This window comes from Miniopterus natalensis, chromosome 11 (assembly GCF_054644295.1).
Source record: "Miniopterus natalensis isolate mMinNat1 chromosome 11, mMinNat1.hap1, whole genome shotgun sequence".
NCBI lineage: Eukaryota > Metazoa > Chordata > Mammalia > Chiroptera > Miniopteridae > Miniopterus > Miniopterus natalensis.
In genome coordinates, this window is record NC_142091.1 from 60,784,588 (window position 1) to 60,856,676 (window position 72,089).

Below are 72,089 nucleotides of genomic sequence, written 5' to 3' on the forward strand. Positions count from 1 at the left end.
TGCGTAGACCAGTGAGCTCAGAGAGGCAGAGCAGTGTGTTCTGGAAGGGAAAGTGGGACGCAGTGCGCCACGTCTATCATTCTTTTAGGAAGGCACTAAAAAGAAACTCAAGCTTTCTCCCCTGCTGTCATTTAATGATTATTGGTACAAAAAGAAAACCCTAATTCTTCTACATAGGAGATCTTCTAATTTGTAAAAAATTCAGATATCATTTGCTTCCTAAGCTACAAAGGTAATAATGGAATAAGGCTTGTGAGGTTCTGTCTGTGGTTTACAGCTAAATTTTTACAAATAGTTCCAAGGTTTGAATCATGTACTTGGTGGAAGAGGGTGAGAAATTTCCTGGGTTTATTTGTCGGAGTGATGGAATTCAGGCTCCCAGGAAGACACCTCCGCAGTCTTTCTCTCGTTGGTGTGATGTCCACAACATGGCAGGTCTGTTGTCAGGACGTGTGACAGCTCAGACATCAGGTGCTTTTCCAAAGAAGCCCTAGTTTCCCCTTAACTTTTCAGTAATAATAATTGCTCTTTTATCACGGCTAATAAGTCTGAGGTGGATTCAGGCAGCCGAGCTTAACCCCTGAGTCAATCTGGGGCTTTCAACAGGGAGCCAGACTGAAGTTTTGATGGATGGGTTTGAGTGGCCATGAAATAGTGCTTTTGTAGCATCTGCACTGATGTATGCCAAAGGGAACCTTCATGCTGGGGCACCAGGATGACTGGTATGTCTCCTATTCACATTTAGGGAAGAAATTATGGGAGCTGTACTTAAAGGAATCTCAATTGCCAAAATGAAAGTTTGAAATACTAAGAGACATCTCCCTCCTCCTCTTTAGAAATACAAGGATCCATTTTCAAAGCTACAAAGAACTATGCTGCACTCCCCCCTCCAATATATTTATTATAATAAATCCAGTTCATTTACTAGCTCTGTGTCTTTGGGTAAGCTGCTTAAACTCTCTGTGCCTCTTCATCTATAAAATGAGGATAATATTAGTACCACTGTCCAGAGTTATTATAAGGACTAAATGGGATCATTCATGTCAAGCTTAGCTCAATTCCTAGCACATTGTGAATGCTTAATAAATATGAACTATCATCACTGTCATGGTTTAAGTTGCTGTTTTGTAATTATGCAGTCTGTGAGATTCCAAATTGGTGGCTGTCAACCTTTCCTTAGCTGGAGCATCATGGGCTTTTCTTGGGAAGAATCTTGAATCTCCAAATGGTCAAATCCATTGTCCCAGTCCATCTCAACCCCTCCTTGGCTCCAATCCCCACTCTTACCTCCCTCCACCCTTTCTGCATTCCAGTGTAGTTGGTCTTATTTATTTTTCAATCAACTGAGGGTGTTGTTAAATCTTTTATTTTTCTGGCTGCCCAATTTGGTTCTGAGGCACTCCACTCCCTGCCCTGTTCATGACAAGAATGCTTGGGAATGCTCAGCCAGCCACATCCCTCTCCTGTCGGAACACCCTGTTCCTAATGCTCCTTGAGAAGCAGGCATTTCTGAGGCATTTCCCCACTGCCCTGACCCCCCATTAAGCCAGTGGTCTGGTGGTGATGAAGGCCAACGGCTCAGAGACAGCTGGGGGAAGGCAGTCATCTAGGGGAGCATCGGGCATTGCCCACGCCCTGTGCTTTCTTCTCAAAGCTTAAAACGAGATATTAAGAGGCTTCTGTTTTGTGTGTGTTGGAGGCTGGGTGATGATGCTATTGCTTAATTAGTGTTGTCATGATCTCCATTTGAGTGATTTGTTTAGCTCTTTGTGGCCCTTTTGGGCTTGAGCTCATCATGTGCTATTGACAAAGTGATGAGAAATGAGAGTGTGGTGATGCTTGGATTACTGCAGAAATCACACCTTGAGCTTAGGTCCTTTTCACCTCAAGTCACTTGGTGGGACATGAGTGACTCTGCACAGCTCGCCTTTGAGGTAGGTATGGGTGGCCTCATTTCCCCCGTGGAAAAGCTATGGTCTGGGGACAAGGGTTTTTAAATTATTCTGTTTGCCCAAGGCTGGATGTAGGAGGTCTGTGGGAGAGGCCAGACTGAGATTCAGGCACTCTGAGTCTCTGTTTTAGGAGGTAGCCCATAGACCACACCTACTCCCTGAACCATATTGACTATCGGAAGTCAACAGTTTGGAAGAGTGTGGTTTGGTTTTGATCATGTCCCAGCAACCCCTTCTCTGCCCTTGTTAATCTGATTCGTGATCTTAACCTGGCCTGGCTGGAGGCCGGCCATGTCATTCTGCAGATCTTGGACACCCCTCAGGGCTGCCACAGAGCTAGCCAATGGAAAAATACAGTGTCTTCTGGCCTCTAGGCCCTACCAGCTCTGGCTGGCCTACTCGATTCCCTCTTATTTCTGAGGGAGTGGGAGGGTAGCATCCAAACTGAAAATGCAGGGTTTGTGTGTGTGTGTGTATTGGTTTTGGTATTTTTTTGGTTTTTATAGGAAAAACAAATTGGCATGAGTGCTCAGTCAAACCAGCTCAGGCTGTTTGGGCAGATGCCTTTCTTTGCTTTTTTCTGTTTATTTTCCAACAAATCAATGCTTAACTGGTTGTTATCGGAGCAGAGCAACAGGTGCAAAAAAATACCTCTGCTGCCAACTCAAATGAAAAGGTAGGGCTTAAACCCTCCAGGAGGCATTCAGAAGATAACAGAAGCCCCTGCCAGCAACTGAATTAACAGCTCTGCTTACGGTGGGTTTTATGTTAACAACCCTCCTACACATAAACACACCATTGTCTCAGGGACAGACGTTCAGCCATCCAGACAGCCAATGGCTTTATTCTGCCCGAGTGGAGATTGGTTTTGGCCAAGGCTGCTTTGTGAAACTCAGGGGCATTACCCTGCCTGCCAACTTGATGTCATCGTAAGGGTTTCCTGTGAAGGCAAGGACATGGGGTTGCCAGAAAGAAGAAGATCCATCCTGCTTTTAAACGTAGTTGAAGTTCTTTTCAAGGTTGGTCATTTCCAAATGCCAGAGCAGGTTGCCTGTCTCTGTCTGCTCTTGCTCCACTCCAGTGGGAACTGAGCTTGGATGACATTGTAGAGAGCTACTGTTATTTGGAAGTGGTGTCCTTGCTGAATAGTCTACCAGTCAGGGCAGTGTCTGTGATTTGTCCCCAGCGCCCAGCATAGTGCCCAGCATCTAGTGGACATGATATATCGAGATATATGTGTGTGTGTGTGTGTGTGTATATATATATATATATATATAGCAATTGATAAATATTTATAGTAGCATGAAAAGAATTTTTTGATGATAATTTTTCTCCACTGAAGGTTAAGAGCTAAGACACCAATTTTCCTGGGTATGAAGCCTAAAATCTAGGCTGGTTAAGTAACCTTTTGAAGGGCTAAGGTGGGGGTGGGATCAGGTAAGGGGTGACTCAGCCAGCCACGAGATTCTCTTCGTAGGAGTAACCATCATAAAATCCCTCTGCAAAGGCTGTGTTCTGAGGCGGGTTTGTTTGTTGAGGGTTCAGAGACTCATACCTATAAGTAGCTGAGCGTTGTTGAATTCCCCAGTTTGATGGTACCGAGCCTTAGGAACTGCTTTATTTCACGTTGGCAAATAACATCGTTATAGAATCTGCACAGACAGATTGGAGCTTGAGTTCTCCGGATTGAATGTGTTGTCTCTGACTTTTCAAAGATTTCCTGGCATTCAAGGATGTTTCCTTCAAGATTGATATCCCCTGGAGTTGGTTGTCTTACTGTGGGAAATGAGGGAAGGCAAGTAGGTGAACCTATGATCAGAAGTTCTTACCTGTGAGAGTGCTTAAGGATTGGTTAAGGGAGGTTCTTAGAAATGTAGATCCTGATCCAGAGATCTTGGGTGGGATCCCAGGAAACTTCAAGTTTAACCTCTCCTTGGATGATGAGGATACAGGTGGTATATAGCCAAACTAAAAACACCTGTGTGGCCTCTTCAGCTAGGGAAGAAAAAAAGCATCATAAGGGTAATCATGGATGCTGCAGTCCCTCTGCCTTCAAAGACCTACAAAGGCCTGTGGTTATAATAAGAAGTGAGGTCTGTTTTTTTTTTTTTTTTTTGTCTTCGTTTGTTATACTTGCTTTAGGACCATTTGGTTTTAGCATAGAGAAAGGGGGTTAGTGGGAAGACAGATGCTGAAGTTCAGGGTGGTAGAAAATTTGATGATTTCTTCATTGCATTGCCAAACAGAGGTCCAGAGTGACCTTCCTGAATGCATGGTTCCCACTTCAGCTACTGAAGGAGAGGGGCTGTGGGGCCCTTCCTGCTGTCCCTGTAGGGGAACAAGGCAACACCGAAGCCATGTAAAAGAGCAAGAATAGAATCTTTCAGGCCTTCTCTTGTAGGTTGGAATAACCATGTCTCCCAACCCCAACTCCACTAAAAAGTCTTCTTTAAATTTCAATCCAACCTGAGTGCAAGAGAGATTTCTTTTTAAGGATGTTTGGTAACTGGAGTTGACTTCTTTGCTTTTATATATATATCTTAATTGATTTCAGAGAGAGGAAGGGAGAGGGAGAGAGAAATAGAAATGTCAATGATAAGAGAGTCGTCATTGATCGGCTGCCTTCTGCATGCCCCTGACTGGGGATTGAGCCCGCAACCCGGGCATGTGCCCTGACTGGGAATCGAACCGTGATCTCCTGGAGCCTAGGTTGATGCTCAACGGCTGAGCCATGCCTGGCCGGGCAAGAGAGATTTCTTAAAGATCCATGGTGTCCATAGATCTGTAGGGGCCAATGGATGGTCTTCGGAAAGCGTGGGGCCCACAAAATACTTGCAAAACCAGGTGTGGATGTGGGCTTTTGGTAAAAAGAGAGAGCCCTGGCTTCTGTTGAGGTCTTGGAAGGCTCTGTGACCTAAGATTCAAAGCTTGCCCTGTTCTTAGTTTGTCATATCTGAATGGGATTGATAAAGGCCCTGCAGGTCGTGTACTGTAATCTTGTCTTTCAATCAACTTTGGTGCCTGTCTGCTGTCAGTATCTTTGTCTTGTCTGAGTCTGGCACCAAGAATGATAAAGATCAGCATAATATGTATATTTCCAAATGGCTTACAGTCAGTAAAGTGTATCTATAATGGATCAACACTTGGCCTCCCAATACTGCATCACTGCTCACGAAAACGCTTGAAAGCCCAGGAATAATACTTCAGATGTTGCCCCTGGGAGCATGAAATGTCTACTTCAAAACACATTACAGGGTTGTGAAATTACCTGTGATGTCATCCCGAGAGGGTCAAATACATTCCCCAACCTTGATTCACATTTTGATTCACTTGGAAAACATGAATTTCGCCCGTATTGCATTCAGTGAGACTTCACATGTACGTGTTTTCTTCTCTCCTGTTTGGGAGTGTATTTCTTTTGAAATGACAGTCATACTGAAACAGGAAGTCGGTAAGCTGTTGCAACATCCTTAAGGCAAATGCTTTAACTTCACCTGCTGGTAACTGATTAAGGACTGAGAATGGCCTGGATGTCACTGGCACCACCAAAATAATTATTGAAAATGCCTAATTGCTCTTGTGGTTTGAGGAGTAAAAATACCCACCACCAGCCACTTCCGTGGCAGCTTGGGGATGGTGCGGCTGAATGAATGAAGGAGTTGGAAAGACGGCGGACCATGGCTTTGACTTCCAGTCCCTTGGGGCTGGGGACAAAGAACACAGGCACAAGCCCTGCCTAAAATCTGCTCTGTGGCCCTTAGTGCTCCCAGTCTATCTTTCCCCTTGCAGGAGGAGCACACTGTGCTCTTTGGCCTGAGGTCTGATTCAGATAAAGCATGAATAATTATGGACCAGCTTATTTCCAAAATATAAAATACAATGACTTTATTGAGTCATAGAGAGTATTTATAGTTGTAAGTGCAGGGTGGGGCAAAAGTAGGTTTACAGTTGTGAGTATGTGAAACAGCTTAATCTTATATTATTATTTATTAATTATTGTATTATTTTCCATATGAACAACTGCAAACCTACTTTTGCCCCATCCTGTATGTATGTATGTATACATGTATGTGTATATGTATGTATGTGTGTACCTATGTATAGATGTATAAATCTGTTTTCATGGCTAAAAGAATATCATGAATTAAAGTGCCCCAGCTTTGGGACCACTAACATTCCTACCCAAGTGTACTATAGAAGAGGCAAAGTGAAGGCGACTTTCTATTCTTTCATCCTGAAAGGAGCTCTTGGCTATATTAGAAAGAGAGATGGCTTCAGGCTGCTCTGGCACAAAGGAAAGAGGATCTCAGTCAGGGTCCCTGCGTGATTAAATGGGCCACAAGATTTTACAGTCTCTGGGAAGCCTGGGAAAGGTGTGAGGCCCCAGATGGCACAGGGAGAATGCCTGGACCATGAATGGAAGGGGGGTGGGCGTGAGGCCATTGAGGGCAACATTCTTCCTTGGCAAATACCTTCTCAGCAGAAAGTGGTTAAGTTCCCAGGGTTTGTTGCTAGACAGTCCGAGTTTGAATTTTCTTCTAGCTCCAATTCTTACTAAGCTGTGTTACCTTGGACAAGTTACCTAACCTCTCTGAGCCTCAGATTGGCCATCTGTGAAATGACATAATATTAGCCTCATAGAGTTACTGTGAGTCTTGACTGAGATAATGCATTTAAAACTATTAGCACAGAGCTGGCACATTTTAAGTGTTCAATAAGCCCTAGCTACTATAGTATAGTTATTTATTATTATTATTATTATTATTATTATTATTATTTACAGCATTCAGGCATGGGTCATAATAATCCCACCATGGAGCAAAAGACATTCCTTCCAGCTGAGCAAGCCCAAGCTGGTCTGTATTTGTCTCTGCTGGGAGGTTCTCTCTGAGTATTTAAGAGGAGAGGCCCGTTGAGCAGTCCTTGGTCTTGATAGGAGTCCTGAGACTGGGCATAGCCTCCTGGGTTCCGGGGTACATGGCCCCAGCTCCCTGCCAGAGTCCCAGTGGTGCCTCCTTCCCCTTGCTTTTTTGTCTCTCTTACTCAAACCCTAGACTCCATTCTTTGCAGTAATTGAGCATTCCTCGTGCTAAGGGACCCTGTAGGATAAAGCAACTCTCTGGCCACTCTCTGGCAGGAGCTCTCATTTTAGACGTGAGGCTCTCCACTGCACCTGCAAACCAGCCACGGTGTGTGGGAGCGCAACGCAGAGCGATACCCAGGCCTGTGGAGGTGTGCCCTCCCACTGCTCCTGGCAACCTCGGTCACAGTGTGTCTTGTGGGAGATATGGGAGCAGGAGGGATGGCTTTCAGTCCCTCGAGCAGGTATGGTGCCCACAGGGGCACAGCACGGCTTCAGTGAGCAATGGCTCAGAGATGCTGTTCATAGCTCAGCTTAATGATGCACCCACACAGCAGCCCAGAACGGGAGGCAGGAAATCCAGCTCTAGGCTCGACTGTGCCAGCCAGCTGAAACTGGGGAGAACTGTGTAGACGGAGGAGGTTAGAGGCCTTGCTTGACATGAACTTGGCCCTCAATTTCCTCCTTGGAGGTTCGATAAAATAGTAACAGCAAAATAAATAACAAGTATTCTTATAAAAGCCAGCTAACATTTACAAGTACTTACTATGTGTCAAACACTTCTCTGTGCAGTTTACAGGTATCCTCTCGTTTTATCTTTCAACACCCTTTTCATAGCATCTCTATTTTATCAGTGAGGAAACTGAGGCCCAGAGAAGCTGAATTACTTGTCCACACTTGCCCCTTCAGTAAGTAACTTGGCAAAGCCAGGCAGGATTTCAAGTGTGGCGGCCTGACCATTAGACCATTGTACGTCCTGCCCCTGAAGAGTCCACCCTGGCTCCCGGAATGTCCTCGAATCCAGCCAGCACAGTTTAGAGAGAGACTTGTGGGCAGTCCTTATAACGACTGCTAACATGTCTGGGCACTTGCCATGTAAGAGAGAACATGCTGAGGATTTTACAGACACTCTGGTTGAATCTGCACAGCAGGTGGGGTGGTCGAGCTGGGGCTAGAAGGGCATCTGTCTTTGATGAAGCCCTAGAGGAGGCATGCGCACTGGGTGGTGGGTTGTCTCCAGGTGTGAGTGGCACAGAAGTTGTCCAAATCCTTGACAATTTAGGGCTGTGTGGGCATTTGTGTTTAATCTGAAACTGCCCATTAACAAAGTGGGGAGCAGGGAGTGACCTACCCCTCCCGCCACGACGCAGGCAGGGGCCACTCCGGCACAGCAAAAATGAGTCTCGGATTGGCCAAACCCTCGTGGCCCGTCATTTGCAGGGGAGCTGCTGCCTAAGGTCCAGTAGGCCCTGGCTGGAAGCCTGAGGCGAGGTTCCCATCTGCACTGTAGTCGACTGGGCTCCTCCTCTTCCGATAAGTTGCAGGTGTCAGTCTCCAAGGGTGTCAGTCTCACAAACTTTTGCATAGGGGGTGACGCCTCGGTCAGTGTGAAAGTCTGGATGATTAATGGGGGTCTGGAGTCAAATACTCTTCCCCCCATTTTTCCTACACGTGAAGCGGGGATAAGAGAATGCAGAGGGGGAAAAACCCTGGATAATCTACATTGCATTTCAGTCTTGGGGTTTGAAATACACCTTACAGTTCATGTGTGTGTGCATTTTTTGATAGCCCTAGCAACAATTTATGCTGAATTCCCAGGATACCACCTGGGAAGAGACAAAGCTGGCCCTGATACCCATGCATTTTCTTAAAGCTCCGCCTAGGATGCAATAGCTTGGTTTGTACCGTGCACTGTCCTGGGGCCTTACTGTCCTTTATCTCATTTAACTCTCTCGCAAGCCTAGTGGTAGGTACTAATGCCATGCCTGTTCCCACTGCCCAAGGTCACCACCCTAGCAAGATCAAAGTCAGAGCTGTCACTTCCATGGCCTCTGCCTTTAACCAGCGTTCTCAACCGGGGGTGATTTAGCTTCAGGGGACATTTGTGTGTGTGTGTGTGTGTGTGTGTGTGTGTCTGTGGAGATGCTGCTGGAATCTAATGGCTAGAGGCCAGGGATGTAGCTAAACATCCTGCAATGCACAGGATGACCCTGCAACAAAGAACCACACAGCCCCAAACATCTGTCATGCAGAGGTTCAGAATTGCTGCTTTTCACCTAGTGCAGGTGGCTGAGGCCCCCCCCCCCAAACTCCCCTTTGAGCTGGAGATGAGGAGGGGTGAGTCCTTTTTCAAGCTTGCTTTCGACTCAAAGAGCAGAAATCTTTCTTACTTAGGCTCTGAATTCACTTCTTCAGCCCTGGAAAAAGTAAAGTGTGTTAGAGAAATACTGATGTTTAAAGAAAGGAAAGGAAACTGATTTTTATTGAGGGCATGTGTGCTGGTGCCCGATTAGGCACCTTTAAACCCATTAGACTATTTATCCTTCAAAGCTGTCCTCAGGCCTAGAGGACATCTACGTTTCTCATGACTCCCCATCTTAAACCAGGGAAGAAATTGAGGCTCAGAAAAGTTAGCATACTCGAGGGCACATGGCTCAGAGAGGCAGCCTGAATTCTAAGCCAGGCTTCAAAGATTCCAAGTCTCTCCTTCATATCTTTGATGCTTTGCTCTTCTTTGTGTCCCTCCCCCCTTTTTGTAGGAAATAATAAAAGCTACGCTGAAGGTAAAGTAGGAAGCTTAAAGAAGGGTAGTAAATAATCCCCCTACTTTTAAATTAAAAAGATTACTTTTCATACCCCATAAAGTAATCACTAGGTACCATAGAAGTTCTATATTAGTATAGGGGAGTGTGGTGAGTTAGTTGTAATAATGCTCTTTATAAAAAAATTCTCAAGGCACATTTATTATCCATTATCTCATTTGATCTCCACAGCAGTCCTCTGAGGCTGTTGGGGGGCAGATGTCCTCATTTTACACCTGAAGGACTGGGCCCCAGAGGGGCATAGGGCTGGTGAAGGGCCTTCAGCTGTGTGAGCCTGGGCCTTCTGTGCCCACCCTGAGGGCACTGTCCCTGCGATGGCAGGCTGGGCTAGAAACACTGACCTTCTTTTCTCACAAGGCTGGGTGAGCTCGAGTGAACTGTGACTCACTAAGGGTTAAGCCACATAAACTCTTTTATGAGTAGTAACCATTTACTGAGCCCTGTAAAAAAGGGCCCCTCACTATGCTGGCTGCTTTCCCTAGGGAAGGGGGTGCCAGGAGGGAGAGTGCTCACATACGCCAGCCTCATGGGGGGCAAGCAGTGATGGGGCACTGCGATCTTGTAGTCCTTAAGGCTCCTCTGTGGATGCCTCCAGAAGGTCGTGGCAAGAAATGATGCATTCCCTGAGGAAAGGGGCTTGTGGGCACTGGGTCACCAGGGGAGAATTGGTCCATGTTGTCCTGTGACACTGACTGAATTCTTTTTTACTACCTGCTAAGTTCTCTCCACGTCCGACCTCCTTGGAGTCTTACAGTACTTTGAGTGTAGGATTGTTCCTATTTTACAGGTGGAGAAAGTGAAAATCAGAACATTTTTGGTTAAACAGACTTGGAAGTTGCTCAAGGTCATGCACAGTAATCAGGGGAACTAGGATCTGAGCCCACTTCTCCCCAACTCCAAAACCAGGGTGCTTAGCCCTTACATCACCCTGCTTTCTGGGGGTTTATTTTGGGAAGTGGTGAACAGATCTGAGCCAACCCAGCAGGTAACTCAGAATTGGCCAGGGCAGGTCTTGCTTCCACTGAAATGGTCACTTAGAAACAGCCCTGCAGGCAAATCCTTGTGAAAGGGTTTCAGAGAAGTCTTCCCTGCCCATCCCCCCAGCCTGCAGGGCCTATTCCTCCATGCAGACGGGCTGGGCTCTGAGCTTCAGCCCTTTCAGGGTTAAACAGTAACCTTTTTATTGCTTGTGGTTGAGCAAATTTTGGCGAAGAACAGGCCGAGCCTTGAGCAAACAGGAGGCCGGCCATGCCCCTTCCCTTCCCAAGCCACCCTCTGGGGACTGAGAGGTTTTCTTTTGCCTTGAAATCCCTCATCTGATTCCTTTGCTTTAGGCCGATCGCTCTAAAAAGCTGGATGGGGAAAGGCCTAGTTATTGTGAAAAAGGGAAAGTTTTAACTTGGGTTGGTTTTTCCTTCTCTGATGGTGAGAATCAAAGAGGTTTCTGGAAGGGAACTTGAAAAGCAATTCAGTCGCTCTTGCTGGTGTGGCTCAGGTGGGTGAGTGTCGTCCCAGTCAAGGCACACGACGGGGCTGTGGGTTCAGTCCCCAGTAGGGGTGAGTGCGGGAGGCAACCTCGATGTTTCTCTCTCACACCGTTTCTCTCTCTCTAAAAAATCAATAAAAACATATTTAAAAAAATCAACGTAGTCACCTTCCTTAGGTGATTGTGTGGAGAAACTGAGCCTCATGGTTGCTTCTGGTTCGAGTTACCCAAAGAGGCTGTGCCTCTCCTCACAGTGACACCTGCTCTGCCCTAGTTTGTGCCAAGTACTTAGGTGTAGAAACTCATTTAACCTCCAATCAGTGCCCAGGGTAGGTGTGATGATCTGTGTTTTGCGTCGGAGGAAATGGGGGCTCAGGGAGGTGAATGACTTGCTGGAGTTAGCGCTAATCTTAGCTGGTAAGTGGTGGAGCTTGGAGTCAACCCCTGCTCTTTCTGGCTTCGAAACTCTTACACATGGTCCACCACATAGAACCCAGCTCTCCTGTCTTACCTCGAGTGGTCCCGTCACTGTCACAGTGGCCATCATTCCCACCCTGTCTTTCCCTTTCCACCTTCTACTTAGGCTGGATTCAGGCCCAATATTTGCCAAATAACCATGGTGACGATGTTAATAGTCACCATTAAGGCCTCCATCTAGCCTAATTTAACTCTTCATCACTGCTCTGTCCCCAGGACCTAAGACAGAGCCCAGCCTATCATAAGACTGATAAATTTTTGTTGAATAAATGAATATATGAATGCACTTTTATTCCTTTCCCGGGCCCCTCCCTCCCCTCTCAGGCCCTGCACAGAACCAGAGGAGCAGTAGCTAAATCAGAGGAAGGGGTCTGAGGTCTGGGACCACTCTGGGTGGGCACCTTGATCCTGGGGGAAGTTGGGGATACTCCAGGATGCAAGATCCCCCCCCAACAGGCAGAAACATTTCCATGATCTGCTGCTAGAGAGCTGGCTTTCTCTCCCCACCTCAACATTTAGGAAGTACGGGTTACCTTTACAGATCGTCGGTATCGTTCAAGTGCCTCTGGAAACAGGCTGTTCTCCTTTTGAATATTGAACAGTCATTCACATGGGGCTGGATTCTGACAGGTGGAGGGCGCCTGGCTAGGGGGTGAGAACATTATAGGTACTGGAGAAGGGAAGAGAGTATTTCTAAACTATGAAATTTTTACATTGTTTAGAACATTCAAGCAAGCCCATGGAAGCAAGGCTCTTCTCCTGGGTCCTCTACTGAGAAAATGAGCCCTCAGACTGAGAAAGTCACCTATCGGTCACCTTTGAAGCTTGTGGCATTCTAAAAAGAGAGAGAAAGCTAGTCAGAACCCTTACCAGGAAGGAAGGGGAGGGGCAGTATTTCCTCAGGGAAGCCAATGGATTCCTGATATCATCACCGAGCCAGATACTAGAGGAGCTCTAGGTAAAATGTGACCAAGGCCCTCTGGCCCCAGCCCACTCCCTGGCAGATATCTGTGCTGAGGATGCCTGCTGGGTGCACGAGTGGGGGGCTGCCCCCATGGCCTGGGACTTGGAAATGCCTGATTTCGGGTTCTCACACAGGTGCTACTACCAGCTTGGATTTTCATTGTTTGCAATTCCACTTTAAACAAAATCTCTTTGGCATTTTCACTTTTGTAAAGAAAAAAAAAAAAAGCTTGGCTGCTGGCCAGACGCGCCCTGTGAACAGGTATTGCATTTTCCCTCCGCTTCATTCCTGATCAGAGATTATTCATTTATGAATGGGTGGCTGTAAAACCTTGCCTCATGCATATGAAAACTGGACCTGGAAATTTTTAATTGCCAGTGAGTTTTGCTTTTACTGAAAGGGCCGTGGCAATATGCCTTGGAGGCAATGGTTGGAATGACAAATTCTTTTTTGCTGTCTTCCTAAATTAACTCTCCGACCTGTACTCTCAAGTGACGTTTGTCCAAGAGGCACTGACTGAACGGGCTGTTTGATCCCCTTACAGATCATGATTCTGGAAGGAAGTGGTGTAATGAATCTCAACCCCAGCAACAACCTCCTCCACCAGCAGCCAGCCTGGACAGACAGCTACCCCATGTGCAATGGTAAGGGGGCCCTGCGGGGGTCATGCCCCATGGGGATTTTTGCTTTGCTTTCATTAGGCTTTGTTTATAACTTAATGTATGAAAAATACAGCAGGAGATGTGAGGAACCATGGGAATGGAGAAAACGCTTCATGCTAGAGCCCTCTTTAGGTCCCTGGGTGCTCCACACTGAAGCCCACTTGACATATTTCATTGTTTCCTCCTAAGACTCAAGGTTCTGGGTGGGCAGCCTGGAAGAGAAGGTTGTAGAAGAGATGTCCACAGGGAAGGCCACCTGTTGAAGCTTTTCACAGAGTTTGGCTTGGGCTATCAAGATAGGATAGGAGAGAAAGGTGTGTGTGCGTGTGCATGCATGTGCGCAGGCGTGCATGTGCACCTGTGCGTGTGTGTTGCGTGGAAGCATGGAATTAGAGGAGGCAAGGGTTATAGCAGCTCCATCTTTCTATTTCATGTTCCACTGACCTACCTTTGTCAGAAAGAAGAGATTTGTTAGGAGACCATGTGCCCCCCTTTAGTGCTTTAATCTAGAACCTACTGATTAGAAGAGGAGGGGTTGGTGGGGCTCAGGGAGGGTTTGGTGACCAAGCCTGTGGCTTACAGTAGAAGCGAGACTGAATGAAGCTGTTGCTGAATCAGGGCCCCACACCCCTTCGTGAAGGCATTCAGTTTAGGCAGACTGCTGTGCCGCAAACTGCGGTGGCTTTAAGAAGCTCTGGGCGTTCCCCTGTCCAGCACCTGCTGCTAATCTCCTCGCCAGAGACTCTGCTGCTCTGACTCCCCTAACAAATGGAAACGGCCTGTTGGAGAGCAGAGTCTGAGAAGGCGTGGAAGGGTAATGGAAGGGGTATGTTCTCTAGCAGGCAGCTGGTCTCCACCTGCAGCTCCGCCTCTTAACTCGGAACCCCAGCCAAACATGGTTAAAAGCTTGCACAGGTGACCTTCCCTTACTTCGTCACCTGTCCTAGCAAATTGCTGCCTTTTCTGGGCAGTGACATTTTCTGTTCCTGGCCTCAGATTGCCTGAGGGACCTCCAAGGAGGATTCCAAATAGGGCAGGGAGGTTCTTCAGACTGGGCCCTCGAGTAAGGCAGCATTCTTTCTGTTTGCTTTGGAGAAAACCGAGGCAATTTGTTCAGCAGGGAGTAGAACTTAGGTGCCACTTTTACTTCTTAATTTCCTGAGGCCCCAGTGAAGGCTCAGCTCCTGGTCATGATTGATGGGGTGGGGGATGAATGACAGAGAAGAGCTGAACTCATAGGAGTTTAGGTGTTCCTCTTGAAATTTCAGGAATCTGATGAGTCCACTGGCTGATGGGGAGACTTTCCCAGTCGACTTCATATAAATTTCTCTGGTTCTTTCAAGTACTAAGAGGAGGCACTACCAGGAACTATCCTTTAATCTGGACCATGTGAGGTTGAGTGAAGAAATATTCTAGGCCGGTTGTTGGGTTATTGAGAGTTATTGCCTCTGTCTGTACTACGAGAGCTGTACTATCATAGAAACACAGATCTTTTAGAAAAATGGAACAAAAATTCATGGAACCACAAAAAATATATCCCATCCTTAAACGGTCGTATTTGTGAGACCTCCAAGATTGAAAGGCAATGGAAACATCCCGTGTAACCACTGTGTGTTTATATTTTGGAACTATTTCTATGTAATTAAAATTTTAGACTAGATTTTCCCAGTCCTTGTCTCCACCGCTGGCTTCCCCTTCAGGGCCCAAGCTGAGGGTGTAGGGCTGCTTTTGTCCAGCCATGAGGTATAAGTACACACTGTGAGTGGCAGCTATTACCCAGGGCAGTCACCTTCATGCCTAAATCATCTCAACCTACTGGTCTTAGTGCTTCTGAAGTCTGGAAGCAGTGGGTAGGTTCTGAAGAAGGGAGAAAAGTGGGATTGGGTTGGAAACATTCCCCCTTCGGCCTCTCCTCTGGAGGTACTGAGGGCTAGGCCATGGGCGTTATGGGAATCCAATCCTTAGGGGTTCTTTAGCTTCTTGCAACACAAACTGTATCAACAAACCATCATCATCATCATCACCATCATCATGTGGAAACTTGTTAGGAATGCAGAAACTCAGGTCTCACCCCAGGTCTGTGGACTCAGAATCTGCATTTGAACAGCATTCCCTGGTGATTTATAGTTACATTAGAGTTTGAGAAGTACTGACCTCTCGTGACCTTGAAGCAAAAGTTAGGGACAGTTTTCTTGTGCTATGCATTCCTCTATTGGCCCATCCTTGAGTTTGTGAGAATATTTGTGTGCCGTGTTCAGCTGGATTTCCTCTGCTTCAGCTTGGTGGGCTGAAATAGTGTATTCCTCTTACCCCTGCCCTCACTTTTTCAGAAGAGAGCTATTCTGCCTAGATCTCTGTTTACAAGGGGACTGTGAGACCCCTCAGCCCTGTTACATGCTCCCAGAGGCTGGCTCTCCCTTCTCCATCCCCCAGGACTTTGGGCTGATGATGTTCTCTTAAGGGAGCACAAGATGGTAACCAGACATAAATGGTTAGCTCAAATGAAGCTTAGCAAATTTTATTGGCTCCAATGAACTTCTCTTCTGCACTGGTATTTGGATGGACTATCTGGTGAATGCACCTCACACTCTTCCAGGTTTCCACATTATTTCTTCTTCAGCAACAAATTCCACTAAAAAAATCTAAAGAGAGTGCCTTAGGTGGCAAGGCCTCTAAGGTAGTTTTCATAGGAGATACCAAGATGGGTAAGACAGAGTCCATGACCTTGGGCATACAATTGATAGAGGAGAATAAGGCAGTACTTAGATAGTCCTAAAGAAAAGCAGGACATAACTAAAGCCATTAGGAGAAACTCCCAACACATCTCCTGGAGACTCAGAGGTCAGCAGCCCTCACAGTCAGTTGGAAACCTGTGATGACTTCCCTCACGGGGTGGTCAGAGTTTGAAAGGTGCACAGGAATTCAACAGGGAGTGATTGGTAGAATAGAAACTGGCCTGAAAGAACAACATAGAAAAAAAAGGCAAAAGTTATAGGTCACCTGAAGAATAAATAGCTAGTGAAGAGCCTTGAGGGGTGGCTTGGCAGTTTTGTTCCTGATTTCAGTGGATAAAAAAATGGGAATCCACCTAAGGTAATGACCTTGTAGTAGCTATAAAAACAGTGGGGCAGGGGGAGATCAGCGTAGCTAGCAGGTAAGGGACCTGGACCACTTTGGGCAGAAGCAAAGGCATCACAGAGAAAAGAACCTTACTCTCAGGCCTCATTTTTGGCTGGAAATGGTCTGAATTTGGGATACATATGTGTATATGTGTGTGTGTGAGAGAGAAAAAGATGGGAGAGAGAAAGGGGGAAGAAGAGAGAAAGAAAACTGTATGGGCATGAACAATAGCTAATAATAAGTTGCTGAAACTAGCCATGCTTTAGCCTTAATGGGACTTTGGGGAGGGTGGGGAATGAGCTCATGATCTCAGACTATTTCAGGTCTCATGACCTCTTCCAGCTCCCAGGAGTAAGTATTTTATACTAAGGAGGGCATCAAGATGCACGGAGCCTAAGTGATCGGCCCCCACCTCAGCTGGAAAAAGCCACATTTCCCAGAGCTTCGTCTCCAGAGCTTGTCCCATGCTCCAGTCCCCGCTGGAGCACAGGGACGGTGGTTGTGTCCCTCATGACTTCCAGCAGCCAGCAAGGCATCCTCCTGCCTGGAATTCGGCCCAGGAACAGCCACGGGTCACTCACAGAACCACCTTCTGTCTTGCAGTTTCCAGTGGGTTTTTTGGAGGCCAGTGGCATGAAATCCATCCTCAGTATTGGACCAAGTACCAGGTGTGGGAATGGCTCCAGCACCTCCTGGACACCAACCAGCTGGATGCCAGCTGCATCCCCTTCCAGGAGTTTGACATCAACGGCGAGCACCTGTGCAACATGAGTTTGCAGGAGTTCATCCGGGCGGCGGGGACGGCGGGCCAGCTCCTTTACAGCAACTTGCAGCACCTCAAGTGGAACGGTGACTATCCTTCCCACCCCCTCGGAGCCAGCGGGAGGAGCTGGGACGCTGCAGCCGGCAGGGTTCCTAGCCAGGGACTCAAAGGACGGGCTCACCTCCTCCAAATTACTGTTTCCAAGACAGGGGAGCAGAAGGGCGGTGAGAGAACAGGCACGAAGCCTAGGCTTCGACGTGTGTCTAATCCCATACAAACCCAATATAATTTAATTCTTTCCTTACTGTTAATTTGCCAGATGTGCTAGCAGGATAGTCACAGGATACTTGCTACTCTCAGAAAACCTTTTCTTCTCTGCCTTGCAAACAGGGCCTGATAGTTTAATTCCCAGTTACTTGCTTGTGAAGCTCATCATGGCTACTTTTTTTTTTTTTTTTTTAACTTCTAGACCTAGATTCTTAAGATGGAACCTAAGATGGTAAGAAGATACACAAAATTAGATCTATGTTTGTGTTTGGGGAGGGGAAAAGGCTTACGATATTTCAACAGATTCTTAAAAGTTTCATTAACTAATAAAAAAAAGGCAGGGGGAGGGTTTTAGAGTTAATGGTCGGCACACATGTAGGGTGTTTCTGCAGTGATTTCTGGAGCCGGTGCTGCTAGAGGCAAATGTCTCTCTTTTGAGGTCTCACCCAGCACCCAGGAAGGCACCATTGAAACGCTGTGCCTCGGTGACAGCTGAGACACACTCAGACGTGGTGGGGCACATGACTCGTCTTGCAGAATGTCTTTGACCCTGGCATGAGGTTGCCCTGATAGTGGCTAGAAAAAGACCAGCTCCTCCGAGAACCACGCTGTTTTGGAAAGCGGCGACACACGCGAGGGGCGAGTGGCCTGTCTCAGCAGGACCCCTACGGAGGCGGCCAGCTGCGCTTGGACAGCACGAGCCCGGGGCTCCGAGCCGTATTCAGGCCCTGACGGCTGCCACCAGCGCTGAACAGGACCCAGCCTGGGCACAGTGCCGGCTGTGGTGCTGGCCACTTGGGGTGACCTCATTCAGCTCCTGGGAACTTCCTTCTTCCCCCCACCTCACAGCTGCAACTGCACATTTTTCTCTTACTAGAACCAAACCAAACAAGGCTCTATAAATAACCCCCAGGAATCTTCAGAAAGAGCAGACTTACATTTGAGGAATTAAAAATATTTACCTCCTCACCTCCAATGAAATCCAGTCCTCTAAAGCTTTGCCCTGATTGAAGCCTGTGGCAGGGAGCCCTGGGAGATGATGTGACCATCTTTGACCTTCCATCTTTGACCTCCCAGGACTTGTTTGGTCTCACTGGGTGCTGCTGGTGCCTCTGAAAGTGCCTAATGGCAAGATTTCTCCCCTTTGATTTGTTGTTTACCTTGTTGTGGACATTCCATTAGCTTATATTTATTAAGGCACGCTAAGTGAGTTGATTCATTTAATGACTTTCTGAGAAAATAAATATTGTACCCATTTTACAGATGGGACAACTGAAGGTCAGAGGGTTTAAAGGCATGACCCTGCTCCTGAGATATTTATAATCTGGCTAGAGAGGAAAATCGTATGAGATTTCTTCATATGTATATATGTGCTTTTATTTATGACACATCCAGAGAGGAGCTGCAAGGCGTAAAGATGAGAAGAATCACTGCACTTACCAGACATATCTCATAGATTGGATCTAATCAAAATGGATTTGATTAAATTTAAGATCAGAGGGAATAGTCAATTAGATTTAAATGGTTTTCCTTGTAATTTTGTTTTCATTTCATATCATATTTTAGTATGGAAAAGTACCTTAGATGCCATCTAGTAATGACTTTATCTAGTTTAATCGCCTAAATTTACAGATGAGGAAACCAAGACTCAGGAAGGCAAAGTTCTTGCAGTTATTAGTGGAAAACTAGCCTTCTGATTTCTGATGTTCTATTTCCACCATACTGGATGCCTTCCCTATACAAGGCCAAATATTTCCATCTAATGTGGGTGCCTGAGATACTGATTTTCTGGGCCAGGAAGTTCAGGCTTGAGTTGTAGATGAAGAGAGGGAAGCCCCCTCCCATAAGCAAACAGAGGTGATCATGCAGCGGGATTGGCAGACGCCTTTCCAAGAAGCCAGCTGCACCCTTGCTTAAGCTCTGGCTCCATGGGGGCCCGCTCTGACTTTCCCAATCTGTCCTTCACAGGCCAGTGCAGCAGTGACCTGTTCCAGTCCACACACAATGTCATTGTCAAGACCGAACAAACGGGTGAGTAGTAGCAGACAGAGAGCCAACTTGGTAGGCAGAGCCCTGGGGAGGACAATTGGGATTGAATGCGAGGGAGTGTGGGAGCAGGACGGGGCCAGTATTTTGGCAGGAAACCCAGGGACGCCTCTTCCCTGGCTGTCTCCAATGGGCCACCCTCTGTGAGCCTTATCCCTTGTGCTTGGGCCCAGTGACTGCCAACTCTTTCTGATTTCTAGACTGATGGTGAGACTAATTCTGCCCACACTTCCCTGCTTCCCACTGCTGGTCAGGGCATCATCCAGGAGCTGGGGAGAATGCAGTCTAAGTGGGCCTCCTCCTACCGCACAGAGTCCGGGACCCGACCGCATTAGGAGAAGGGGAGGGAAGGGGGAGGGCTGGTGTCTCCCCCCACCCCCCATGGAGTGTTTCACAGAAAAGAGGAAGCTGCAGGCTTGCTGTTGTACTTGTCGTGGTTTCTAGGGGCTCTAAGAGGTGCTGTCAAAGGCAGCTGTGGAACCCAGCTCCTCCCTTATGTGCACTTTTAGATGAAAGGCTATTCTGGGCTCTGAGTGGGGTCTGCAGTCCCACGGTATCTATATTCGTTTTTGTTCTCCTTCCTCTGTCCCAGCCTCTCACCTGGGCGCTTTTGGTCTCCCCCCTAGTCTTGCAGGGGGCAGTACTTGCCTAGAATTTGTCCCTGTGGCCTTGCACCAACCAGAGCTCCTTGCACATTGACCTTTGGCCTATAGCCCCTTGGTCTAAGGAGACCTGTGCAAGTCTCCCAAGTTCACTGGGCACCCCGAAACTGTGTAGTTGCCACTGCTCCAGGGCCGCTCCCCAGGTCCTCATCAGTGAGGCTGCAAGCCATGAGGGCCAACCGAGTTTGCCACAGGCCTGCCTGAGGGTTGAGTGCCAGTCGCTAAGGACAGAATTTCACCCAGGGGTGATTTGTGAGTCACTCAGAGCCCAAATTGGCCCCGTGCAGTTATTTGCTCTTTTATAAGGGGGCTAGTCTACCATTATTAAAGAAAAAACAATAGCTGCTAAGCATGTTATTTAGCTTTTCCTAGCCCTGCCCTTCCCCCACAGACCAGGGGTTGGGTCACCTGGATCGTCTGTGCTCTATGGGTCTGATTGCCCTAGAGGCAGACACAAAATTCAGCAGAGATGGTGCGCCCCACCCCACAGTGACCTGACAGGTAACCCCACCGTAGCCAGAAGGGTACAGAGAGGTCCCAAATAACTTGATAATTCCTCCTCAACTATCCAGACATTCTTGTGTCGCCAGTTCAGAAAAGCTAAGCCAAAGGGTGGAGAAGGTCCACCCAGGGAGGAGGGGAGAAGAGGCTCACAGAGGGGCCAACACCTCCAAGTCTTTTGGTTCAGTTTGTTTTCAGAGACAACAACAGGTGTACGAGGTGACCCAACAAGGAGAGAGGGTGTAACCCCGAGAGATTGGGTTTGGGGTGCCCAAACACGTAGCTATTAGTTAAAATACCAGCTAAATCCCTGTGTCGTAAACAAGAGGACTTAGCCAGTGACTCAGGTTTTATACCTTTTATGTTGTAAAAACAAAATGAAACTCGGCCAGTGGCTTACCACCCGGCCCGGCCCAGAAATTCAGAACCTGGGCAGGAGGGGAGCCCAGGGCAGCCTTGATCTGTGAAGAGAAGAAAGGTGGGAGTTCCTGTGGGGATGAGGTGAGAACTCCTTGCCAGGTCTTGCAGCTCTAGGCCAGCCAGGAAAGAAAATGCTTCTGTTGGAGACTAGCCCAGCTGTGGGGCTGTGTAGGAGTTGGGCTTCATTTGGGGTAGGTGGAGGGGAGTTTCCTTTGAATCTGAAATCTGGAGTCAATCAGAGTGAGACATGCTTGCTGAGAGAGAGAGGTGCTTTTGCAAGATGAGACAATGGAGCCCTACTCTTAAAAGTTGTTTGTTGGATTTGTGTTTTGAGAATTTTATGTTGCCCTGTAAGCTAATTGGAGAAATCCTAGAGGGAGGGATTTCTCACCCAACTTGAGGAGACATCTCTCTGGATTTGCAGCAAAAAAGACACTATGATCTTTATCTGACTAAACTTTTTCTGACAGAAACATCGTTAATTCTCCCAGGGACATATTACTGGAAAAAGATGCTCATTAATCATGAATCTATTTGTCGCTAACAATTTCTTTTTCTAGTGTAAAAATATTCTGGTCATTATATAGTAGAATGCAAGACCACACCAGGCTCCTGAACCTACCCTACCCCCTGCTGTTTGCAGACGAAAAAAATTCCCCAGGAAACCCAAGCATTGGTCTAGGACAGGATCTCACTGTTGCAACTTTCCCCAAAATGCAAGAGGTGCAGAACACATGGAGAGAGCTATAACAAAGTCCATTTCCCCAGGACACTGGAAGAAACATGGGGTAGCATTATTATAAAGTAACATGTGGCTGAAGCAGAATTGTATCCCTTCTCTTTGGGGACCACCCCCTACGCCTCATGCTTCTCTGATGAGCAGTGAGTTAGAAAAGGAAAACTCTTCCCCCAGGGATGACAATTGCTGACCATTCCCATTTTCTGTCCTTTGCAGACCCTTCCATCATGAACACCTGGAAAGAAGAAAACTATTTATATGACACCAACTATGGTAGCACAGTAGGTAACTAACTCCCCAGCACTTAATGCTCTTTCACATCCTCATTTTCTTATTCTAATAGCCAAATAGTTCTGTCGTCCGGAGGGGGCTTTCAATATCCTTTATCTTTTCATTGCTACAGATTTGTTGGACAGCAAAACTTTCTGCCGGGCCCAGATCTCCATGACAACCACCAGTCACCTCCCTGTAGGTAAGTTGTCCTGATATCAAAAGGCTAAGTGTGCCTCATGCTAGTTCTTACTGGGCATTATGAGAATTACAGACATCCTACATTTCCACTTTGCTGGAAGCCTTTCTGATTCCTAGGCTAGGAAAGGAAGGGAGTTACTATTTATACAAGATCTCCTTTTGAGCCAATATTTGTACATTGAAAATCACCAGCAAGGATGACTCTAGGAAAAGTGTTTGTCTCCTGTAAAACCAAGTGACTCTCTTGTGATAACAAAAACTCTCTTTTCAACAAAAACTTGCTCTTGGGAAATTATCTGAAAAAATTGCTCATACTTGAGTATACTTATGGGGTAAGAGGCTATATTTAATTTTTGACACACTGTATTTGGCTTTAGAGAAAGAATGTCTAACAGAAGTCCGAGAATCTGTGGAGATGGTCTTCGGGTAGGGGGTAGCGATTGGAAATTTTCAGGACCTTGAAAATCACACTGTTTTGTCAGTTTTTGAAGTGTGACCCTGATGGCTCATCTGGACTCTCCAATCAGTCAGACAACCTACACTTTTTGAATTATGTTCACATTAGTTGTGTTTGGTTAAGGTTGGATGCACCTGGGGGCTATCCATGACCCAATCAAGGTTACACTGAGTGAGGGGGTTGGTCTGCTGGGAATCTGGGAAAGGGGTTTCAGGTTTGATTTCTCCTTCCTTTTACAAATAGGTACATTGGCATGTACCGTGTAGGAATGAGTGCATTGGGGAGATGAACAGAGGGTTCATGTTGACCCTTGATCTGTGTGAGAACTTGTGGATCTGTCTGGGTCTATGAAATGGAGCTTAGACTTGTCACAAGCGGGTTGTTAATTTCCTGGAATTGAATTTGGGACAACTTCAGAACTGGGATTTAAGTGAGTGTTTGGGAAAGAAAGCACAGAATCAAACATCAACCCCCTTCTCCCTTTTTTTTTTTTTTTTTTGCTTTTTTTGAGAATGTTTTTGAGAACCAAAATGATGAAAGCTTTCGGTTTGAGGTTTTGTTCAGGTCAGGACCCTTGAATGAGACAGGGCTGGGAGCCAGTGTAAATGCTTCTGGAACAGGTTAAGAACTGAGGCCAATTCATTTCTCTATCCCCCCCCCCCCCAGGTGACCCATACTATGTGTCACTCTAAGTATCTGTTGAAATTAGGAAACAGATCCAACACTGGATAGGCTCTGAGTAGATTTGCCCTTCTGGGGGAACTGAGCCAATCGAGGTGAAATTTCTGTGGCAATCACCACCACTCAGTCAAGAGCAAGGGTTTCAGAGCTGAGGAAACCACTCACCTGCTCACCCTCTGACTTCCTCGCATGCTTCCTAAGGTGTCACCTCCCACGTCCATCTGGTTGGGTCTCTGGCTTATGGCAAAAGATTCCAACTAGAAGTAACCAACCACTTCCTGAGCCTCAGGGGTGGTTAGGTCTTGAGACACCGAGGAAACCTAAAAGCTCTAATCACATCTCTACAGCCCTCGCAGCCAGGCCTCTCTTCTCTCTTCCGTATCCTGACTTCTAGGATCTCAGAGTCTATGGGGCCTTAGAGGCCAGTTCTGCTTTCATATTGGCAGTAACAGAAAACCCAGTCTCCTGAGTTCACCTGCTCTACTTTTGAAAAGTCCTTAAAATGAGCTTTACAAATATGCTCTAGGTTATCTCCCCCGATCCTGGATCCCCCATCCCTCATTCCTATTCCACGATTATAACACTGAGGTCCTCTACTAGAATTATTACTTGAAGAGTCCATTGAGGGTCAGGGGTTGGCAAATTCTTTAGAATAACAGAGCCCTCCAGTAGGATACTTAACTACAGCCCTGGTGGGTCAATCCCTTTCAGTATAGTTTAGTGTCTATTGGACGGGACCAGACCCCTCACCCCCCCCCCAAAGAAGGACCTTTGTCCTTCGCCTGAGTCTTTACCTTTCAAGCTCCCATTAAGCTGAATGCAGTTAAATATCTTTCTATGTTTTAATGCAAGTTACAAGCCGAGCGAAGGCGAGGCCGGGTAAACTGATGCCCTCTGTGATAAAGGCAGGAGGGAGGCGGGTTGTTTTGATTTCCCTGCCATCTGCCCATTTCGTAAAATGGCTGCTGCCAGTGCTCCTGATCTGCCCGATAGTCCCCGAGCCAATCACGCCAACCCAGGCCCCTGTGTGTGCTCACTGTCTTGCTGAGCCTAAAGCGAGGGTGGCACCGTCTATTATAACACTGAAATTTGTATATCCCGTCAAGAAATGGCTCACGGCTGAATCATATGCAAATGCCTCTAATCTTTGCTTCTTGCTAAGCAGCTTAGCTGAAGTCACGATCTGGCTCTTGCACCATAAACCCGAGGCTTGGTGTTGGCCCTGCCCCGGCCGGACCCTGGCCGAGGGCCTGGCCGCCCTGGGGGAGAAAGCCAAGCTGGACCACTTCCCCAGAGCGAGCCCTTCTTTTATGGGCATGAGTCACCTAACCACATGGCTGCCTTCAAAGGTTCTGGTTTTTATTTGGGGGTGAGGGGGAGACACAGGGGGAGAGGCCAGCATATTAAAGGGAGGCTTCAGATCAAAAGAATTTAGTGCTAAAGCAGCTCAGGGATTCCACAGCTTGCCACACAGCATGGGACAAGGGGGCTGGAAGAAATTAGGGTTTCCTTTAGCCTTTGGCTGCATATACCTCCATAGGACCATGGAAATATTTGTATTTGGGGGTTTTCTTTTCTTTTCTTTGGTCTTTCTCAAACTGGGTGGAGGTCTAGCTTAGGTAAAACACCTGACATTTCAAAGAGAAAATTTCTCCGTGGTCTATCCGGCCTGGGGTTTTCAAATCTGGACTCTTTAGTGAGCCACAAACCCCTGAAATTGCTTACAGATTTTCACAAGTGTATAATTATGTGCATTTTTCTGGGAAGAGGGTCTAAGTTTTCTGTCTTATTCACAAAGTTACCCTAACCCCAAAGTAATTGATTCTACACCAGCTCGGAACCCACATGCAACGATTGGGGCCAATAAACTGGGAGACACTAGGTTGTTCTGAATTCAACCCTGGCTTTGACATAAAGGCCCTGCATCCCTCCTGGCTGCCATCTGGAGATGAGCTTTGCTTGTGGCCCGCTGGGTAAATGCCACTCTTTGTCTGAAGAACAACGTGGCCCTGTCAGAGTGATGTATCACTTGGGAAGCGGGGCGAGTGCCAGACCTGTCGCAACATTGTCACATCCTGATGGGATGTTGCAACCTCACCCTGAAACCTACAGGGAGGGAGAGTGAAGTCTCCTTGCATTTCCTGTGAATTTGTCCTGCTAGATTTCAGAGAAACCCAAGGCAGGTGCAGGTCTCTTGCTGACAAAGCCAGGGGAGGAATTCTTAACCAGAACAAGAGGTTTCTTTCCTAACCAGGTCTCATTAAATCCCTCTCCCCCATCTTGCCACGGCTCTCAGAGAAACTGCTGGGAGCGCGGTGACAAGCTGGTGATCAGACAGGCAAGTGTGTCCGTACGTACTGGGAAATACAGAATCGTCAGATTGGAATTACTTTTTCCCACTAACTAGAGCATTAGAGGACTGAACCCGATTCTTGGCAGGGAAGACTTTCATCAAAACTGTTGTGTGCCACCAGCCTAAGAAATGGCACAGAATAGTGGTTTTGAGTAAAGCCTCTGGGTTCAAACTGACCGTGTTCACATCTTGGCTCTACTCTCAGGCTGTGTGACTTTAAGACAAGTCATTTGACCTCTCTGTGTCTCAGTTTCTCCATAGCTATAAGCTTTGCGTCATAATGGTACCTACCTCATAGGGTTATTGTATGAATTAAATACAATGAGTCATGTAAAGTGCCTAGTTCCGTGCCTAGTACATAGTAAATGCTCAATAATAGTAGCTGTTCTTAAACATTGAAAACAGGAGCTAATGTTTATTCAAACTTTTTTGAGTAATGAACTACTCCTGACAATTGAATGAATGCCATGGACCCTCTCCCTTCGCATATATGTTCAGTCAGTCTGAAATGCCCCTGAAGGCACATCTGGGTTAGTGGAGCCTAGGTTAGGAAGCCCCGATGTACCTCACACAGAAGAGATGCATTTTACTGGCCCAGTTTCTTAATAAAACTGGTTTGCATTTAGGGACTACTCTGTACTAAAATTGGTAGATTTTTGATTGTGTGATTTTTTTTTGTTAAGTTCTGCCTTGGACACCTAAAGTGCCTACACACACACACACACACACACACACACAGAGCTAGATTATTTAGTTTTCTTTCCAAGAAGTTTTATTTCACAGATCCGCTTCTGTCATCTCCTCCTTGGTGATAGTCACAGGGTTACCATAATGAGTCATTTGTTAAACTAATCTGTGTTTCCATAGTCCATGTGGCCCTCTGTACTGAGCTGAGGCCAGTCAATGGCTTCTTTGTCAGGCTGATTAAAATGTAACTTTGCATGCCCAAAAAGGCACTCCTTTGGCTTAAAAGCCATCTTTCTTTGTTATAAATGTTTACATTTTTGTATTAAAAAACAAAAACCCTTTCAATGACCTAAATCCTTCAGTGGCTTTCCATCTCTCTCAGAATAAAAGCTAAAATCCTAAAAACCCCACAAAGCCTTAATGGCCCAAACCTCAGCCCCTACCCTCTGCCCCTTGCTCACTGGCTTCCTGCTGCTCTGTGGCCATATCAAACACACACTGACCTCAGGGCCTTTGCACTTACTCTTCATGTTCTTAGAAGATTCTTGCACAAGCTCTCTGCATGGCTGTTTCCCTCACGCCCTTTTGGTCTCTTCTGTAACCACCACCTTATATTAAATTATCAATTAGTCCCGTCTCCATACTTTTAACCCAAGTTCTTACCCTGAAATATTTTCTTCCATGGCACAATATCTTCCATGGCAATATTTTCTTCCACTGCCACATACTGGAAATGGGCCAGGCATGTAGTAGGTGCTCAATAAATATTAGTTAAGTGGGTGGGTGGATGAATAAATGATAATGGAAGGAAAGAGGTAAATTAACTCTCGTTTTTCTCCATAGCAGAGTCACCGGATGTGAAGAAGGAACAAGACCCCCCTGCCAAGTCCCACACCAAGAAGCACAGTGAGTTGTGCGGCTTTCAGACGGTGCTCAGCCAACCCTTCACCTTGGGTGTAATCGGAGGCCACTAGTTTTTAGACAAATACACCCTCTGCCTGCTGCCTCTATTGCTTCACCCCAGACTAGGGAGGGTGACAAACCCCCCGCAGTTGTTTCTCAAGTGGAGCCCCAATGAATGAGTATCGCTCCCATTTTGTTCTAAAACTGAGACACCCAGTGAATAAGAACCTCTTGTAGGCGTGGGGTTAGCGGTGTCCCTTTCTCCAGAAAACGGAATGGGAGGGGGAGGAAGGTAGAAAGGAAGCTGCGCTGAGATGCAGTAGTGTTTTCTTTTGCTGAACGCTGGCTTCCTGGCTTTGTGGAGTTGTTGCTCCAAGAAATGAGTATCTATTCTTAAGTGCTCCTTGGGAGTTGTATTTCCCCAGGTAATAAGAACTGATGAAAGTGTATTAAATATCAGAGACAAGGTGTGTGTGTGTGGGGGGAGAAATAAATCAAGACGGTATAATCTAGAAATTGCAGGGAACTGGACCTCTTCATTATGTGCCTACTCCAGGTCATCCTGCAGAACAGAATGAAGACAGCCCCTCAAGCGGGGGGGCTGGGGTGGGTTTGTGTGCCCCAAGTCCAGCAGGGGTAAAGCTGAATTTGGTTGCTAATCTTATTACCGTTACCCCTTCATTCCCAAATTGGCCCCCTCAACCCCAGCCAGACCCCGCCCTGGTCTATTCTAGGAGTTGAAATGCTAGACCCCAATTGATGTGCAGAAAACACTGATGTGCTGAAGCCCAGTGCTGGGTGCCATCGATTTAACTGAAGTACTTGCTAAATAAAAGTGGTTGAAAGGTGCCCTCTGGGAAAGGAACAGGTTGACATGAATCCAGGACAATTTGTCATCAATACTTAGAAGACACTCTAATAGGGCACCGAACGCCTGTTCTTTCCTCCTGGCCCTGCTGCTAGTTAACTAGGTAACCTCGGCCAAGCCACTTAAACTTTCTGTGTCCCGGTTTCCTGACTTGCAACTAAAGAAAACCGTGCATTCCATTCGCAAACGCCTTTCTGAAATGTACAGTACTTGGGGATTCTGCGACCTGGCGTTGCAGGTGGGCGGGGGAGAGCCGAGTGTCCCCCCCCCGCCCTTCCCCGGCGCCGCCCTCGCTGTGACCCGGGCCCGGGCTCAGGCTCACCTCCTCTCTCCGCCCTCAGACCCGCGGGGGACTCACTTATGGGAATTCATCCGCGACATCCTGCTGAACCCCGACAAGAACCCCGGGTTAATCAAGTGGGAAGACAGGTCGGAGGGCATCTTCAGGTTCTTGAAATCCGAGGCTGTGGCTCAGCTGTGGGGGAAAAAGAAGAACAACAGCAGCATGACCTACGAGAAGCTCAGCCGGGCCATGAGGTGCGGGGTGTCCGGTCTCGGGGCGCGGGGGTGCGGGGGGGGGGCGCCGCCAGCTCGCCCCCGGCAGGCCCACCCGGCGGCCCCCTGACGCCGTGCCCTGTGTTGCAGGTATTACTACAAAAGAGAAATCCTGGAGCGCGTGGACGGCCGGAGGCTGGTGTATAAATTCGGGAAGAACGCGCGCGGGTGGAGAGAAAACGAAAACTGACCCTCGGGACGCAGACCCAAGCGCACCCCGTGTCCCGAGCCGACAGCTCCTGCGCGCAAATACTTCAAAGACGGCTTTTCTCTGATATTTATGCACCGCGGGAAGGAGACCAAAAAAGAATAAAAATTAAAAAAAAAATAACGGACTTCTAACGGGAAGAAGGAACACTACAGTTGATAGAATTACTTTGTTGCTTTGAAGTGTATCCCGTGTGCGGAGCGAGCGCAGTTTCCTGGGCGCCGGGACGCTGTCCGTGGTGGTGATTTGTTTGCCTGTGTTGTGAAGTCCTTCACCCTGCAAGAGGACCCGGCTTTGTGGCCTTGGGCTTCTCTTGCCGAGAGAAAGGGGGGGAAAAATCAGAGGGCATTAAATATTTTTATATGCAAATGATTTAGCAGAAGGTGGCGTGTCCTTCGCGCAGTAGCAGCCCCGAGGCCTCCCCGGGAGAGGAGGGCGCGGCTGGTGGGCGAACTCCGGGGTCTCAGGCTGGCGGGGTGCAGCCGAGGAGGCTGGCAGTGGAGCCTGACCCGGGGCCGCTGAGGGGACAGTGAGGACTTCCACAGCCCAGGGGGTGCAGTCGCCGCGCACCCACAGGACTTGCAGGGTTGAACCCGGCAGGAGAGCGCGGGGCCTCAGCCTGCTCAGGGGTGGCTGCCCTGAGGCCAAGGCCACTCCCCTCCCCTTTGGACGACTGATGGGAAAACTTCACTCACCGCCTCTGCTCACTTCTGGTTACCTAAGGAAGGGTCGGTCTTGGTTATTTTTTTTATCCCGATTGTTTAAAAACGGAATGGGAAACGGAGGTGGCGGTGAGTTTGCTCTTGTGCTCCTACAGTCCGTGGTTTCTCAACTGGCGGTTTTGGCCGAATAATTCTTTGTTGTGCATTATTTGGCTGCCCTGTGTGTTGTAGGACCTTTAGCAATATCTGTGACCCCTGTCCGCTAGACGCCAGTGGCACTTCTCTCTCCGAAGTTGTGACAACCAAAAATGTCTTCAGACATTTCCCATTGCCCGGGCGGAGAACCACTGATTCAGTCAGTCAGGATGACGCTGGAGACTTATTCCCAGTACAATAAGGTACGTAAGGTCTTTTAGTCTCCAGCAAGAGGCAGAGGCAAGGCTCAAAATCAGTCTATGTTTAATTTTTAAAATATTAAGGAAAATGGGTTTAAATATCTAGAGGGACTTCTTTTCAGAACGCCAGATGAGAGCCAAAGCCAGATAAATTGAACAAGCTAATGTAGCAAGAACTAAAACCTGGAATCACAAGGCAGAGTAAAAATTACACTGTAGAAGGAAATGCTGAGAGAGGAGTGTGTGTGTGTGTGTGTGTGTGTGTGTGTGTGTGTGTGTCAGAGAGAGAGAGAGAGGATGGGGGGAGTTCCAGGGAAAATCTTCTTTGCAGATGTTAATTCTTTATAGTCTTTCCTCTTTTGGATCGCCTTTTCCCTGTCTCATTTGTACTCATCCGAAAGTGAGTAGTGTGTTTTCTAGGTTTGCCACCAGAGGAATGTTAAAAAAAAAAAAAAAAAAATATATATATATACACACATATATATGTACATATATATATGTACATATATATATACACATATATATGTACATATATATATAGAAAAGAAAGGAAAGATGTAAGAGAAAATTAGAGAACAGTGCAGGAGCTGTGGGCAGGAAGGAACTGGAGACTTGTTCAACGATGGGAGTGCCTGGGGTACCTGGAGACTTATCACTGGGTCCTGTGATCTGGGAAGACTGTGAGCAGGCAGGCATTTTGCAAATGGATTGGAGCATCCAGATCCCTTTTGCAACTTTTCTTTTTGGCTCCCATGTCCTTGGCCTTCTCCTCTCTCCTGCCTCTCTTGAGCAATAATACGAGGCTAAGGACACGTACCAAGAAGAGGGAGCGCTCTTCATCAGCTAATGGGTCACCTGCCACTGTGTCTTAGCCAGCAAGGTGAGCAATTCTTAGTCAAAGGTTGTAAAGTGTTTGTAATGTATTCAGAAGGCTGGAAGTAAGAAGAATTAGCCATTTGCCCTAATTAAAATGACAGCCATTATGAATAGTGACCTTGGCGTACCAGGGGAGTGAGATGAATGGCCTTCCGGAGGTACAGCCAAGTCCATTTTTGTTTCTGCCTGGCTTTGTCAACCTCCACAAAGGTGTTACTTAGTGTTGTTGAGTAACAGTTACCGAGGGAACTGAGAGAAAGAACAGTGAGCAGCCCAGATCTGAGACATTCCTGTAAATGACACACCTTGCTTTCCAAGCCGGGCTACGAACTCTGAGGCCTTCCCAGCATTTGACTATACTTCACACAGAACAAATTAAACATCTAGCTATTTGAACCGGCGTAACCACGTGAATGTTTGGGCGTCTGTGTGCATTTGAACTGTGTGAAGATATTAGGGGCACCTGCGAATTCTCTCTCTGCCATTCCTTCCTTGGCTTTGCCTGTTTGTCATCTAAGGTGGCTAGATTTTTCTCTGAGTTTGCCCTTCCCACGTTCCTCCAAACTGGCTCTTTCTGCACCCTCTCCGTTGAAAAGCGATCTTTGCTAGGTGGTGAGCGAGTCTGGGGAGTACTCACTGGAACAGTGCTGCAGATAATTAGCAGATTGTGTTATTTCTTGAGAGTGACGGTTTCTTGGCACCCGGTTCCTACTTAAACAGGCTGGAGTATTAAGTTCTCAGCATATCTCTCTGTTGTCTTGGCTTGAGTTCGATCCATTTTCTATGGGCTGTTCGTGACTTGGAGAACTCAAGGTAATCAAAGCCATGCCAGCTTGGGGCGTGAACGGAACACTTCCCACCACAGTGTTGAAAGGGAGAGTAAAACCCCAGAGATAAGACAGCATCAGGTCATGCACCCCCTTCTATGGGGGACACACGGCTTCTCCCCTGGAAGCTTGTCTGTGCTGGATGCTCACACGGTCACTCCACGTGGTCTCCTTGAGCCGTCCTTAAGCTAAAGGCTCGGGCTCTTATTTGTAGTTTTCATGGGAACCTGCAGCAGGAAATGTATCGCTAAGACTTTATCAGACTCAGATCACTCGTGGTGCCTAGATATTTGACTTGATGAAACTTGAGTATGGCCCTGGCTCCCAGGGCCAGACCTGTATCTTCTTGAACTTGCCTTCTGAGCCGGGCAGACCCAGGTTATGAGTTTTCCTTTGGACAAGCTGGTCCTTTCTCTAAGACTTCTGCTTTTCTAGACTGTAAGCTCTTTGTGGGCAGGGACTATATCTTATCAATATTTTTTTCCCGTAGCTAGCATGAGATATTAATATTTTTGAGTTAATAAATGAATGTCTTCTGGAAGACTCCTCGAATCGGGAGGTCATATCCAGAATTGGGATGTGAATCATTTCTTCACCGGAATAAAAGCACAACGGCCATAACTTCAAGGACATGTTATCTACTAGAGGAACGTTTTATTGTGAGACCCCTTACTTCGCCTTCTTACCTGCGCTGAAACGCAACCACAATAGGCCGTTCGCTTCCGCGAGTCATGTGTTGGACGAGAATTCTGTTGCTTTATTAGGAACTGTGAGATTTACCTGGTATAAGAAACCAGGCATGAACCTTTGCCCTGTTTTAACCAATGAAGATTATGAATGTGTTTATATGATGTAAATTGCTATTTAAGTGTAAAGCAGTTCTAAGTTTTAGTATTTTGGGATTGGTTTATATATATATATTTTTTTCTTTTTTGAAAACTACAGAGGGGTATTTTGATAAGGTGAGTCGTGCATGTTAGATTTTAGTTTCACAAGTGTGTTGTTTTTCAAATGTATAAAATATAGGAAAAGGTAAAATAGTAAGAGGGAAAGCAATTATATTATTATTCTGTAGTTAAAAGAAAAAGCATTTGTCGAGTACCCACTCTACGCACTGCATGAAACCAAGTATGCAGGAGCCTATTTAACTGTATGGGGTGTAAGGAGACTCCATAGGAACCTAATGGATGAGCACTTACTGTGTGAAAGAAAGAAGCAGAGCAGTCACAGCATCAGAGCTGATTAACCTCAGCGCTGGTTCTCAGGATCCCATTTCTGCAATAAGAGGTAGAGAATTTAATAAAAACCTATTGAAATGATGCCTTATGAACCCCTGAAGCGTATAAGCTGTCACAAGTTTAGCTACATTTGGATTAATCTTTTCGTAGCTACCTGCGTAATTTCTTCCTTTTCTTCCCATCTGGTTTCTGGGTAGACAATTTGTAGGAAACGACCCTACTGCAGCTATTTTTTTTAAAAATCAGAAATCTTGCCCTTTTAAACAATGTTAAATTCAAATTGAGTATTTCTCTTTTAGGAAAGAATTCTATTTTTCAAACTATGTTTTGTTGTTGTTTGTTTGATGGGTCCCAGAAAACACTAATAAAAACCACGTAGACCATCTTGTAACTGTGTGTTTCGTGCTTCAACAAGCCACCTGCAGCTGGGCTCAGAGGGAACGCACTTAGTCTCTAGCGACGAAACCTGTGCAGTTCCTGCATTTATTTATTTAATAAGCATTTGCTGAGCATTGCTCTGTGCCAGGCACTTTCCTAGACCCTGAGTTACGGCAAGAGAGTGAGGGACAAACAACTCTGCTCTCATGAAGTTTATGTTCTATTGAATGGAAACAGACAAGAAATGAAACACTAACAAATGATTAAAACGGAGCTTGTCAGATGTGTAGTCAAGTAACAAAGAGCAAGGAAGAGGAGAGTGCTGGACCATGGAGGGATATATTGCAAGTTTAGGCAGGGTTAAGAACAAAAATTCCAATAAAGATCTGAAGGATATAAAGGAAGGAGTCTTGAAGATAATTGGGGGAATGATTCCTTATTGGAGGGACCAGCAACTGCAAAGGTCCTGAGGTGAGTGCATTTTTAACATGTCCAAGGAACAGCAAGAAAATCTGTTTGCCAGAGTAGATTAAGCAATAGTAGGAAATAGTGTAAAAGAGGCACCAGCAGGCCAGGTCATGTAGAACTTGGAGGCCATTCATAAGGGCTCTCGTTTTTCTTTTGGGTGAGGTGGAGGACCACAGAAGAGTGACATGCTCCAACTTCTGGTTTAAAAGGACCCCTCTGGCTGTGGTGTTGAGAATGAATTGCAAGAAGGCATTCAGTGCTGAGTGTACATTCTTAGTGAAGGATGAACTAAGGGAGGTAGCAAAGATTGCTCTCACATGCAGGTTTCCAACACAAGGCTTAAAAACATTTCCAGGCAGTAAGTGAGCTCTGCCAGTTCATGACATATTTCTCCCGGGCGCAGAAAGTCCCAGTCATTCAGTCATTTAACTTCATAAATAGTAATGAGAATAATAATAGCTAACCATGTTGGGAAGATCCCCTTGGTCCAAGGAACTGTGCTATGTTCTTTACATACATTTGATTTTCATGGAAGCCTGTGATATATGGATATTATACCCAGCTTTCAAATGAGGGAAAATGAAGGTCAAAAAAAGTTAAATGACTTTCTGGAGGCTGCACAGCTAGTAATAAGTGGGAGAGCTGGCATTGCTCACTCAGATCTCTTTTTCCCAAAGTCCATACACTTAACCCTAATATTTCTCTAGTTTGTCAGGATGCTAATATCACACACACACACAGAGTTTCATGGTTAATACTGAATTAAACAATGTAGTTCAGAGTTATTTACTGTTAGGCTTTCTCGGCGTCTTTATTGTGATGATGTGATTTGTGAATCTAAGAGAGGGAAAAAGTGTCCCCAATTTCCCAAGCCTATTTGACAATGGATGCTTTTTATCAAAGAAGATTTTATGAAACCAGGACCCTTTAAAACACATTTAGGGAAATGATGTTCTTTAGAGGTGACTTCTCTGACTTAGAAGACGCAGAATTTTCATATCAGGCCGAATTAGTATGTTGATAATATTGACGCACATCAAGCTTGGCCAACTTTGTATATATCCCTTTTCTTTTTCTTCATTGAAAAGAAATTCCCTTACTTCCCTGGGCATTACGTATTTGCATTGGCGCATTTCTCAATATTCACCATGAACTTGCAAAGTTACTCTTCTTTGGGAACTATAAAGTCTCCTGAATTTTAACTCTGTGTAACTATCTGTGCAAAACTACAGGCACTAGCAATTAAAGAGTGGCTATTTAAGCTAAAAGTAGTTAAAATGATATTAATAAAAAAGGTAATTTCTTAACTGCACTATCCACCTCCCAAGTGTTGACTAGCCACCCAAGGCTGGTGGTGACTGTACTGGACAGTGCAGATATAGAACATTTGCATAATCAAGGAATGCTCTGTTGGACAGAACTACTCTAGAATCTAGCCCGGGAGGATGGGGTGAGGGTGGGAAGGGTAGTGAGCAAAACTAACCAACAGTGAAATAAGACCCAGTGAGCCTTAGAAATCAAAGGTGACCCGGAATTGCAGAGAACTAAAAAGGAAAGGTCCAAAGCAAATATCTCTGTGTTTGCTGGAAAGGTGACAGTACCTACCAGTGCAAACAAGCCTGATGCTGTCGGTGGAGCCTTGGAGTTTATCTTCAAATCCCACAGATACCCTCCAGTCATTAATATGAATGTTTGTTCCAAGGATGTAGCCGTCTGGTTGAGAATATTGGCAATAGGGGGAGATCACTGACATGAGAAGGAAAGAAAAGATCCCCAAATAGGAATGTCTGGCACTGCCCACTCTCTGCTGTAAATGTCACGAATACCATTTTCTTCCTTCTTTTTAAGACCACCTTCCTGAATTAGTAGTATACCTATAGGCTCTCTATTTCCTTATAAGTCAATTCTCTTCCATTAACTATCGGAATCTGGCTTCTATTCACATCAAGTCCCTGAAAATGCCTTATTAAAAGTCATAGTCAAAGTCATCCTGGCCTCGGGACTTTGCTTTAGCTCTTCCTTTTTCTATAAGCACTTTGGGTCTTTGTGGGCCTGGCTCCTTCTGGTCATGCAGGTCTCGGTTCAAGAAGTCACCTTTGCTAACTGATGACACTGGCTCCAGCACCTCACCTACCTCCCATCACGTTCTAGAACATTATCCTCATTTTATCTTCTTCTCAGAACTTACATTATCTGCAATTATATTTTTAATTTATTAGTTTACTTTTCTAGCATTTTACTTTTCCTGCCAAAAAGTGAGGCCCAGGAGAGCAGGGGCCTTGTCTGCCATGTTCACCAACATATTCCTAGAGCTAGGAGGTGCCCAACATATGTACATGACTCCATAACTCTTTGTTGAATAAACAAAGGACCCTTTTTATTTTCAGATTCCATGGGCTTTCTTTTGGCTTCATGATTTTTGACACTGATGGCCTGTCTCTCCACTTTTCCAAAAGATCTGTTCCCTTGTTTTCCGTAACAGTTTTCTTCCCCTGCTTTCCTGAGTATTCGTTCTTTAGTTCTTACTCTTCCTGTCCTTCTAACTATATGTTTCCCAAAATTAAACCCGCAGCTCTCACCTCTTCTCTTTCTACATGCTCTTTCCCTCAAAGCTTAGCCCCTCAAAAGCTCAGCTCAGAGACTTCAGAAGGCTACAGGTAGGTACAGGTTGTTTTCTTTCTGGTCCTGGCTTCCACTCTAACTGGCTGCAGACTGTGGCCAGGCCACTCAAATTCTCTATTCTTTAGTTTCTTCATCTCTTAGATGGGGACATATACCTACTTCCCATTTGTATTGTGGGAATGGAATGGAGAGATTCTAATATTTAATTATTCTATAATTTATGGATGGTTTATACACGAAGGCACTGTGCTAAGCACTAAGCTTTTATTTTTTTCTTTTAATGCTCATGTTAATCCCATGTGATAGGTACTACTGTTATCTCCCTTTTGAAGATGAGGAGACTGAGGTGGAGAATCTTGATTGAGCTCTCCCTGCTGGTATGGGGCCAAGTTGAGATTTGAACTCCTGTCTGGCTGACTCCAGAGTTGAGGTCTTCATCCTGATGTTCTATTGTCTCTCTGGGAAGGTGTTATGAAAAGAATGAAGCACTGGGTGAAGTAAAGGAATTATTCCTGAATTTGTGACAACTCAAAGAGAAGTATTTAGAGTGTTGAGTCTGGGAACGCAATGATATCTAGCCAACAGAGGCATCTTCAAGCCATTTTACCCTGAGTTTAAGTCATGCCTGATCATTTCTAGCCAGGGACTAAGATTCTAAGAGGATTTGGTGTCTGATCTGCCTTAAAATCATAGCCCCAGAGATGCTTAGAATTTGAAGATCGTTTGGTCCAAACTTTCACCATAAGAGCTCAGAGAGCTTAATGCACAGATTCAAGGTCACCTAGGCTCTTGGCGAGTAGGGGAAGCCAGTTTTCCATTTTTCCCACTCATGTACTCTTTCATCCAAGTGTGAGCTTTCCTAGTCATGGCTTTTTCACAGTCACATGCATCTTCCATCCCCCACCTAGAGACATTCCCAAGGAAGCTCCTTTTCCTCCTGCCTTCATGGGGATGCCCTGCAACCTCCTTATGCTGATTCTGCTAATCCAGCCAACATCGTCTCCCTTCTGGGTGCCAGCCAGGTCTGGGAGGAAAAACTGCACATCCTAGCTGTTAGTGGAAGCACATGAGGAACCAGAAAGACCAAGTCAGAGCTGCTAAGAAATGATGAATGCAGAGGTCCCTAGGAGTGCTAAGGAAGGAGCACAAGAGAGTGTGGAACCTGGCACCAGATACCACTGGTCGTGAGATCATCAGCTCCCTGACGGCTCTCCTGCGCCTCGCTGTGTGTGTCCGTGCGTGTGTGCGCCTGTCCCTCCCCTGCTCCCTGTGTCTCTTTCAGGGTCCTGATTTCTTTCTCAAACCTTCCTTCCTCTTGCTCACCAGTCCCTTTCAGACTCCTTTTTTTTTCTCCAAACCCGTCTTTCCAGGTTGCTGAAAGACAGAGCTGACAAGAGGACAGTCCCGGACCAGGAATGGTGCCACCTCTCTGAAAGCCTCAGCGGTGACAATAACAAGTGGTGTTTACCCAAGAGTTATAAACACACCAACTGTTCTCCCCTTGACTGTTTAGTCATGTCACTCAGCGCTAATGGACTTTTCCAATGGCAAACAGAGAGAAGAAAAACAAACAGTGTATTCACACGAGGTAGAGCCTGGGATCCCTGCTGAAGCTGTGAAAACAAGGAGACATCTCTTAAGTTTGACCTGAGGACACAAGTCACCTTAATGGGGATACGCAGGATTCCGGGCCCATGCTGGACTCCCTCCCGAGGTTCCCCATGAGAGAGAAAGCAAGAAGGAGAGGATGTTGCTGTCTTGTATGTACAAGGAAGGAAGTGCTTCCCATATTCAACAATTTTTAACTACGCATTGATCGCGGCCAAGGTGCCAGGCACTGCACCAGCGGCTGCCACAGTGCCCGAGACGGAGCAAAGGCAAGGTCAAGTGGCCGGTCCCGGTTCCCACAGCAGGTCAGTGTGACAGCCCTCCTGAGTTCCAGCGCTACTCCCCCCATTGACGCCCCTTCTTTCTTTGGGAAGGAGATATCTTTAAGTCTCCAGGACTGAAAAACAGGCTACTAGAGTAAAAAGCACGTTTTTATTTGGAACACCCCCAGTTCCAAATCTCACACTTTGACTTACAAGCTGGATGGCCTTGGGCAAGTGGCTTAACCTCTTTAAGCTCGGCTTCCTCACGAACAAGCTGGCGTTCTAAGTTGGAGCTTAGGCTTTATGGAGGAGACAGCCAAGTAACCAGGGTATGACCCGGCAGTATGATCCATAACAGGAAAATGCAGGAGGATGGGGACTGGGTTCAGTCCCGGCTCCATCGTTAACTGGCTGTGGGCCCTTAGGCAAGTTCCTTAAACTCTTGCTCTGGTGTTTCCTTCTGTAAATTGACAGGTTCAGCTGGATCCTCTCTGAGGTTGTTCCAAATAGAAAGTTCCAAGAATTTATGAAAATAAATTTGAATCTAGTCCGAAATTTACTTAAATGTTTATAATTCTGCAAAGCTATTTATTTATTTTGAGAATCAATTAAGTTATATTTATTAAAGTGAGTTGTAGATAGAAAATTGTTTTAAATTGATCCTAGATAGAGAGAGGAAGGAGGAGAGAGAGAGAGAGAGAGAGGAACATCGATTTGTTGATGCATTCATTGGTTATTGATGCATTCATTGGTTGATTCCCATACGTGCCCTGACCCAGAATCAAATCTATAACCATGGTGTGCTGGGACGACACTCTAACCAATTGAGCTACCTGGCCAGGGCTAAATTATTTTTGTATTAAATGAATTTGACGTGTGACATTATGTAAGTTTAAGGTGGTCAGCATGTTACTTTAATACATTTACATATTGTGTAATATGATTGTCGATGTAGCAGTATTTATCACAGTACATAATTTATAGTATAATATTATAGTCGATATTTATTTCACTGTGCATTATCTCTATGGCTTATGTAATACTTGTTGCAAATTTATATCCTTAAACACCATCACTCTCCCCCTTAGACTCTGGCTTTTGCAGGTTTCCTCTTTTTAGATTCTGCATATAAAGTGATATCATACAGTACTTTTCTTTCTCTGACTTAGTGCTCAGGGTCCATCCATGCTGTCACAAATGGGAGGATATCTTCCTTTCTCATGGCTGAATAATATTCCATCGTGCATGTCTGCCAAACTATTTAGATATGGCTCCCCTTACCTCCCTGGCATGGTTGCCCACCTCTGTGTTCTTGGTGAACATGGTCACTATGACCTAAGCTGGTGCAATCAGAGTGAGTCTCAGGACTCTTCTCTGGGAATGTTGGGATTCCCAACACTCTTGAGGAATATTCTTCCTCAAGATCCTGTGATATTAGGATGTGTATCATAAAACTACTGCAACTTTTTTTTTTTTAGTTTGTAAGGAAAGTTAGCCTGAGTATAAAGTCAAGACACGGAGGGGTGCAGAGCAGATCAAATTTCATAAAACTAGTGCTGGATCCCTGGTGAATCATGAATCCCTGGATCAGGCTGCACCTGAAGTCCTCCCTACCACTAGGCTTTTCATTAACAGGAGACAATAGATTCTTATTTTATTTTATTTTTTTATTTTTATTTTTAAAAAAATATCTTTATTGATTCCAGAGAGAGGAAAGGGGAGAGAGAGAGAGAGATAGAAACATCAATGATGAGAGTCACTAATTGGCTGCTGCCTGCACAACCCCAACCGGGAATCAAACCCACAACCAGGCATGTGCCCTGACCGGGAATTGAACCCTGATCACCTGGATCCCAGGTCTATGCTCAACTGCTGAGCCATGCCTGGCTGGGCTACATCCTTATTTTAGATGTCTGTGTTTTCTGTTGATTGCAAATCACAAAGTACTACCTAATACAACCATAAAGGTAGCTGGTGACAGGGGCTGAGGGAAAGAGTATTCTGCAGAGGAAAAGGCATGAACAAAGCTTTGCAGGCGGAGAACAGAGAGCATGTGGTCTAGTCTTTGGGTGTTTAGCCTTTTCTCTTCATTCTTGCTAAAGAAGAGCAGAACATTTTGGTGACAGCTTGCTTACCATAGTATAAGTTATTTTCTTACAGGAAGATTTTACCTGGGGATGAAAAATACAAGGGGGTCAAGAAGAACCCTGTGGGAGAGAAGGGAGATGGGGGAAAGGATTTTTTCCTGGCAAATAGATGGAGCCCATTTCCTTCCCTTGTGGAGTGTTTTATGGCATTGGGAACCGTTAAGTCCTGGGACACGTAAAGACAAAGTCCTGAGTAGAAGAAACATTAACTTGTATTAATAAAGGTGACAATGTTGTATCAGAAAATTTGATTGCAGTTGTCTGTGTACAGGACAAAGTCTTTTCCTGTAACCTCCTGAACGAGTCTAGCATTGGAGTTACTGATCTCTGATCTGGTTGAATCTCTGATCTGGATGAGCCAGAAGAACTCCAGGACTTGAGTGACCTTGAAGGGATTCCTATTGCCTCCAAACTGACCTGCAAAATGCAGGATATTGTGTTTTGGGAATATGTGACTTGAGGAATTTCACAATAATCTATGATTCTCAGAGAGACAATATACTGCAGGATTTAAACACTTGGCTCCAGGGCCAGGTTGCTTGAGTTTGAATCCTGATTCAACCATGACACTAAAATCACATTTAATCTGTGAAATAACTCTGTGTGGTGTTAGTGTTCCCATTTTACAGATAAAAATGAGGTTCAGAAAGTTTGTGATTTTACCAAATTTATACAGTTAGTGGCAGAGATAGGATTTAAACAAAAGACTACATGGCTTCAAAGTCTTTATTTTTACTTTTGAACCACTTCTTATCAGTTCTGTTAGGACATGTCATCCATAAGCTCACTGTTGCAAAGAGAACACCTTTTCCTGATTTTTTTTCCAGAGCAAGAAACAGGAGCCTGAAAGGTTGGGTCATTTCTCAAGCAGGGGCAAGCAGTCGGGAAACAATTGCTGGTTTCTCCATTTCCTGCCTCTCCCATCTCCATTCCATTCCACACACATCTGCCAAGAAATTCCACATAAAATGCAGCCTCAGTCATGTCATCTCTGAGCTTGAAAGCCAAATCTTCCCATTATCTACAGATCAGACCCTTCATCCGCATTTCCTATTCTTACCCTTCATAAAAATAAGATACAATTTTGGCCCAGTGAAATCAAAACATTCTTCAGATTTCAAATAACATGACAACAGACTTCTACTTTCAACTATAATACAGTAGCTCCCAGCAAAATAACCCAAAAAGTGTGAAAGCATTGAGAGCTGCTAAGGCAACCAGGACCTACCTGAGGGGACAGAATCCCAAGGAAAAGGGAATCATCATGCAAGAAAGTGAGCTGACAGTTTAAGTGACTTTTTCTTCTCAGGGCATTTTTCAATTTTAGGTCTGAAACAAAGGGCCCAGGTAGGAGGCAGCTACTGAGAGTCAGAGAATATAGTGATTGGGACAGTCGATAAATAGAAGATAGTGAAGCTTTAGCGTAATAATGAGAAGAGAGGGCTGGAGAACTCCCCCCAATATTCCATCAGATTTCCCACCCCTCAGAATTTGCCCAATTCTACAACTGCTTACAAAAGGTGACTAACAAAAACCTAGGCTCTCAAAGAAGAATAAAATTTTGTTAGTGTCATAATGCCAAAGGGACAAGACTTAGGGATCAGGACCAAGCAGGTAGAAAAGTCTTCAATAAACACCCCAGGATCTTACTGGGAATTTCACAAACGGGAAACAAACCAGAAGGGGTAGATTCCTTGCCCTGCTTGCAGATCTACTGCAAATCAGCTTAGTGCTTGATTGGTGGAAGTTAATGGCCCCAATCTATCTGCTCGGCAGAGGAAAAGGTGAACCTTTTCAGGAGGAAGATAACATTATTCTGAGTCTGGACAATTTTTCAAACACAATTCAGTAAAACATTATTAGGACCCAAAACCTAGAGAAAAACTAGATAATAGAAAAGATATATGGAGGCCTAAATATATCTAAAAACAGTATACTTGAAGTCCCAGAATGAGAGGAAATAAGCCAAAGCAACACTGAAGAGGTAATGGGCCAGAATTTTCCCAACCCGTTAAAACCCACAGGTTCAATAATTCCTTCAAACTCCAAGAAGAAAGAACCAGAAGGAAACCACACCTAAGCTTTCATTGCTAAACCCTGAAAAACAAAGACAAAGATAAGAGACAAAAAAAACCACCTTAAAAGTAATTAGAGATAAAGAAGACTAATAACATGATTTAAGAAAAAAGAGAAGCTTGAAGAGAATGGAATAACTTCTTTAAAGTTCTGAAAACAAAATTTTAAGTTAAAATTCTAGACCCAGCAAAAATGTTCTTTGAATGTTAAGGCCAAATAAAGACTTTCAGACAAGACCTAAAGGACATGAGAAGCCCTGGTACACTGGGAGGGCAGACCATACAAGGACGTAAGGCCTGCTCCCACAAGGTACCAGGTTTGGCCTGCTTGACCAGTACACTGTCGCAGAGTAATGGTATGTCGCTTTTAACATCAGTCCAGGAGTTACTGAGGCTTCTGTACAGGGCATTCTCTGTCTTCCTCTCTCAGATTATTTGCTCTGGAAAAGCTGGCTTGCATGTCATGAGAAGCATCGTAGAGGGGTCCACGTGGTGAGGAACTAAGGCCTCCGTACAATGGCCACACCAATGAGCTTGGAAGTAAATTCTTCAGCCCTAATTAGATTTTTCAGATGATTAAAGCCCTGGCTGCTAGCTTGACTGCAGCTTCATGAGAAATTCTGAGCCAAACCCATCCACCTAAGTTCTCCTGGACTCCTGGTCCTCAGAAAGTGTATGAGAATATAAATGTTTGTTATGTTAAGATGTCAAGTTTTAGGGTAATTTGTTGTGCAGCAGTTGAGAACTAATACCCCCATTACAGGTGTTTGATAAATATTTGTGGGATAATTTCATGAACTCCTATTTGGTTTCTCAAAGTTCAAAATATTAAAGTAACTTTCCCAAGATCCCACACTTGCCTCATCTTTACCAATGAGCTGCCTCCTGCCTTTTTGGTCACGATGTTTCCCTAGGTCTTCCTTCTGCTTGCATCCTGCCTTCAGCCAGATGGGGCAGGGAGTCCTCTATGGCTCCTTGACTTGGGTTGGGTCTTCTCCACAGCAGTGACTGGGCCTGTTTCCCGTAAGAGATAATATTCCTGACCTTATTATGCATCCAGAAGCTGTGGAAACACTTGTTTCCTTCCAGGTACCTGTTTTCGTGACAAATTTCAGCACATTAACTAATTAAGCTTATGTCTGAGCTCCTGAGGAAAGTATCGTTTTAAAATTGTTGCGTTCTGATCCTTATATAGCTTTCCAGAGAGTAGACTGAGGTGGAAGGGACACCCATGGGAAAGAAAAAAAGACTTTTCAAGTCATTGTGTTATACCAGGACCTGGGCAAAATCAAGGCAGAGGTTGGTAATGAATCCTAGATTCAAACCAGACCAGGAAAGATACAGATCTGAGCTGTTGAGACCTCAGGGAAGCCTGACCCATATGAGAAGCCTCTGGTGATTTTCTGCAGTAACAAGAACCAGGACAGGGATTCCCAGGGTCCAGGGTTCCAAGCTGTTGCATTGTCATAATTTACTATTTGCCACACTGGGAAGAGTTGGGAAATTGTGTGTGCGTGTGTGTGTGTGTGTGTGTGTGTGTATGTGTGTGTGTGATTGTACATACACTGGACTGTAAGCATCACCAGGGTAGGCACTGGTCATATTGCCTATTTAATCTCAGTACCAAACAATTCTAAACACATGATGAATGTTGAGTGAAAGCAAGGATGTGCATTTTTTCAGCCTTTGTGATTATAATGCTTGCTTTAAGATATATTTTTCTTTATTCATTTTGACTCTTAAGAAATTTCTTAATGATCATGGTGTTTCCCTAGGTCTTCCTTCTGCTCACATCCTGCCTTCAGCCAGATGGGGCAAGGCAGTCATCTATGGGCTCCTTGACTTGGGTTGGTCCCAAGTCAGAAAGGCTCTTTTCCTTGCCCAAATCATGCACATTGTACAGGGCAGACGTGAGATGTGAACCCAGGACCGCCTGACTTCAAAGCCCCACCTACTTTCCACTGTCCCATACTGTCTCTATCCACAGGCCGATGACATTGCCCTTAGTCCCCAGCTGCATGGCCACCCTTCGTGAATTAAGGGGTGCATATGCCTGGGCTCCTTGGAGCAGGTGAGGCTCTGGATCTCCCACTCACTTTCAACAGAGTGGTTCCACTTTTGTTGACTTTACACTTTGGGCCTTCCTATAAAATTTCATTTGAGCAAAGCGTTCCAAAGCAAAGTCAAACCAAATCAAACTGGACTGAACAAATGAGTCCACTGACCCTGATGATTAGGTAACCTCTACGGGCCCTACTATAAAACTCACTCCAGGCCCTTCCTCTGAGCCATCAGCCTTCACTCTCAGGGCCTCCTGGCAATGAAGAGTGAGCACGGAGCCAGAGCCTTTTGGGCAAAATACAGCATCCGCTTCCCTCTTACTGTGCTCAGCTTCAGGGCCCAGGCCCCCAGGAAAAGCGGACACTCTGGCAACCTTAAACTGAGACTATCCAGCAGGTCCCAACTTCCATGAGCAAGCCTGTGAGCCAGTATATCCTAACAGTTAAATGCACAGGCTTTGGATTCAGACGTATGTAGTTTCAATCCTGATTTCCACTGATTGCTGGCTTTTTTACCATGGCCAAGTTCCTTTATCCACCTAAGCCTGAGTATTATCATTGCTAAAATAGAGACAATGGTAATAATTTTTATAATGTTCTCACAAAGATAAAATGAGACCATGTTTGTGAAGGGCCGGCAGCGACTTTTTGTTGAACACTTACTATATGCACGGGCTCTACTAAGTGTTTGAGATGATGTCCTTTTGCAATGTCACAGCCACCTTGCGAGGCTGGATGTTTGGCCTGTGACTGGCTACGCAAGAAGCAGTCAGTAAGTGGGAGCAGTCATTACATGGTTATTGCTGTTCCAGTGACATGGCGTTGGGTCAGCTGTGCCAGGTGGGTGCTGTGAGCACCCACATGCCATGATGCTGGGCTGGACCCTCCCATGGGCTGGCTCTGCTTTGTTCCCTGGCTGGGGAAGATGACAGCACCACAGAGCTAAGCACTGCTCTCAGTGAGCTCTCCCTGTCAGGGTTTTCTCCCCTCTCAGCCCGAAGAACCTGTGCTCCCCTCCTCGGCCTCAGTCCCAGCCGGGCCTCCACCAGCGGACGTTGGTAGGCGAGAGGGCAAAAAGAGTTTTCAGAAAATGCCTAGATCGCCCACTTTCCAGGCAGAGAGCAGGCGTCTGCTGTTCACTGCTGATGTGGAAAAGTCTTTGGCAAATCGTAGAATCTTTCCAAATTTCTATACCTGAAAAAACTGCAAAGAGGATGAATAAGAAATGAAATGTTCATTGAGCACCTACTACACACCAGGAGATTCATATAAGCTGTCTCAGCCTTTCATCTCAATACCCTATAATTATTGCCACCATTTTACAGATGATCAAACTGAGGCTCAGGGAGGTTAAGAGACTCACCCAAGATTATTCTGCCATATAGAACTTGAAGGCAACCAGGTTACGTATTCTTCTATCATATCAACCAGCAATTTCAAAGGCTGTCCTAGACTCACTTCCCACATGTCCCACAGGGTATGTGGAAGAACAAAATCTCTTTTCTTCAACCTTTGCATAGGTAAACATCTCTTTACAAACTGCCCACTACACTGGGGACAGGTGCCTGCCTGCAACCTTTCACCAAAGTTTCCAAGTCTATCCTACCTCCACCCTCGGGCAGCTTAGCACCTACCTTTAGCAGGTAATTTGGAGTAATAGGAGCCTCTGGTTTTTTTCCTGAGATCATTTCTCCTCCGAATCTATAAGCTTGGATGGACACAAAAGCAGCTTTGGTCCCTGTAAACAAACACAGTGACACAACCACATGACTCACCCACCAGTCATTTCCAGTGTCTTTCCAAAGCATGGGCATGGCACGGCCCTGACTACCCTTTCTGTCGGTCTGTCTCCCCGGAAACTGGCTCTTAGGACATCCCTGAGAGGGCTAATTTACTGTGTCATTATGGTTGGGCAGACTGGAGGAAGCGAGGAACAAAGTCTGAGAGCAAGGGGGATTCATGGCTTCGTGGGAAAGGAGATCTCCTTTTAGCTAAGACAAATTGATCATTGGACAACCAATTAATTTAGAATCTGTTGAGAGCCGGGTCCCTGGAACAGAAAAAGGGATGAGCTCATGGGACCTTAGAGGAAAAACCAAGGTTGGAACACATCATCTGACCAGCGGGAGTGGTGGAATAGTTGATATTATGACTGTTTAGAAAAATCTGGAATTCTGCCATAGATTTAAAACATGGGTCTCTGCCATTAATCCTATCTCTTGGTAAAAAGGAAATGAAGTTGTTGGGATTGAAAGCCACCTCTTTCCACATCTCCTTTCCCATATATTGGGAATTCCACCTTGGGTTTTTGTCTTGAGCCTAAAGTTTCGATCTTGTGATTAAATATATTAGCAGTTAACATATAAATGTCCCGGGGAGGAAGAATGTATGAGGCCAGAGACAGGCTTCACCATTGTAATGTTTCAAATGATAGAAGGAAAGAGCCTGACGACTCTACTGAGAAGAATTGTAAGATCCAGGTAGGACGCAGGGAGAGATTTACAGGAGGCTGCGCTTTGTTAGCGGTGTCCTCAGGCTGGAATGCGAAGTGGTAGGAAAGACGACTGGTCGTCACATTTGCTGACCCTCGAATCGGTGCATTTGTTTACTCCTTCAGGGGCAGCACCCAACTTGATTGCTCATCCTATTGATCCTCAGGCCAACTTTCACTCCCTCCCGACAGGCTGTTAGGCTGACCTACACCCTACCCAGCCGGCGTCCCCCCGACACTTCCAACCAACCCAGCCCACTCCTGTTCAGGGAGCAGCCCTGGCAGCTTCGCTGTTCTATTTCCCACCCTCTCGGAAGGCGGCAGGGGGAGGGCTTGGGGGACAGCGTTTAGAAAATCTACAGCAATGCCCGGGAACGTCCAAGGCGCCGCATTCACTCACCACTTACTCACTGACTCACGCAGAGCAACTCCGATCCTGCCAACTCCACTCATGGTAAGCGCCCTACGGAGGCACCATTTCTTATCTTTTATACTATAGTTTTACTGTATTTTTTCTATGTTTAGATACACATTTTCTTCTATTAATTTTGTGCTTGCATTGTGTTACAGTTGCCTACAGTTTTCAGTACAGTAACATGTTGGAGCCTGGGAGCAATAGGCTAGACCATACAGCCCAGGTGTGCAGTAGGCTAGGCCATCCAGGTTTACGTGCGCGCCCTCGGTAATGTCCACACGGCCACGGAACAGCTTAATGTGGCATTTCTCAACACGTATCCGTCGCCGAGCGACGCGTGCCTGTACATTCACACCTAATCGGCTGACCTCGCTGCTACGCCAATAATGCCCAGGGTTCGCCCCTCCCCTGGTGCACCCACGAGCACGCCGCCCGTCTCCAGGGCTCTGCCTGCGCTGCAGCTACGCTGCAGGTAATATTCGGGCGCTTGGTCTCTCAGGGGGCTTGGTACAGGATTCATTTAAGATACACATTTAAGGAGTGGACTTGCTGGGTCTAAACTCCCACTCACAGCGCACGAAGGTTCCTCTGGCTTCTTGTGCTCACCAAGACTTCCACTGTCCAGCTTCGGGAAACTTGAAATTTTAGCTATTGGCTTTAGAGATTGCAGATGTATTTCCTTACTCTGTTATTCAACTATTACTTCTGTTTATGGTGTCCTTCAGGGAACAAAAGTACTTAGAGCAGGTATAAAGAGCTATCTTGTCTAAAATTGCTTTTCTCTGGTTACTAATACTTTTCATATACTAAATAACCTTTTGTGTTTCTTCTTCTGTAAATTGCCTTTTACACCCTCTGCTCATTTATCTATTAGGGCTATTTATCGTCTAACATTGAATTTCCTTGAAAATTTTAGCTATTGGTTTTAGAGATTGCAGATGTATTTCCTTACTCTGTTATTCACCTATTACTTTTGTTCATGGTGTCCTTCAGGGAACAAAATTACTTAATTTTGTTATAGTCAAATCCATCTTTTTTTCCCTTGCCATAGAATTTGTGTTCTGGAAGTTTTATGAGCGCCACCCCCCTCCCGTCCCCCATTCACCAACTCCTAGGTCACAGAGGCATTCTACATTTTCTTCTATTAATTTTATAGTTTTACTATTCACATTTAGGTTTTTAATCTGTGGAGTTAGATAAAAATCTAGTTTTGATTTTCTTCCTATAATTGTTAGTTTTCTAGTTTCCCAATGCTATTTATTAAAGGTGTCTCTCTCAGTGAGTCTGTGGGTCTGTTTATCCATCTATGTCTATTTATCCATCTGTCTGTTGTCTATCTTTATCTAGACACTAATTCCTTCTCTTCCATTGGCTCATTTGTTTGTTTCTGAACCAAAATCACACTGCTTTTATTATTGGTTTTCAACTATGTCTTAAAATTAACGATGTCTTGATTAGTTGTGAGCCAATATAAATGTCAGAAGATCAAGTTCCTGAAACACAATCCAACGGGAATTTCAACTGGGATTGCGTTCATTTTCAGGACTTCATCTGGAGCCCAGGAGTTTTTTTGGCTGTTGGCGACCTTGTGACTATTGGCGATGGTTGGATGTGGCGCTCGGTGTTAGGAGAAGGATTGGTGATGCCAGCGCCTCTGGTGAGGCCAGCACTTCAAGGCACTCCTCAGGCTCCTGGAAATCTTCAGCAGCAGAGATGACTCACGGTTTCGTAAAAAGCTGCTGATCTCATTAGTTTCAGAAACAATAGCATGACTGGGCAGGGCCTCCCAGTAGCTGCGGTGCTGACTGGGGCCCCTGGAGCAACACCTCTCACTTCTCCTAAGGTGGTGAAATAGGCAGAAACTGATTCCCATCCAAACCCTGGAAACCACCGTAGATGAGGTCATTCCATGGATGCCAAGACCTTTGTGAGATTATTATCTGCATAGTCCAGAAAAATCACTTTTCCACCAAATGTTCTAGATGATTGATGGAGGAAAAATTTCTCCAATTGTGTTAACTGGCATTATTATTACTAAAGAAATATGTGCTATATCATATATACACACACACATATACACATATTTGAATTATTCAGATTGGGAGAAATCCTAATTATTTCACATTCAGAAAAAAAATGTCCTTCTGAACGACTAAAAGATTTTATAAAAGGAAAAGAAATCCTAAAACAACCACAAAATGAATTCACACACCCACTATAATCACTGTTAAAAACAACAATATAAATTTAATTTTACTTTCCCTTCTAGATTTTTTAAATGATTGTGAAATATTTCAAACATAAAGAAATGTATAGTTTTTTGTTTTGAGAAATAAAGAATGACAGGAACAAATACAGTTGGAGACTCCTGGGTGCCCAACTCTCAGTACTATTCTCTTCTGAGAGAGAATTATACTCCTGGATTCTCATGCTTAATTTATACTTTTGCTATCTATGTATCTACCCTTAAGCTGTAAGTAACAAAATTTTGCATTTAAAAACTTTATAGAGATGGTCTTATGCTGTCTGTATAATTTTGTAATTTAAGTTTTCTCAATATTCACATATGCTCTTCTTTTACCTTTGTTTTAAGTGCAATGTAATTTGAAAATAGATTGGCTGGGCTTTATTTTCCTGGAGTTAATGTAATGTGTCATAAATAAAACTCTCATTACACACACACACACACACACACACACACACACACACACACACCCCTCTTTAAGGCAGGTAAGATGAATAACTCTTACCTCTAAGGTACTGAATGATTTGAAGCACCCCCATGCTAATGTTACTTTGCTTTAACTTTCTGGAACTGAAGTCATGGATGAAGGCCTCACATTGACAAATGTGTGAACCACATATGAAACAGTGAGCAGCACTTAATAGATATTCCAATAAGTATGTCACATGCTTCCTGGCATTTCATAACCCGTATTACTGACAGGCCAAAAAATGTAAACATATATAAACCTCATGTATTCCATTATATACATATAGTTCAACTTATCCATTCTTCTGTTGATAGATATTTAAATCATTTCCAAAGTGTTGCTCCTAAGAAAAAGCTGCAATAAACTTTCTTGCCCATATTTTCTTGCGCATGTGTTAGAATTTATCCAGAATGCTATATTGAAGAGTGTGTCTTCTGTGTTCCTAGATGACGCCAAAATGTTTTCCAAAGCAGTGGTGTCCACGCGCCCTCCCAGCAGGCATGAGAATCACCATTGTTCTATGTCCTCGCAAACACTTGGCATGCCTATAATTTTGAATTTTTATTAATATGATGGATGTGAAATGGTATCTTATTGTTAAAATTTGCATTCCACAAAAATTAATGAGTTGAGCACATTTCCATGTATTTTTTGTCTTTTCAGTTTTTCTTTTCTGTAAACTCTCTGCTAATACACTTGGTCCATTTTTCATTGCATTGACTTTTTTGCATTGACTTTTCATTGCTTTGATGTTGTTTTGTAAGCATTTTTAACGTACTCTGGCTAGGAACCATTTTTTGGCTATATACTTTAAAACTATCTATACTTAGTACATAGCTCGTCTTTTTAAAAAATCAAGACTGGTTTTTTAGAGCAGTTTTAAGTTCACAGCAAAATTGAAGGGGAGGTAGAGAGATTTCCCATATACTCCCTGCCCCCCCTCAGGCACAGCCTCCCCCACTATCAACTTTCTCCACCAGGGTGGTATATATCTTCCGACTGATGGACCTGCACTGACACATCATTATCACCAAAAGCCCGCAGTTGACCTTAGGGTTTACTCTTGGTGTACATTCTGTGGGTTTAGACAAATGTGTAATAACATATACCCAGCATTATAATATCACACAGAGTATTTTTACTGCCCTAAAAACCCTTTGTGCTCTTCCTATGCATCCCTCCCTATCACAGGAATCCTGGACAACCCCTGTTCTGTTTACTGCCTCTTATTGTTTTTCTTTTTCCAGAATGTCACATAGTTGGAATCATGCAAACTTTTCAAATTAGCTTCTTTCATATAGTGCATTAAAGGTTCTTGCATGTGTTTCCATGGCTTCATAGCTCATTTCTTTTTACCTCTGAATAATATTCCACTGTCTGGCTGTACCACAGTTCTGGCAGTTGTGAATAAAGCTTCTATAAACACCCATGAGCATGTTTTTGTGTAGACATAAGTTTTCAACTCCTCTGAGTAAATGCCACGGTGCATGGTTGCTGGATCATGTGCTAAGAGTATGTTTACTTTGGTAAGAAATTGCCAAACTGACTTCCAAAGGGGCTGCACCATTTTGCATTCCCATCGGCAATGAACAGGAGTCCTGGTTGTTCCACATCCTTGCCAACATTTGGTGTTATCAGTGTTCTGGATTTTGGCCATTTTAATAGGTGTGTAGAGGTATCTCCTTGTTTTAATTTGCATTTCCCTGATGACATATGATGTGGAACATCTTTTCATATGTTTATTTTCCATTTGTATATCTTCTTTGGTGAAGTATTTGGACTTTGTCCCATTTTAAAATCAGGTTATTTGTCTTCTTATTGTTGGGTTTTAAGAGTTTGTTGTATATGTTGGATAACAGTCTTTTATCAGATGTGCCTTTTGCAAATATTTTCTCCCAGTCTGTGGCTTGTCTTCTCATTCTTTTCACTTGTATTTGCAGAGCAGAAGATTTAAATTTTAATGAAGTCCAGCTTATCAATTATTTCTTCCATGGTTTGTGCCTTTGATGTTATGTCTAAAGAGTCATTGTCATGCCCAAGGTAGTCTAGATTTTCTCCGGTGTTATCTTCTAGGAGTTTTGTATTTTACATTTAGGTCTGTGATCCATTTTCAGTTCATTTTTGTGAAGGGTATTTATCTCAGTTAAATTTGAACTTCAGATAAATAATCAGTAATTTTTAGTAAAAATACGTCACAAATATTATACAGGACATATTTATACTAAAATTATTTGTTTATTTTTATGTGAAATTTAAATTTAACTGAGTATCCTGCACTTTATCTGGCAACCTCAGTCTGCTTATAAAATTTTAAACTGACATCTATTTTTTTCTCACTAGTTAGAAGAGATTATTGCTTCTCTGGGTGATGAGATCATGGTGAAATACACATATTATTTCCACTTGGAAATAGCACATATTATTGCCAATGATATGGCCAAAGAAGTCAAATGGCCAAGTCTTATGTCAGTAATTCAGAGAATTATAATTGTTCCAAAGGGAGGGCAACCTCACAAGAAACATAAAATATGTTGAACAGAATTATAACGTGCCACACGTTGTTAAACACAATATCTTTTCTAGCAGAGTCTAAAGTTAGTCAACACATTGTATGTCTACTTTTTTATATGCAAGACAAAGAACTTAGCCCATGTTAAATTGGTTCATTGCATATCCCTTATCTTGTTTGTGTTGTTTGAAGTTTTACTTTTATCTTCTCAAATACACAAAAATGCAGTTATTAAAACAGTTATCAGTGAATTAAATTTATTGACGTATTTTATACATCTTTGTACTCATGATTGCTCTCATGTCCCTTTATGAGTCTGCTTTTCTTCTTAATAAAACATATCCCTTAATAGTTCTTAGAGTTGTGAGGTAATTTCTCTTGATATTTTTATGTCTGAAACGTCTTAATTTTGCCCTCACTCTTAAATAATTGAGTAACTGCTTATAAAATTTTAAACTGACATCTATTTTTTTCTCACTAGTTAGAAGAGATTATTGCTTCTGGAAGCCAATATGCAAATGAGATCATCACTGTAGCCCGCCTGTGTTTTCAGTGGATGTTTTTAGTTAGCTTTAATGTTATGAAATTTTGCCACATTTTGCCTAAGTATAAATTATCTTTATTCATCTCACTTATATTTAGACAATATTTCAAATTTGAAGGTTCTTCTTTAATTATAACAATCCTTAACTACTAGTTTTTCAAATATTGCTTCCCCACCTTCCCTGTTTTCTCTCCCCTGAAATTCCTAGTAAATGATTTTTGGAGCCTGAACAATCCACCCTTCATATCTCTTAGCTGTTTTCTTAATTTTTCAAATCGTTGTCTCTCTGTGCTGTGCTTTTGTTGAGTTCCCCAGCATAATATAATCCACTAGTACTCTGACTGTGCTTATCTAGAGTTGATCCTATATTTTGTATTTATTTCCATTATGACTATATATTTTTTTATGTCCAATATTTCTAACTGCTTCTTTTTCATCCTTCTACTTGTATCATTTCTATTTTTTGTTGTATAATTTTTTGCTTTTCCTTGGGAGTTACTTTTTATTTAATTATTTGAGTATCTTAAGAAGACTTACTTCTTAAAGTCTTTGAAAGTCCTTGTCAGATTGCTGCACAACACTGATTTCACTTGGAGTGAATCTGTGCCTCGATTGTTGATTTTCATCGCTGTTTCTCTTAGCATTTGATTTCTCTTTGGTGGTAGAATTTTGGTATGAAGTCTGATTTTGTGTGAATTTTTTACTTTCATTCTTGGTTCCTCACACCCCAACCTCCGTGTCTGCACTGTTTTGTGGTTTTGTGGTTGTTTCCATCTGGCTTTCCTGAGCCTTCCCATTCGGAACCAGGTTTCACAGTGGCATTTGGGAGCCCCTGCTCCTACCTTGACTCAGGATCTCACACATAGAATCACCCGCTGCAGCAGATGCTGTTTTTGCTCCATCAGCTGTTCTGGGTGTTGGTGCTAAAGGATCACACTTGCACCCTTCTCCAGCCAGTCGCCTTGACTGACAGAAGCTCTGTTGCTGAAGGATTCACAACCTCACTTTGGGAGTTGGCATGTGGCCACTGACTGATGAAAGCAGGAGTATACGAGCTAATCCCCCTTTCCTCTGAGAAGGACAACCTTTGTGACACAGTGAATGCTCTAGGGCTCCTGTGGGATCGGGCCGAGACTAGGCTTTCCCTGAAATGATGTCTATGCCGAGCTGCTTCTACATCAATCACCCTGCTGTCCTCATGTCATTACAGGTTTGTCCTGAGAGAACTCTCTCGGTTAATCAGTCACCCCATCTCAGACTTTGCTTCTTGGGAACCCAACCCAAGATAAACCCAAGGTGGCTTGGTTTACTTCCAGGTCACAAGTTTATGTCTGCTTTTGTCCCTGGGCCCACAGCTTGCTTAAACCATTGCGTCAAATGGTTAGCAATAATTTTCTAAGGAAAATTATGTGAATCACCAATGAGAGAAGCAGCTGCCTCCCTCTGCATAATCGCAGGATATCAGCAAAGACAAGTGAGCCCACGAGAGTTCACCATGTCTCAAGAGCACACAATAAACCGAGAGAATGAATTCTGCTACCTAGAACTCACCTAATAACAACATCCAACAAATATAAATAAAAGACATACAGAGTGGACAGAAGTGGTGAAAACTACAATTCAGAGGAAAATTTTTCTTACATAGGAAATCCTGAAGAAATCTATAAAGTGATCATTCTAACTAATGTGAATTTAGCAATCACAAAATACAAGCTGACATACAAAAACCAGTTGTATTTTATATACTAGGAGTCAATAGCCCAGGCTCTGAGGCAAGGGACAGCTTGATGTGTTCAAATAAAAGGAGCCCAGCCCTAGCTAGTTTGTCTCAGTGGTTAGAGTGTCCGCCCGAGGACTGAAGGGTCCAGGGTTCGATTTCAGCCAAGGGCATGTACCTTGGTTGCAGGCTCGATCCCCGGCCCCGGCAGGGGTGCATGCGGGAAGCAACCAATCGATGTGTCTCTCTCACATCCATGTTTCTCTCCCTCCTCTCTCTGTGAAAAGCAATAGAAAAAATATCCTTGGGTAAGGGTTAAAAAAATAAAAAAAATAAAAGGAGCCCAGTGTGGCTGGAGCAGAGCAGGAGAGGGACAGGGTATGTAGGCATGAAAGCAGGCAGGTAGCTGAGCTCATTACACAGGACCTGTGGGCATTTCGAAGTCTGGCTTTTACTTTGGATGAGACTCAAAGCTAGTATTTTGAGCAGAGGCAGGACATACTCTCAGGTCTGAAAAAAGCCGGGGAGTGGGGCAATGTCGGGTGCAAGGGCAGAAACAAGAAGATCAGCTAGAGGCTATTGCAACGATCCAGGGAAGAGATGGTGGTGTCTGGAACCACAAGGGGTAGCAGTGAAGGCGATAAATGATCAGATATGTTATCATATTCTGGACATTTTGAAGGTAAAAATGTCATAATTTGTCGTGGGATATAAGGAAAAAGAGAAGTCAGGGATGGTGAGGATTTTGGTCTGAGAACATGAAAAGATGGAGTTGTCAATACCTGAGATGAGACGTCTTCCCGAAGGTCCATCTAGGGGGGAAAAAGAAGAATCAGGCTTGAGCATGTTAAATGAGACGCCTATCAGACGTTCAAATGGAGATACTAAGTAAGCAGGTGGATATACAAGTCCGGGGTCAGGGAGAAATGTGAGCTACTGATAAAAACTTGGAAGCTGTCAGCATGGAGATAATATTGACACTTATAAAACTGGATGAGATCATCTGAAGTGTGAGTGTAAATACAGAAGATATTTTAAGATATATTGACTTTACTACCCTCAAGTGCTGGAAGCTGCCTTCCTCTTTGTTACCACTATTTAGTACCCAGACCACAGTCCCTTTCCATGCAAGTAAGGGGGCTCCTGAGCCAGGCCCTACGCTTTAGAAGATTCCACTCTGGCTCTTCTCTTACTAGGATTCTCCCAATAAGGTAAAGGGTCCATGGGATCAAAGGAAGGGGCTTTCCTGGAACCCATATCCTTCCTTCAAGACCATGCTTCTAAACCCAGTAATTCCCCTGCTCAAATGATGAACGTGCTTCTTAGGTTTGCATAGGCTTCTTCCTTAGGCCTATTCTGAGGATCACTGCTTCTGGAAGAGCTAGCGATGGGAACCAATTTGTGAACGGTATGATAGAGGTTGGATGTGTGATATCTCTGTACGTGTGCATGCAAGACACTTTTGGTGCGGGATGGAGTCAGGGGTGGGGAGAGAAGGAGGGGGGTTCCCGGAGAATGCCAGGAGCTGGCTTCTCCAGAGCATCTTGTTCCAAAGTGCTTGAGATCCCAAATTGAAACCTGAACTTCTATGTTGTTTTCAAGGTATATCTGTCAAGGTAGGAGGCCAGAACATATTTTATTTAACAGTGTGTGAACTCACTTTACAATTTTTAAGTATTTAAAAATATGGTATGTGAGTCTTCGTTTTAAGTCTTGCTTTGAGCTCACCTAAATGTCCTCTCACCCCAGACACCTTGTCCTCCAATCCAGCATGATTTGGAGCAGACAGTCCTTGGAGCCCATTCCTTGTGGAAGGAGCAGGTGGTTAAACCGCCTGCCTTCAGAGCCAGATGATTTGTGTTATCTAACATGACCAAATCAAGTATTTCAGGACTTCTTATTTCATGCCAAGCTTATGGGTTAACAGGCGAAGGAAGCTTGAAGAGTTCCTGAGTCTTGCCTACCTGTCCACAACCCCATGAACTTGTGGTTTGGCTTGGTTAATTTTTCAAAAACTCTCCCCTTGGTAAACCAGTTTGAAGTTCTCCTCTGACATCATTGCGGTTTCTGGTCTGGCACAACAGTCTGGATGTGACTCTGCCACAGAAATAAACTGTGGCCGAACGGAGATGCTTCACAGCCGAAACTTAGCAAGCTGCCAAAACATATCCCTCGCCCGCACGTAGCTCACAACACAGAGCGCTGAATTATGAGATAAATGCCAGATGGAGAAACCAAGAGGGAACAAAGAGCAGTAAAGTAAAATAAATTCCACACCAAAGGAGACTTCGTGGATAAAACCTTTGGGAAAGAAGTGGGAGCGTGATATCTTGACAGACAAAAGCGGTAAGAGATAGACAATAAGGATAGATCAGACAGAGGGGACACGTCGAGCTCAGGCATCATTGTGGACCCCTTCAAGGGACAATGACTGCTTCACTGCTGTTGCTGCAGAGTGAGTGAGAGGAAGAAGGGGTGACCTCATCCTGCTCTTTCTTGCCTCAGAGCCTTCCTGTGAGCTGCTCCATTTGCCTGGGATGCTCTTCCCACCAGCCCACCACCACATTTTGCTGAGTATCTCATAGAGCTTCTACCTCTCCTTCATAACACTTATCAGAATGTAATTAAATATTTATGTAGTTACTTGTTAATATTTGGTCCCTTTTACTAACATATTCCATGAAGAGGAAGGTCATATTTGTCTTGTTCATGGAGATATTCTCACTATTTGGCCTAGAATCTTTCACATAATTGTTATTCAAAAAATACTTGGATATTGAATATATGTATGAATGAATGAGTTAATAGATAATCTATACAATAATTAACAACACATTAATTGAGTGATAAGGCTGGACGATTAGGTTGCAATTAGATTGCGATGGTACCTGAATGACATGCTAATGAGTTTGGACTTCATTTGGTAAACAATGATGTTTTATTCATGTACTTATTCAAATTCAAATAAATATGCTTATTTTGTGTCTGGCACTGTGTTAAAAATCTAAATTAGAATGATAATTAAAAATCTCTGCCAGGATCTTGCAGAATATTAGGAGGAAACAGATAAGCAAATAATTACAATAAAAAATGTAAGAGTTCTTTATTAAAGGTATGTTTCAAGTATGTGAGAACACAGATGATGGACTAGTTTATTTTGTTTCTAGGAGAGTGAGATAGTGAATGTTCCCCAGAAGAGATGATACCTGAGTTAGGAATTTAAGGATGACTGAGCTTTCTAGGTTGAAAAGACAGGGCAAGAACATTATGGGGATTTCTATTTCCAGCAATATAGATGACTGGATAGTGTAAAATCCTTCTGAAAAAAAAGAAAAAGACAGAAAGAGTGAAGAAGTGGGGGGAAAAAAACTAAAAATGCTAGGTAAGTTGTTAAACAAAAATCTTTTAAGCATTCTGATATTGTGAGAAGAGAACCCTTCAAATGCGAAATCTAAAGTTGGAATACAAACCTATAGAGAGAAATAAATAAGAAATCTGGAAGCTTCTCCAGTAACCTATAACCTTGTTTGTTTTGTTTGGTTTGCTTTTGACAACTGCACTTGTAACAAATGAAGACAAGGGGCAGAGCTTGAATGCTCAAGGTGGGAGTGAGAACAGAGATCCCTACACAAAACTAAGACCCTGAGAGGACTACTCCCTCTGCGAAACAATGTCTAAGAAAACAAGATCCACCCAGAAAGAGGGCAGGTGAGGAAGGGGGTGTGTCTCCACCTCGGCTCTGAGTAGGGGAGGAAACGGCTTCCTCCAAGGGTTCCTATCTGCAAGCGAGCCCTTGTAGGAACTTGGATTCAATCCCTACTACCTGCCTGGTACAAAACACTTCAAACCAAATATCAGAAGTAGTTCCTGAATTAGCTCTCCCAAGTAACTGGCAGGTGAAGCATGAATCCTCCCTGGTGAGTGGTCGTTTAGCCCAACCACAGAGGATTCCCAGAGGTAATGTTTTAATGATCACATAAATAAAAATTCAATATACATGAAAAAACAAGGCACAGTAAATAAGAAAAAGACCCATAAAGGATGAAGCTACTTGATCCACAGATAGAGAATAAAAATTGAATATTAAAAATATGATGAATAAATAGCAGTAGGCAGATTTAAATAATAATTCAATAGAACATCTAGAAATGAAAAAACAAGAACACAGTAATGGGAGTTAAAATTTTTATAAGAATCAAAATCTCCTGGCTGAAGGGTTAATTATTTGACTTGAAGATACATCTGAAGAAATTACCCAAATATGTTGCATAGAGAGATCAAGATATGGAAAATCTGAAATAAATATTAAAAGACATGGAAGGATGAAAGGAAAAACACTAAGAAAAAGCTAACATATCTAATTGGAGTTGCAGAAGGAGGAAATAGATTTGGAGAAAGCAATGTTGAGAAGATACATACTAAGAATTTTCCAGATTTTAAGAAATATACCAATTAGATTCAGAAAGTCCAACAAATCACAAACAGGATTAATATAAAGAAATCAATAGCTAAAATTATTGTAGTGAAATGCACATTATCTAAGAAAAAGAAAAGACAAGCTGGATAAAGAAAATCATCACTGCCGTGTTATTTACAATAGCCAGGATCTGGAAGCAGCCCAAGTGCCTGTCAGGAGATGAGTGGATAAAAGAAGCTGTGGTACATTTACACAATGGAATACTACTCAGCCGTAAAAAAGAAGGAAATCTACCTTTTGAGACACTGGATGGGCCTGGAGAGTATTGTGCTAACTGAAACAAGCCAGTCAGAGAAAGACAAGTACCATGTTATTTTACTTATATGTGGAACCTAATGAACAAAATAGAAACAGACACATAGATAAAGAAAACAGACTGACAGCTGTCAGAGGGGAGGGGGGCTAAGGGCTGGGTGATAGGTGAAGGGATTAAGCGAAAAAGAAAACAAAAACTGGACACAGACAACACTACAGTGATTACCAGATGGAAAGGGGTGTGGGGGAGGTAGAAGGGGGTAAACAGGGAATAAATAGTGACAAAAAGAAACTAGACTTTGTATGGTGAACACACAATACAATATACAGATGATCTACGGTACAATCTACAGTATTGTAGAATTGTACACTCGAAACCTATATAATTTTATTAACAGTGAGACCCCAACAGAGTCAATAAAAAAGAGGAAATGGGAAAAAACAAGAGAGAAGTCCTAAAAAATGTTAGAAATGACAAAAGATGACTAGCCTGAGATGCAGCAAAAGCTATGATGACAAGGCAAAGTTGAAAACAGACAAAATGGACCAAAATTATACCTACCAAAAAATATGAACCAACAAAACCAATTTAGGAAAAAATGAAAGATCCGAATTGCTCTGTGTCTATTAGAGAAAATAAAACAGGAATTAAAAATTTCCCCCCAAAGAAAACATCATTTACAGATAGTTTTACAGGATACATTTTATCAAATGTATTCAAGGAATCCATTCTAATCCTCACACAAACTTTTTCAGAGAAGAGACTAAAAGGTAATACTCATCAATCCATTTCATGAAGCTGGTATAACTCTTAACACTAAAATCAGATAAATGTCATGTGAGAAAGGGAGATACAACTAATTTCACTCAGCAGAGATACAGTGTCCTAGTCAACCACATGTGTAAAGATGATATGGCTTGATACCGGGAATGCAAAGTTGGTTTAATAGTAGAAAAACTCTTAATGTAACTCACCACATTAACATATTAAAAATAACGTATCATACTCTTAACAGGTAAAGAATAAGCATTGATAAAAATTCAACATATAGTCATGTAAAAATCTTATTAAATGTAGTTTACAAAGTAAATTCTGTATCCTGAAAACAGTTTATCAGACTAATACCTACAACCAACATCCTATTCAGTGGTAAAATCAGGAACAAGACAAAAGTGTCCACTATCCCACCTCTATTGAACATCGTATTGGGGGTCCTTGCAAGCAGAGGAGCTTAGGAAAAACAAATTAAAAAAACATAAAATTAAAAGGCAGAAACACAAATGTTATTATTAATTAATAATATGTTTGCCAGAAAACCCCAAAGTATCCAGCAACAAATTATTAAAATTAATGAGAATGTTAAAAAACATCGCTGTTTTTAAGCATTTAAAACTCTTAAAAGATAATACAGAAAAGATCATATAATTTCAGAGTAGCAGAGGATTTCTTAAACAAGACACAAAAAAAACCAGAAATCTTTATAATTGATTCGTTCAATATATTAAAAATAAAACGTGTTCATCAAAGGGCACTCTAGATTGAAAGACAATTCACAAAGCAGAGTAATATATATGTTATACATATAACCCACATACAACTAGTATCCAGAGTTACTATAGGACAAAATTCTACAAGGGAAGAAGAAAGATAACCAATGGAAAGGCAACCAGAAGTCATGGGCAAACATTTCACTAAAGAGCAACACAAATGGCCAGTAACCTATGAAAAGCTGCTCAACCTTAGTAGTCAGGACAATGCAAATTAAAACCACAGTGAGATACCATTTCACACTACTAAACTGGAAAAAATGTAAGGCTTTCACAGTGCCAAGCTTCAGCTAGGCAGTAGAGCAAGCAATAGTTCTCTCATGCCACAGGGACCTATAAAAATCGGTACCACTTTACCTAGCAAAGTTGAAAATATCCCTTACTATAGGAAATAGAAATTCTACGTCTAGGTATATAAGGTAGAGAAACTCTCGTTCATAGTACCCATAAAAACATGAATAAAAAATCAATGAGTAAAGGTGACTTCTTAGGGTTTAATATTCATATGAATGAGAATTTGAGAAGAGCTAGTTAAAAAAAAGGGGGGAGGGGAAATGATACCCCCTGGTAGCTTTTATATATTGATGACAAAGCCTCTTACATGGGCTTTGAGGACAGGCGAACTGGGGTGAATCCTGGCTCACCCCTTTACCCCCTACATGACCTTGGGCAAGCTGTTTGTCCACTTGAAGCCTTGGTTTTTGTCTCTGTAGACTGAGGATATGAGCCCTATTTTAAAGATTGTTGTGAGAATTAGATATATTATATGCAAAACACCCAGCACTTTGTAACGTTCTGTGGGTGCCAACTAACATGACCACTCCACAGAGCAGATGGGACAGTGACCTACGAAGAAGGGAAAGGAGAGGATGGGAGCCAGCTACCTGCTGAGCATCTCCAACGTCTCAGTCACTCCCCAAGAGAAGGACAGATCAAATCTTCAGGGCTGGGTAACTCCAAATTAGAAAAGAGTGTTCCCTCCAGGTAAAATGTGAAGCCAGGTAGGAGGGTGGGGTGGAAAAGCCCAGGACTCAGAGACTCGGGCTCTGCACCTGAGTCCTGCCTTCACCACATATTGGATCTGTAATTTGAGGTGGGTCATTTAGGCTCTCTAGGTCTCAGTTTATTCCATATAAAAAGAAAATAACGATGCACCAGGCTGCTGTAAGGACTTGCAGAGAAAATATGCACAAAAGGCCCAATCTGCAAAATGGTGTACAGAAGTCTTAGTAATATCAATAGTAACAATATGTTTCTATTTTTCTTCCTTTGCAAAATTCTCCTCTCAACCTTTTTGGTACCTGACATTCTATTGCTGGTTCCAGGTCTCCTGCTTCCTTGAGCTCTCCCAGCTATTTGTCAAAAGTTATCCACCTCAAGTCCCATAGCTCAGGGTCTTGCTAGAGAACAGGCTGATCTGATAACTCAATATACTGTATTTTGGTTTATAGGCAGATAACCATGGATTCTTCCACTCCTCCCCATCTGGTTATTATGTCAGCTGTCATGTAGGCATTTTAAAGGTGAACCTTAGGGAGGGAAAATTCTTTGATGAAAACACTGACAAAAGTTCAAAATTTTAGGTGCTTGTGGTAGACTGTTGGGTGAGATACATTGGGTCACATAAAGCTTCCTCACATGACACCCCAGAGGCATCTTCCTCCTCATTTATTCATTGTGTCAAACTTAACGTCTCTATCCCCAAATGAAGTTTGAAAAATCTCCTGGGAGACACAGATACGGTTTCAGACCCTGACACTGAAGATCACAGTTACAGAGATAATACTCAACTAGCATTTTATGCTGCACAAAGAACTTTGATATCTGTTGTCTCACTCAATATTTACATCAATCCTTGGAAGACAGAACTGAGACAGAGTTTGTGATCCCCAGTTTCTTGGATGAAGAAGCTGAGGTTAAGAAATGTAAGAAAATAATTTGCACAAAATCACACACCTGTCTAGTGGCTGAGTTTAACCTCACCTTTCTTGGTTCCCCCTCCCTCCCTGGTCTCTACCACCTTGGCCACCCCAAAAAAGATGGTAGGTGTGGAGCCACCACAGACCAGCTCCTCTCATCCATGCTCGGTAGTCCCAATTCCTGAGAGCCAATTGCCAGGGAGGGTCATGGTGAAGAGACCAACAGCCCAGCCAGAAGCCCAGAAAACCCATTACAGACGCCACTCCTCATGCATCCTAATACACGTCACTATTGTCCCACCCACGGGTTACTCTGGATGTGGAAAGACCCAGTTTTCCAGCACAGGCTGAGAACAAGTGGTGAGGGCTACACCTGCGTCCCTTCCACCTTCCCCACCCTTTTCCACAGCTCCCTCAAGCTTTTCCCCACCTAGAGCAACAGGTAGTTGTCTCTGTCCATCAGCAACGTTTGAAATGATAATTAGCAAGTCCTCCTAATAACTTAATAACCATGCCTTGCATATCAATGGGCCTGGTGTTTCAAGCTCCCTCACAGTCATTAATTAATTCTGCACCCAGATGCCCCGAGCTATAGGTCACCTTGATCACCTTCAGGGTGTGGCTGAGTCACCAGGACAGTCCAGGGATTGGCTAAGGTCACCAGTGTCCGCAGCCGTCACCGCAGCAGCCAGGGGGAATGGAGGTTGTAAAGCCAGCCCCGTGCTCACACATACCTCCCCAGGGCCAGTGCTCCCCTATTGCCTCGCTCCCCACTCTACTTATCTCCGTAAAGCCTCCATCCAACCATGTGTCCTGTGCCCTGGTTCATGTCAAATAACGCGGGAGTCCAGTGCAATGATTTACCTGAATGCATTTCTGATCAACATGCCTTACCCTATCCCCCCGCAGGAATGTGCGTGTTCACAGGGCTTCTCCTGACGCTCTGAAGCTTTAGTCCGCAGAGACGAAGTGCTAATGGTAGAACGCCGGGCACTTGTCACCACCGGTAGACAAGCTGCCTTAGCAATGGTGCTCTTCGAGCAGACGTTTCTCACACAACCCCGCAGGCCATGTGAGCCTGAAGATCTTGCTGGCACTGCCCCCAAGCCTCTTATCTTGCTTGAGTTTCATCATTAGCTCCCTCTCTGGGGACCGAAGAAGAGCAGGAGTAGGAGGCACACAGTGATTTCAAGAGCTGGAAGCCAGTTCTCCCTTAACTAACTCCACCTGAATCCACATCTCTCCGACGGCAAGCTGTGTGCCAAGCCAACCTTCGCCCTGGCGTGATCTGGGCCGGCCCAGCATGTGGCGCCAGATTTTGGGATACTCAAACACATGACTCACAGCGGCTCAATGCGTGCATGCGTGCGTGCGTGTGTGTGCGAGAATGCATATGGGTATGTATGTGCATGCGTGTGCCGGTGTGTGAGACGGAGCAGCAAAGGTGACCCCCAAGTCACTCGAGCTGGGAGGCCTGTGGGAACCAAATGAATGAAGTCTAATGAAGTGCACATGGATGACAATGACAGTCGAGCTTTAAGCTGGTTCTCAATTATGGGCTCTAATGAGGGGTTGGGGAGGCACAGGGATGCAGTGGCCAATCCCAAACTATTTATAAGGGTTTAGGAATAACTGGTTGATTACTGGAAGACTTCTGATTTGCAGGTGAGCTGCTATTATTAAAATCAAGAGAGCCAGTTGGGACTGGGGGTGCCCAGGGTTTGGGAAATCCATCTGAATAGCTGTGGTTTTCTAGCAGCTCCTTATCCAAAGGGAACTTTCGGAGCAAACATATGGATCTAAACTATCGGCTACAAATCAGTTTAGCTGATGCCCTGAGAAGTTCTGGAGCAAACTAAAAATCTCCTATGGAATATGTGCTTTTCTTGTTCACCTTTTGGGGCAGCACTGAGATTGGGCTTTGAATCAAATAAATCTAGGTTCACATCCTGAATTCACAGCCCATAAGTTACATAGATTGAGTAAATGACTTAATTCTCTGAGCCTTGGTTTTTTTCATCCATAATAATCTGGCAGGCCTTCTGTGATGATTAAGCAAGATAATAATAATTATGATTCTGGTTTATGATAATGATAATTGTTAACATGTATTGAATGTGTTTACATTTATATTACCAGTTTACAAATACCTTGTGGGATATAGGGCATGAACCTAAGGTTCAGAGAGGTGACGTACAGGAGCTTAATAAATATTCATTTTCTCAGGACAGCATTTGTCACATCATTTCATCTTGACTCCACTGAAAAGTCTTTGTGTGGGAATAAAATTAAAAGGATACCAAAAATGTTAATTGTGGTTTTATCTAGGAGGTGGGTCTGCACATGAACCTTATTTTTTTTCTTGTTTAGTAATCTGTATTTTCTAAGATTATTATTTATTGCCTTGGCCATCTGGAAAAAAACGACCATAGTGGAGGGTGCGGTGGTGAGGACCCTCCTGCTCCCACCTGCTGCCTGCCTTCTCCGGGGCAATTAGAGCTTGAAGCTCTGCTCTATCCTCTTAGCAGGGCTTCTACCAGCTCTAGAGAAAATGAAGAATTGAATGCGCTGTTCATTCTGATACATGTGTTTCCCCTCTTTCATTTGCTTTTTAGCTTAGCGTTACAAAGTGTATCAAAATCAGTAATTCTGAGTATATTTACATATGCACACATGCATACAGACCACAGTCGTATTTGTGTCCTTCCCCCACTTCTCTGAAGACAGGTTCTGAACACTTGAGTTCAGTTCAATTATGTGTGACATCCACGTGATGTGTAGGGCCCATAGACTGAGAAACGAAGACCTGGACCTACCAAGCTCGCTGCCTTGGGTCACAGAAGAATGTGTTGGTAAAAGCACCTATGGATTGAAGAGGTGCCCAAGCCCCCTTTTAGGACATGAGAACACAGTTTTGTTTGAGGATTGGTGCTGATACTGTCCCTTTGTCCCTCATGGTTAACCACGGTGCTAGGGCAAGTTCAGGGTGGGCAGTTTTTGTAGACTAAACCAGGTTCTCCCCTCAAGGGACAACAAAGGCATCTGATGTGTGGGAAAGTCACCCACGCAACCCACGGGGTTGGCTCTGGAGGCAGGAGAGGAGGCCGGGCAGAATTCCCCTACAGACACCTGTCTGGTTCTCCCAGATTCTCCCCTCAGTGCAGGTGGCCCGGAAGGACACAGCCAGGAAGGACATGACTGGTAAATGCAATAACAGCACCCTTCATTACGTTTTAAGCACTTCAAGTGTGATTTTAATCAAGCCTCCCAACAACCCTTTAAAATATTTTGAATGAGCAGGAAACGAATGTCTTTCCCCAGTTGAGGCAGCTGAGATGTGCAGAGGTTGTCACTTGTCATCATCACACAACTAAGTGGCAGAGCTGAGACTCAACCCAGGTCTGTCTGACCTCACAGCCCCCACAGTCTCATCTCCAGCAACGTGTTGTCTCGCCAAACGCATCTAGTCAAGCCCATCCGACCTTCTATTCTGCCTAATCTCCCATGTCTCTACTCCCAGCACTGCAGCACACAAGTCTACTCTCTGTTTTGTGAACAAGCCAGGCACAGACTCACTGTCCTCTTTATGTGTGCTCGACCCTCGGCTTGGAATCCCCCCACAGTCTGTTCAAGTTTGAGTAAATTCCTTCTGACCCAGATCAGGTCTTCCCTGTCTTCCTATTTGGAATTAATCTTTCCCGTCTTGGCACAATCATAATGATACACACACACACGTGTATACATATATGGTTTTTAAAACTCCTCTGGGAAGCAGAATAATGGTCCCCCAAATGTATACATATCCTAATCCCTGGCATCTATAACTATGTTACCTTATGTGGCAAAAGGGACTTTGCAGATATGGCTAAGATTAAGGACCTTGAGATAGGAGATTTTCCTGAGTTATCTAGGCGGTCTCAATCTTATCACTGTGTCTTTAAAAGCAGAAGAGAAAGTTTTTTAAAAAGCGGGTCAGAGAGATGAGAAGAACTAGACCCACTCACTATTGCTGGCTTTGAAGATAGAGGAGGGGGTTATGAGCCAATGAACAGTCCTCAGCTGACAGCCAGCAAAAAATGGGACTGCAGTCCTACAACCCCAAGGAACTGAATTCTGCCAACAAACTGAATGAGCAAGAAATGAATTCAAGAGCCTTCAAGAAGGAATGCAGCCTGCCACCACCTTGATTTTAGTTTGACGAGACCTGTGTTAGACCTCTGACCTACAGAACTGTAAACTAATAAATCTGTATTGTTTTAAGCCACTAAATATGTGGTTGTTACAGCAGCCATAGGAAACTAATATACTTTCATAGGGTGTTACAATTTTATTATAGCATTTGTGTCACTGTACCTACTCTAATTGCTTGAGTGTGTATATTTTTCTCTCACTAGGTTCTTATTAAATGGATTAAGCCTTACTCATTTTTATATTTTCCTCCAGAGCCTCAAACAGTACTTGAGTTCTACTGTACGCCATTAAACCATCTGTATTACCAGGGTGACCACGATGTGCCCAGCATTGTCTCAAGCAGAGACTTACAGCTAAGTCAATGGTGTAGTCAGCCGAGTGCTTCACAGATATCTGGACTCTCCCTCCTTCTAGGCACAAGAGAAGATTACATCTCTCTGTCCTTGCAGTTCAATGTGGCCATGTCACTTGCTTTGTCCAAGAGCTATGAGCAAAGGCTTTCCCCCCTCTGTCATTTCTCTTCAACATGCTCCCTGGTAAGGCTTGAGATGGCAGTGGTCTGGCAGCTTTGCATCTCTTAGTGACTTTGATGTGCAGAGCCTGCCAGAAACACAGGGGACATATAGTCCCACAAGTGAGGAATAACCTTGTTGTTTCAGCCCTGAGATTCTGAGGTGGTTACCACTGAATGATTAAACCACTGTAACTGATCAAGTCAGTTTTTGCATTACATATTTTTATATGCACACAAATAGCTGCTATATGGTATACTCATGGTGGGATTAACTGTGTTCATAGTTAAGTGTGTGTCCTTCCAGACTTTACACACATACTCACACACAAACAGACCTATAGATCTGCAAGTTTTCAAAAAAAACCACCTGCTTCTTTTTATGAAGATGGGGTCATGCTCTACATGCTATTTTGTGATTTGACTCATTGACGTTTGTGAGAAAAGGCACTTAACTCTCATCACAACTTACTTATAAGGTGGGCATTGTCCCTTTTTAACAGATTAAGAAACTGAGTGTCCAAGAGGCTAAGCAACCTTTTCAAGATCTCTAGGTGGACAGGCGATGAATTGGGACTTTAGCCAGGTCTTTCCAGCTCCAAAGTCACCGAATAATGCAACACATTCCCTGACTTCCTGGAGGAGGGCACACAAAACACCTTACACGTACAAGACAGTGCATGCTGAGTGGCAAACCAGCACCATGGCCACAGGTGTTCTGAGAGTTGTGAGTGAAGCACTAGCCCTGTGGGCTGGGACGCTGGGGAAAAGGCTTCACAGAGACGGTGGGGTTGTAGCTTGACCTCGGAGGAAGGGCAGGACTTAACTAGATGAAGTGGAAGGCATTCCTGCATCCATTCGCCATGTGTTGACTCATTCAATGACTATTTATGGAGTGCCTCCTCAGAGTCACTCACTCCAGGCACTGCACACACTGGGGACACAGCCTTGGAGGCGGGAATGTTCAGGAACAAAAGGCAGGCCTTGCTGACTGGCCTCAGGGACTGAGGTGAGGGTAGATGGGTGCCAAGGCAGGACACGCAGGTAAGGAAACAACCAGAGGAGATCTGGGTGCCCTCCTGCACCACTGCCTAAGAGCAACCCCAAGCTTTAGAAGAATTTTGAGTATTACCATAGACATTTAGGATGCGGCAGAGGCTCGGGGGAGGTGGCAGATGGGAGAAAAGTTGCAATTCCTCCTAAAATGGTTTCACCTGAACTTTGGTTTCATTCATCCACCATGGTTCAGTACATGGTGGGGCACTCAGTGAGACCCAAAGGAAGGGACGCACAGTTCCTGACACAGCTAAAAGCAATAGGGTCCACCACAAGGCAGTCTATGGGCGATGCTAGAATGTGGTCAGAGAGATTGAAAAGCAGCCTTGACTATGTGGAGTGACATGGACCTGGTCTAAATCTCAGCTTTGCTCTTTCATATGAGATGCTGGGCATGTTCTCCTTTGAAATGTAGAGATAATTATGCCTGGCTTGCAGAATTGCAAGGATTGGGAAACAATGTATATAGAAAATCTAGCATAGTGTCTGGCGCATAGTAGGTGATCAACAGATGACAATGATGGTCAATATCTTATTCTGAGAATCAGCAGTTGGTTTGGGGCAGGTAGTGAGCATGGTTGCACCTAAGCTATAAATTAACTGGAAGGCAGGTGAAATGCAGTTCAGGACTGTGGGGTGGTTTCCAGAATCTGCCCTAAGGAAAGGCTTCCGCTACCAGATCATCACCTTTATGAGGGCTTCTGATGGGAGATGACCTTTGTGCGAACTCCGGGTTTGATGCTTGGATGCTTCTTGCAACAGCATAGAGCAAGCCCTGACTCACCAACCTTATGTGGGTGGCTGGGACCCTTGTGGCCAAAGCCAACACCTAATCTGGCCACCTGCAGCCTGTCTGCTCGAGCCTGTGCTCGAGCCATAGGCTCCTGGAATAAAGATTGCAAAGAGGGGGTTCCTGGGAAATCATGCCTCTTGGGGAAGCCTTTTCAAGATTTGCCCTTAACTTACTGAAGCCCTTCCTGTCTTCTTTATCCTATTTATTTAAAATACTTTTTATCGTTACTGTTTTTTCTTATTACAAACACAAAGTAGGAATACTGCAGAAAATATAGATTAAAAAAAAGAAGTAAAGGAAAAACCAACCAACCATTATTCCACCAACCCAGAGATAACTATTCTTAACTCCTTGGTATTTTCCCTATCTTTTTTCTGAACATATATATATATATTCAGAACATATATATATATATACACAAAATAATATATACTATAAACATCTTCCTGTATCAATCAATACATTTCTCTCACATAATTTTTAATGACTATATGATATTCCACTGAATGAGGGTACTGCCTAAATTTTTAATCAGGGAATATTTAGGCTAGTTTTAGTTTTTTAATTTTATAGCAGTATTTCAGTAAATGTCTTTAAGATTATATCTTTTCTCACATCTTTCATTATTTCATATCTCTCATTGTTTCCTTGGGATAAATTCTAACAGTAATGTTGTGGGGTGAGAAAAGAGATGCATTTTTAAGGACAGTAGCCCTTACTTTTGGTTGGGTCCCTTCCTTGGAAGTTCACGTACAGATAATGAAAAACATCTCCAGGAGCCGAAGCAGAAGAGAGTGTTATAACCTAATGTGACTGTGTCCCTAGCATAGTGCTAGTGCTCTAAGTGGTCCTATTAAAGTGGTATTTCCCTTCCCGCTTCAACAGCAACAATAACAACTATTATCCTTGTTGTTGTTGTTGCTACTGTTACTATGTTCTGTGCTGTTTTCCTTCTCTGAGATCCCTCCAGTTGGGCTCATGAAGAAGGAATGGGCCATCTGCTAGGAGCTCCACTGACTTCCAATGGAGCATAGCACAGAAGTTCTGGAACTTTTGCTGACTGAGCAGGGGAGGTAAGCTTTTTCTGACTCCCCAGAGCCCCTAAACTTTAGACAATAGGTCTTCTATACTGTTTGCCCAGTGACACCTGCAAGAGTCTGGTGTTCATGGTCATGCCCTCTTTTTGGCAGGCTCATCTATTGAGTTTGGCTTCTGCTGACTAAAGTAAGGGAAGCTGACCTAGTTGAGAAGAGTAGCTTGAAAGAAAAGTCTTAGTGTTGCCATATGGCCTGAGGGCTCCATGTGAACCTGTCAAAATAAACGCATGTGGATTATCCATCCCAAATCAAAACAAGTCCCAGCATTGAGCACAGTCCATGGCACATAGTATAGGCACTATTCTCCAAGTGTTTGCTAAGTGAAAATATGGGTGAGCTTAAGGACTGTTAATTATCTCTTGCCTTATCTTGCGATAGATGGCATGGCATGCGTCCAGAGTCAGATATTTATGTCTCCAGGAACCTTTTCACAAGAGCGACGGAGGATCATGCCTCATACGTAGAGTTAAATACACGCCTGTTCTTCAACTCTTGGGCAGACAGAGCAAAATGCATGGGTCTAACAAGCGCCATTGAGTTTACGGTAAAGAAAAAGGTTGGCCTGCCAGCTATAGATCATGTGAGCATATACTAAAACTATTTTCATATGCATGGTGTCAAAGAAGTCACTGCCCAAGCAGCTTTTCTTGGGAAGCTGCAAAAGAATGCATTTCACTGAAAAAGGGGGAATAAGCCAAGCCGTGAAATCTGGGGACCAGGGATCAGCCCAGGGGAGAGGCTTAGGGAATTCTCAGGGTGAGGAGAGAAAGACTGTGATACTAGCAGCACAGCAGACTCACAGAGCAACCAGCCTAGACTGTGGGAGGAGGCCAGAGGGTCTCCAGGAGGAACCTATCTCCCCAAGGGAAAACGGAACCCTCTGACTACATGACGGGTTTGACTTCACTGGGAGACGTTTTATAACTTTGTCGAATTTGGGGGATGAATTAATGTTAAGTACACAAAGCCACAATGAAAAAATGAGGCAATCGTTAACTACAGAAAAAATATACAAAAAAGGAGATATAACCATGGTACCTCGTGTGGCTTCTCTGTGGACAATGTTTTCGTGAATATTATCAGGGAAACAGTTAATGTTGGATTAATAAACATTTGATGCAGTTATATGTGAGTGAACAGGGGAGGGAAAGTGTGTATGTGGTGGGAGCTGGGTCCTAAACCTCCAACACAAAGCCAAAGGATAAATGTCTAAGATGGAAAAATGGAGACCTAGCTGTGCAAGCACGTCGCTTCAAGACAGAGAGGGAAATTCCAAAGAAGTAGCTCAAAGTTGAGTGTTCTATCTTG

The 72,089-nt window shown here is 44.2% G+C and overlaps 1 protein-coding gene across 4 annotated transcripts; it reads left to right on the forward strand.

Annotated features, from left to right (window-relative positions):
• The first annotated feature begins 12,958 nt into the window (after positions 1-12,958).
• Positions 12,959-28,907, forward strand: EHF (ETS homologous factor). 4 transcript variants are annotated; one of them, XM_016206143.2, is made up of 8 exons: positions 12,959-13,206; positions 16,948-17,193; positions 19,343-19,405; positions 21,959-22,027; positions 22,146-22,214; positions 27,235-27,297; positions 28,504-28,699; positions 28,808-28,907. In XM_016206143.2, the coding sequence occupies exons 1-8, from the start codon at positions 13,110-13,112 to the stop codon at positions 28,905-28,907; spliced, it is 903 nt and encodes a 300-aa protein (XP_016061629.2). In that variant the 5' UTR covers positions 12,959-13,109. The 4 variants fall into 4 exon arrangements, with proteins under 4 accessions (XP_016061629.2, XP_087678484.1, XP_016061630.1 ...); XM_087822358.1 differs by having other exon boundaries at positions 27,238-27,297; XM_016206144.1 differs by lacking the exon at positions 22,146-22,214.
• The last annotated feature ends 43,182 nt before the right edge of the window (positions 28,908-72,089 follow it).

Coding starts and splice junctions, on each gene's coding strand:
- EHF (XM_016206143.2), top strand. CDS start 13,110: ATGATTCTGGAAGGAAGTGGTGTAATGAATCTCAACCCCAGCAACAAC. Junction 19,406..21,958: donor TGTCAAGACCGAACAAACGG/GTGAGTAGTAGC, acceptor TGTCCTTTGCAG/ACCCTTCCATCATGAACACC. Junction 28,700..28,807: donor AAGCTCAGCCGGGCCATGAG/GTGCGGGGTGTC, acceptor CCTGTGTTGCAG/GTATTACTACAAAAGAGAAA.